This window comes from Nelumbo lutea, chromosome 4 (genome assembly GCF_056320005.1).
Source record: "Nelumbo lutea isolate HS-2025 chromosome 4, American lotus-T2T, whole genome shotgun sequence".
In the NCBI taxonomy this organism is placed as follows: domain Eukaryota; kingdom Viridiplantae; phylum Streptophyta; class Magnoliopsida; order Proteales; family Nelumbonaceae; genus Nelumbo; species Nelumbo lutea.
The window spans coordinates 96,296,477-96,368,565 of record NC_142687.1 but is presented as its reverse complement, the minus strand read 5'-3'; the positions used below and the strand labels follow the sequence as shown (position 1 = coordinate 96,368,565).

The window sequence follows — 72,089 nt, the reverse complement described above, 5'->3', positions numbered from 1 at the left end:
GCGGATTTGGCCCTCCAATTATATTGTGACACATGGCAACTAGGTGACACCCGGAACCATTAGCAACAACTTGCCTTAGCCAAGTTGATGGTGTCCCACCTAGCGGCCTGGCCCAGGCGCGACTTGGTGGCCTGGCCCTGGTGCAATCTGGCGACCTGCAAGACGTGCTCGACGACAAATTCGGCATGCATATCCAAACACTCCCACGATCCTTTGAAATTGGCCCATGTGCCGAATGATCCGAAGGGTGGTCAACGTGCATGGCGGTTACCTTAAGGAATCTCATACCACTTAGACGACTTCTTAGAAATTTCGGATATGGTGCATGAAGCCCACGCCACACAATGCTTATATAAAGGCACCAACCCCCAATGACATGGGGGGAAAGTAAGAATATTCTATCTCTCATACTTTGTGTTTTTTAGCTCGCAGTCTACTATGAGAGTATTGATTTAAGCATCAGAGCAACCCCGCCGGGTTAACCACCCCGGGTCCTCTGACGTGATTTCTTGCAAGTCTCTGAAGAACTACGAAGCTCAGCAATCAATTCAGCTCGCCACCAGCTAGCTCGGCCCTCTGGTCAGTTTGGCAACTAATAGTCAGCTCGTCACCCAACCTGTCTAACTTGGCCCTGTCATTTCGACACCTAACCTGCCCAACTTGGCCTAGTTAACTCAGCACCTAATCTACCCCCAGTTCATACCAAATGACGAGGTACTTAGCACAAAAAATTGATAATTCACAAAAAATTGATTCATCAATACATGTCATACATACTATATTTATATAGATATTTATTTAATAAAATATTATACCATAAATGTAAGATACTACTATTTTATTACCAAAAAATGTATAACCCAAGATAATGTGTTAAATCCTCAATCTTAACCTTAACCCAATCCAATCTTCAATATGATATTTCCAACCCTAAGTGAACCTAATCAATGGTCAATAGGGGTGAGAATTGGGTGGGCTTGGGTGGGCTTTTGTCAAATTTTGAATGGACCTGGCTTAAAGGCCTAAACCCCAAGCAATAGAAAAATGCTTAATGCTAACTGTCCAACTAAGTTACACCTCTATTAGTTAAGTTAGAAGCTCACCTACCAAGTTTAAGGATGCATAATTATGCACTGTCATATTTATGAAAACACACATATTGCATATCAAAATGATACATGAACACCCCATTATCTAGGGTTGCAAACAATATTTGTTTGTCCAAATTCAAATTCAATTCAGTTAAGGGTAATACTAATTCAATTTGTTTATAATCGAATCAAATATAAATCCACGTCATCCCCCCTACGGAGACCCTGTTTGGTCCAGGAGAGAAATAGTTTGGAATGATATCGGGTATATTTCTCCCTAGATAGATCATCCCTAGCTACTCATTGGCCTAGGCTGGCATGCCATTCCTCATACCTAGTCAAATAGCACAAAAGGAGAAGCAAATATTAGAGAAAGGCTGGATAGATATCTTGCCTCCATCAATTGGTGCTCACTATAATATGTCAAGGTACAGTGAGCACCAATTGATAGAGGCAATATATCTATTCAGCCTTTCTCTAATATTCGAATATTAAATTTTAATATTTGTTGAATATTGAATCAGATTTTTTAATTGGATTTGAATTTGGATATTGTCTGATTCAATTTGAATTTGATCCTTTTACATCCCTACTTCAAATTTGAAGCTATTTGGATTGACAACCCTAATGTGTGATATAGTCTCTGATTCTTGGCAGATGTTCACATCAAGAATGCTCACCCGTAACCAAAAAGTATCCAGAAAGTTAAAACAAATGCATGTAGGCGCTCACAATATGGAATAGGGAGAGCTTTGGGAAGATCCAACATCAAATCAGAACTATTAAAGACTAGCTCTATGAAGTCCAACAAATATGCCCTTTCCCAACTCATCTTAGGCTGCATTTGACATTCATTATTTTAAGGACTTATCTCTTTTTTTGTTGTTAACAACTTAGTATTCATAAGGGCATTTTAACTGCAAAAAGGTGATAAGTCCTTAAAATGAGGAATGCTAAATGTAACCTTAGATGGGAAAAGAACTTCGTTGTAAACTAAAGCATGAGGAGCTTTCTGGTTCTAGAGGTCATGCCTTAAATGGCTCAAGTGCGGTAACTTAAACACAATTGTTTCATCACTCAATAATGAACTGCAAGAATCCAAATAGAATTCTTCTTTTCTAGAGAGTAAATGGTACTTGGATCAACAATGAGTAGAAAACCAAGAATATCATTATAAATTACTTCACCACCTCCTCCCTTCAAGGACACTACTAAAATGAATTAGAGATTGCTCGATCCTTTAATTAGAGAAGATATAGGTTTCGTTCATTTTTCAATAAGTTACCCAAGTAAATGCAATTACCTAGGTAAGATTTTCTTGGGAAAAACTTGCCCAGGTAATTGCATTTACCCATTATCTTTTATTTCCCATGTAAATAAGGTAATGACCATTTTAGTCATAAAATTCCATTATTAAAAGGGGCATTTTTGGTCCCATTCAAGTGTTAGCAACTTTCTCCCTAGGTGGGAAAGTTGTTTACCCACCTAGGAGATGGGGTAAGTGGTACCTAGGAAAGTAAACTTTCCTTGGTCCCCACATAAATCTAAAAAATGAATATGGGATTCTTGGTCAATGGGAACCAAAATCCCATTGACCAACTTTCCCCCCTCAAAGAACACCCCCAAATAGAATGCGATTTTTTTCATAGGGGTTTTGAAAGCCCCTAGATTAGACGTACAATTTCAATGCTTTGTTCTTCCAAAAGTTGGGCAACAGTGGAATGCAACGCCATAGAAATGTTGCAATCAACTTTTCAAAACCAATATATCAGTGTTGAGATGAACATATTGTGTTGATCCCAAGGTTTGTTTGCATTTCGGTAAGTTACTTACCCATGTAAATGCACTTACACAAGTAATTGTTTCCTAGGAAAGATTTACCCGGGTAAGTGCATTTACCCATGTAAATAAGGTAAGTGATACCTATGAAAATAAACTTGGGAGAATGATCGATAACCCCAAGGTCAGAATTTGTAGGCTCAAAGTACATTTGGGGTAGGTGCCAGCTCGGAATTGATGCCGATTCACAGGCTGGTATGGGTGCATAGAGTGTGGTTTTTGGACCTTCTAAATGTTTATAGCTTTGCAGTGGGAATCAGAAATCTGCATTAGGCCTGTCCGTACTTTTCCAAATAAACTTTCCTAGTCTCTACATAAATCTAAAAAATGAACATGGGATTTTTGTTCAATGGGAATCAAAATCACATTAACCAACTTTCCCCCCTCTCAAAATCCAGAAAAAGAATGCCCTCCAAAGAGTAAAAGGTTATCAAGCATTATTGGTTTTAGACCAATAAGTTTGACAAATATGTGGTACAAAATTCTCACAAAATGTAGCGTTTAGGAAACTAGATTGGACTAGCCGGTACTGGCTGAACCATCACCTAGGACCCTGGCCGATTCAGTTACACAATAACCATATTTACTAAAAACCCAGTGAAAAATCAAATGGCCATCCGGTTTAACCAAAAAAAAAACTGGTGAATCGATTCTAATTTCATAAAACCACCCAGGTCCTAAAATAATTGATATTTTAAAACATGTTTAACAAGACTTTAACATATAATCTCTTATTTTCGTATATTGTTTAATCACCATTAGTCTACCTTTTTAATTATGTGAATTAATGACCTTTTATTCTATATATCACTTTATTATACACGTATTTTAAAGAAAATCTAAATTAAGAGACTTGACCATAGTCGTTTGCTTTAAAAATTAAGGAATTTCACCTTTCCACTATATTTAAGTAATTTAAAAATTGTAAAGTATATTAGATATATGATGGCTAAAACATAGCCTAAATGTATTCAATACTACACTGTTGGCTAAAACATCATGGAGCTTGTTCAGAATGGGGACAGGACTCGCTATGGACAAATCATGAAAGGAAGGCACTTCCCAAACTCTAACTTGTTAAAAGAAGGCTTCATCTGGAGAGTAGGAAATGAAAATTCAATCAAATTTGGGAGGATTTATAGGTCCCATATTTGCTAGGTTTCCAAATCCTTTTTTGAAGATCATCGGAAAACGTTTCCAGTACACAGCAAGGATGTACTGTGGGACGTTGTGGGCAATGGATCTAATTTAGGGAAACCTCAAGCAATGAAATCTCTTTTCAGCCCAAGAAGTTGAGGCGATCATGGCCATCTATCCCTCTCTCAATCACAGCTCTAGAAGATGTATTCTCTTGGATTTACACACAAAAATATGGAATCTATACAATTAAATATGGGTACCAGCTTGAAATTGGATACGATACATCAAGCTACAATGATATAATAATAAAACCCTACTCCAGATATACCAACCAATTAAGCCAAGATACATAGAAGGCTTCATCTGGAAAGTACAATTCATCAACCTTAGAAATGGGCAAAATTATAGTGTATTCATTAGTGAAATTGGTTTTAATGTTGTATTTTTAAATATATATATATATATATATATATATATATATATATATATATATGTTCAAGTTTCAAACAATTTATTTTTGAATTCCAATTCATTTTGTTAATGATATACAACAATAAAACTACTTTTAGTTATTTTATTGATAATATATAATATCCTTTACCATTTTGAGTTTAATTTATTAATGGTATTCAATATCTGATTGCAATCCGAATTCAATTTATACAATGTAAGTCCAATTAATGGGCAAGATTCAATTCAAATCTGAATATCCGGTTCGATACAATTTATTTGCAGCCCTATCATAATCTTCTCTCTCCATTCACATAAACATACTTATATACATACATTACTACATATATTATACATTCACATAATTGCAATATTCCTACCTTAAACTTTACATCATCATCAACCCAATCCAATCCTAATATTTTTTGAGTTGCATTAGCTTGGGTTATGAGTCTTCTAATTAGTCCAACCGAAGTTGCAATCTTAATTATGGGACCATTAGAGCGATTTCTGTTCCTAGCTGCTTGGTTCAATGATCAAAGCATAATTTTTAAAATCAGACTGGATTGGACAATCGGATTAGAAAAACTAAAAATCAGTCAGGTGATCAGTTCTGTTTTACTCCAGAACTGTTATTTTGCCAAAAATCATTAATTAGTCAGCAAACTGTTGACACAAGTCTAATGATTTTGATTATTTTTTATTTTTTGTCAAATCAGACATTCATTTAGTTTGAATAGTTGAATCGTTCGACCCAGAAACCAGACCCCTGATCCACTCGTTGTCAGATTCAATTTTAAAAACCTTGGATCAAAGTATGAGCTAACATTTTGCGCAGGAGAGGACATTGCTCTGAATTTGAAATTTATACCACTTTATTGTCTTATTGAATAGTAGTTTCGTGAATGAATTTGAAACTTGAAAAAGCTTTTTCCTTTTCTTTTTTTTTTTTTTAAAGAAGGGAAGGAATTGTCCTTTTCAATATAGATAACACGGCCCCATCTCCCATATTTTGAAAATTCTTCTACTTTTATGATGATATGGGGTGAGGTGGCTTTGACATCTACCGTGAAAAGGACCCTTTTCCCAAGTTTTGAAGGGAACAAAAGTAAGTATACCACTTGGCACGGTGACTGGCGACCGAAAAAACCAATTTATGATTATCACACAAATTTAAAAATTATTTGCATTAAATAAAAATATCCTTTTTTTTTTAATTTGGCTGAAATTTTCTTAAAAGTCCGGATTAGCTGCACCAGATGCAGATGAGTGTGTTAGGACCTGTTTAACCAAACAATAACACCCCACATCAGCCATCAAGTGTGAGCCCATTTGGTATGACTTCTGTATCAGAGGTTGAGCACTTGCATTCTGGGGAAATAACCTAAAGTAGCTTCATCTTATAATTGTATTTCTCACATCCCGAACACAACAGTGGCACGTTTTCCAGATTCTCACCAAACGTAGTTTCTAGCATTCTCATGTGGGGCCCAACTTAAAATGCCAGAAACCGTGTTCCAAATACACTCCCAAGTCCCAAGTAGGCACTGTATACACCAATCAAGGGCTGGCTCGTTTGGTTTGTTCTAGTATAGTCGTGAAATTAAATTTTGCAATCAACACTTTGATAAAAAAAGGGTCAAAGGGAAGTTATTAATGATGTATAACACGGCAACAAATATCCCAAAAAATCTGAGTTATTATTTAATAAAACATCTCCCTATCACAGTCATCAAATGCAGCTAATCAGGCTCTCCACTTAGCCCAAAGTGATTGAAATTATGAGAGTGTTGCAATTTTTCAGCGTCCGCTGCAAACATGATGCAATCCTTTCGTTTTTATTTAGGGTTGGGATTAGTGGTGTAATATTGAATAGAATAAAATGGCAAAACAGGATTCATGTAGCCCACCTCATATAGTCGGAACAAGGATTCATGATGATAATGAATAACATCTCATAGATTAAGTTAGAATTTACAATGTAACATTCTTTTATTGCATGTAAATTGCTTGATATTTCTTTTTTTTTTATTTATTAAGATGGGCATCAACAATATCCCTAATTTTTAATATTTTGTATACCAGCAACCTTTGAAACTAATATAATACATCACATATCAGGTGTATCGTATCAATACTTTAAACATTGCCAATTACAGCATTCGTTTGATAATGCATGATATAAAGAATATTTGGCCTACTTATAAAAATAATTCACACGGCCCAGAAAAAAGAACATCATAATAAACCCACGATGTTTTGCTCCCTCCACGTGAATGAATCACTGAGGCATCAATAAATCCAAGTAAGGCATCATCGAAATAATTGGGTTAGATATGGGGACTAAGGTTTTCGAATCATCATTAACCTGAACAGTCACCATTCGGCCCAAGAACCATCAAGACAATCAATTCTGTTTTATCCCAAATCTCGTTTTGACCAAAAACCATTGAAAAGTCAATAATTTATTGATTCGGGTGATCCAACCGTGGACCCATCAACCTGTTCAATGATCAAACCGTCGACCCATCAACCGATGACCAGAATAATTCCATTTCGGTATTGTTTTTTAAAACGTTGATGGGGACATGCAACCCCATTAGGAGGGAACCAATATGCCTCAACACGAAAGGAATTAATGAATAAAATGGTGGGCCTGGCACCAGGGCTACACATTCCGTACTAATTTCTGGTGTAGTGCAGCCCATCTTTGAAGCTTACTGTCAGATAGTTGTTGCTTCTTGTTGGGAGGTGTTTGGTAGTGCGTGGGTATTTCGTAGATCAGTTGATTTTGAATCACGTCATACTCATTACGCGTACTATGTTATGTTCTGAAACCATTTGTGGATAGCTCTGATCCACAGATGGTTCCATACACACCGTAATACATTGATAAGTTTGTACAATAAATCATCATATAATCCTCTTTAGAATTTTACTACCAACACAACCACACTACAATGGGATCCAAGAGATTTAACCACACCAAATTACCAACCCCCCCCCCCTTAATCTCTCTTATTTTCTCCATTATTTTCCGACAAACCAAACGCAGCTTAGTGGTTTGAAAATAAAAGAAAATAAGGTCATTACAATTTTAGTTGTGATAATGTCAGCCTCTCTCATAAAAGGGGCTTGCATTGTTTTCTAAGTGTTTGATTTTTTTTTTTTTGTTTATTTGAAAGCCTTGCAAGAGAAAATGTTTAATTAAGCAACCACATTTCCCTAGTACTGTCAACGGGTCGGTTCTACTCGATAGACCCGAACTAACTGAACTGATTATATTGATTCTGGTTATATGATTTCGTCCCAATTAATGATTCGGTTAGTTCTTATTCATACTTGTTTCAGACCAACTCAAACCCGAATTTATTAAGATTATATTATCATTATAAAAACCAAGTTTTAAATTGTTATTTATTTAAATAATTATAGCTGTTAGTATATATCATATATCATAGTCAAGTCAAACCCGATTATCCATATTATTAATCGGGATGGCTGTGGGTCTATGGTTTTATCCCGATTAATAATCAGGACGGAACTGAGATAGACTGTCCCAAACTAAACCCAACTTATTGACAGTCCTACATTTCCCTATTTTTAGATGGCCCTATCAGATATTGAGGGAAATGGTTCAAAGAAAGCCACTCAAATGTGAAGCAGTCTCTAACAACATGTAGACTGAACCAAGTGTATATGTTTTCCATCACTTAATTGCTTCCAGAGGTGGGAAAAGGTAGAAAACTAATTAATTTTCTTATTTCATGGAATCTATGCTCTTTATGTTATGCCTGTGAACCTTTTTAAATTTTTTTATTCCTATTTTATTTTAATTGTAGTGACGATGTCTATAAATATGGAGACAAAGTTGATTCTTCCTCTGATTGCAATCTAAAATCTAAATGAGAGTCCTCCATTGACCCCCACCCCCTTGGATTTGTAAGGGTAGAGACCAAATACTATAACTAGTTAAGAATAGTGCTGGCTTTCACATCCAAAATAGGAAGAATAGTGAGGATAGGACATATAATAGTCCTCTTCCTTATTATGTTATCCCCTTTTTGCATATGTTTAGTAGCAGTAGTTTATTATTCCATAAAATACTATTATGCTTGTGAATAAAGTTCTATGTGTCCTTTTGCCCTGTCACTTCAGCTGTTACAATCACATCTCACAAATGCTTTGAACCTATTAAATTCAGACATATTACAGCCACTTGATCATTTAAACATTTAATTAATATCATTGTCATCATCTAAGCCTTACCCTACTATATGGGGTTGTCTGCATGAAACTCTATTTTACACAGTTTAGTGCCATATCCAGGTTTAAAATATCAAAATTCCTATTTTTGTATATAATAACTAGGTGAAGAAGATCTCATATTATTTTCCAACCTCTTTTAACTGTATCTTAGGAGATGGAGCAGTGTTTCCTTTTGCTTTCTTTTTAACCTTCAAGGATGATGATTATCCTTGGTAGGGGTGCAAGTTAGGCCAAGTTAGGTTGGGTTGAAGTCAACCCTAATCCAATCTGAATTGGTAAACCCCCAACCAAGGTTCAAAGTATCAACACGTATCATCTTGTATTGGCTGATACATATTGTACCAGTAGCTTCTCAATATGCCCCCTAAAAGAGTTGTATTGGGTCAAACCATGGTTCAGAGAGTAGCTGGGACTTAAACCAACCACTCTGAACCGGTTATGAAAAAAAATCAATAAAACATAAAAAAAAAAAATACCAATATAGGTCCGATACTTTGAACCTTGCCCCCAACCCTAAAACTTCAGACTAGGTTAAGATGTGGTTGGTCATAGGTTCCCAACTTCTCTACTTCCTTTTGTTAAATGTACTTATCTTCTACACTCTAAGGGTTCATGTTAATTCAATATTAACATTATTATGTGTAGAAGAACATAATTATATGTTTTAGATAAAAAGAAATTCCTTAAAATTTTTCGCATACATGTATAGATAGATAAATACATAAAAATTTGCAATGAAAAATATATAGATATATACATTTATGGATGCGTAGTTACATATGTATACATACATGAATAGTGAATATACGCATAAATAAGTACTTACATGCATAAATGCATGCTTATAATATATATATATATATATATATGAAATTAAGTTGGCTTCCAATTGGTCAAGGCCTCGATCCTATCAGTTATAAATTAAATTATATTAAGAAAAGCTATTATTATTTAGTATAGAAGGGTTATAAATGTAAAATAAAATTTTAAAAAAGTACACATTAAAAATAAGATAATTTAATAAAAATAAATATATAAACTAAGTATGAAAGAAATAATATATATTTTAAAATATAAATGGATAGTTTATATATATATAGGTAAATTGATAATTTTATTTAGGTAAATTATTACCATAAAACATATGATTAGTTTTAAGACAAAAAAATGAATATTAATATAAAATTGCTATAAAATAAATAAATTGTATCCTCAATGCACAAAATATTATAAATGATTTTAGTATGCATTATATATTAACTAATTTAGGTAAATTGAGTTATAAACATAAAATAAAATAGAAAATAAAATTAAAAAAGTATAACCTCATATTATAAATTGTATCATTAATGCACAAAATATTATAAATAATTTTAGTATGCATGTAGATATTAACTAATTTAGGTAAACAGTGTTATAAACATAAAATAAAATAGAAATTAAATTAATAAAAACAAAAGGCTCATATTAGAAAGAATTCATATACAAATTGGCTATAAAATGAAATAAATTGTGTTATATGCAATCCAAACATTATTCTCATCCAAGAAACGCAAGAAACAAAAGAATCGTTCATTCGGATGGATGCCAAATGGGGCCTAAAACGTATGTGCCCCCCAACCACTCAATCTCTCACTTCTCATTTATAAAACAGCCCCCAACACAGCTATTAAGTGCAACTCGTCCAATCTCATTAATACCACTTAATACTTAAAATATAGTATCCTTATTCTTAATGAATGAAGGCTAGCTTTCGATCATGGTTTTCAAAACCGGACCGGATCAGATGATCGGACTAAAAAAATCAGGAACCGATCATCTGACTGGTTCCATTTTCCCCTAAAACTGTTTTTTTTTTCTAAAATCGTTGATTTTGGTCAGTAAATCGCTGAACCGGTTGATTAATCGTTCTAACGGTTTTAACCATTTTCCATTTTTTTTATTTTTACTGTTTGGGTCGAACCATTTGAACCGATAACCGGACCCCTGACCGGTTCAGTCACTGATTCGTTTTTAAAAACCATGCTTTCGATGTTATTATGTCAAGCAGTTAGGTTCAAACCGACTTATCACTTGATTCAACCCACTAGTAATCTAAACAGTTGTGTAGGGTAATATGACATGTTTATTCATCGTTACTTTGGACCTGTTACAAACAAAGATGTGTACAATAGGATACGTAACCAATCAAGAGTGAACATGACAAAATAAAATTAGAAATATCCATGAACAGACATTAAGGCTCCGTTTGGTTTGAGGAAAAGTTTAGGTGGGATGGGATGGGAAAGTGTAAAAATTTACACTTCCATTGTTTGGTTGTAGATGTGGGAAAATAATGAGAAAGTGTAAAAAGCACTGTGACGAAGAGGAAACTGTGGGGTGCTCTATTCACGAAGACGAACAGTAGTTCGTCGACAGAAAGCTCGTTGAACCCACTATTGTCATCACTATTTGCACATCTCGATTGATTGAAAGCTCGCTGAACCCAGATCTTTGTAAGGACTGGGCAATATCCCCTCCTCCCCGAGTCTCCCTTTCACTCTCCTCCTCAAGATCCTATAAGCTCCAAACCCAGCAATCCCAACGAAGATCAAGCTTGCTTCTATCAGCAGAACGATCCCAATAGCGTAACCCAACACCTGCAATTTCTGTCACGGGAACTCTAGCATTCTTCCATAGTTGTCATCTTTTCATAACCCATCAGCTCCTTGTAAGGCAGCTCAATGCCATTCCTCAAAACCCAACGCTGCTTTGCTTCGAACCAGAGAAGCCGCCCCTCTACTTCAAACTAGAGAAGTCGTTGCTGCTTCGAATGAGAAGGGGAGGTAATAGTGATTTCTTCGTTGCTGGTTCTCTACTTCAAACCAGGAAGGTAGCAGATCGGGTTCTCTGTTTCGAACCAAGAAGCCGCTGCTGCTTCAAACGGGGAAGGGGAGGCACTAGTTATTCATCGATAGTGATTTTCAAAATTTTTCCACTGGGGTCGCACGGTTTTGTTGTGACCCCAAATCCATGATTTTGGGATCTGACATCCCACACTTTTCTCATCCCATCCCTCTCTTTCCCTCAAAACAAATGAGAGATATTCTCTTTCTCTCATCCTCATCCCACAAACCAAATAGAGCATAAAGTGATGTTCAAGCTCAATAAGCTGGTTCGTGATACTTCCAGCCACTAGGGTACGTGCCGCCCATTTTGACAATAATTCGATCCCCTAAATTGCTTATCTACCTCTCCGGACTCCATGACAATACCTACTACTAAGGGTGTCAATGGGACCGGTTCTGATTGGACCCTATCTAATCCAAAATCAATTTGGACGGACCAATAAAACATATTGGATTGAACTAATCTAGTCCAAAATATTTATTAGATTGGATTAAGCCAATATTTTATCCATTGATATAAGATAAGAATATCGGTGTCAATAGACCGGGTTTGGATTGAAACTAATCTAAATCAAAACAAATTTGAACAGATTGGATAGTCCAAACATTAAATTGGACCAATCCAAAATGGTCCAAAATATTCATTAGATTGAATTGAACTTCGTTCATTTATGATGGACTCACATTGAACTGGATCAAATTAGATCAAATCCAGTCCAATTGACACCCCTATCTACTACTTGTGTGGGGAACTTACTTTCTAATTGCTCCCCTCACATCTTCATTTTTAATTTTCAAGCTTCAGGTTTTCTAAATCAAATGACTAAGAACCAGAACGCCTTTTCCAAGTCATTTCCAACTAGGACCTACTAATCAAATAGCTAGCTAGAGATATGTATACACCAGTATATCTGATAATATGGTCCATGCATATATATGGCCAGAGATGAAACGACAACCAACTTTAACGGTATGCTACACACTTTTGTGAGAAAAGAAGCTGTTGCATTTGACTTATTTCTAGCAGCACACATGCCTGCAATTATGAGGCGCCCTATTGATCCCCACCAAGAGACCATCGCTGTGGAAAGATTGACATCTTAGGCTTCACTTGCTAACATTAATCCCATAAAACATTTATGTTATTGTTATCAAACGTCACCTTAGTTATTTCTTGCATTAATGTTGAAGTATTGGCCAAGTGCATAGTAGAAAGAGACTGCATAATGCCAATAAAGTTCAAAATATCATAATATATCAATGTATGTGTGTGAAAATTATCTAACTGAAAAAGTTATAGAAAGAAACGAAAGAAGAGTAACAAAGTGATTATATGCTTGATAAGTGTCAATATACTTTGAACCTTGTGTATCAATTATACCAATTGATATCAATTGGGGCAGAATCTGCTCACAACAAAATACTTTTTATGAGCATATAATCACAATGATGATTATATGAGTTCGTTCTTTTTTAAATTTTATTCTAAATTGAATTAATATATTATTGTCAAATAAAAAAGGGTAACCAAGATGATAATAACTGAAGTGACTGAACTGAAAAACTGAAGTTGAAATTGGGTAAATAATTATACCCTTGAATACCCTTATCACTAAATTATTTTGACCATGAAGAAGCAAAGCAATAAGTCTCAGGCCAGCGAGTTCACCTGCTATCAAAGGGCCCCTTAGTATGAATTACATCACTAAAGAGAAGAACTTTGTGGGACGTAGGCCATATTGCTTGGCTTGTACCTTGTGGGTGTGGCCAAGGCCCTAGGGAACTCCCTTGGAAGCCTTGAGCTGGCCTAGGCGGACCTAGTGATGTGGACTGAGGTACTATAGCGGTATGCTAACAACTTGTTGGGATATGACATGTCTGGATCGGCTCCACACTCCAACCTCACAAAACGTCCCGACCGCATATCAAGAACATCTCTGATATTGTATGTTACTAATTCATAGGGAGATGTTCTCAATTGTAGAAATGATATGTGCTGAGGTTTTTTTGGGCCCACTTATGGTGAAGACAGAAGCTCTGTCACATGTTTTCTGGACCTCCACACCCAATCTCCACCATGAACAATAGGTATGTCCCAGTCAAGACAAAGTGAAAAAGGAGAAAAACCACTCATAAGGGCTGCCCAGGTGGATCATACCGTGTCTTCGTCTTTATGCACTACTCTTTTTAATTCACAACTTCCAAATACAAATACAAAGTCGACAGACTAGACTGAGCTTTGACTGTCATTTGTCCTCTTTCTCTATCATTCATTTACTTTATAACTGTGGAGGGTCTTGCCACATGTGCAAATTGCCGTCAAATTAGACCATCAACTGAGGTACCCTTTCTCTGAAGGCAAGGCAACTAGTTATGTAATCAGATAATATGTTCTTGTTCAGTTTGAGCTCTTCTCTCCTAACAAAATGCCTAAAAAGTTGTCCATTTTGTAAGCAACATTGGTTCACGGGGAAAAAAGGGTTCATCAAATGCATTCATTTTAAGGCGTGAAGAGTACAAGTACTGCTGCGTGGTGGCAACTCCTAATCAATGGAGTTCAGTGGTAGCCATGGTTTATGGCTAAAGCCAGTATTGTTTATTTGTTTATTTATGAACTTGGTTATGGTAGAAGGGAATTGTCAACCTTCCTTGTAGTTGGCATCTCATCAGATAATATGTAGTTGGCATCTCATTTTCATTCACCGCCAAAGTTGAATAATTTTCACTCCTTATTTCCCCTTTTTCATGGTCCATAATTTGGTGTATACATGGGCCCATGGTGACATGATGATCCAGTCCAATGGTCCTAAGTGCCCATGATGGCATCCACCTAGGATGAGGAGGACAGTTAACTCTTTTTGTCCTTGTTGATAAGGGTAGTCTTTTCTGCACAGGCCACAGAGATGAAGAGTTCAGATGGTTTTCCACGAAAACATATCCAACTGTGTGTGCATTGGGAATATCTTCCATACTTGTCATAGACTCAAACATGGAAAAATCCTCACCACTGATAATTTACAGAGGTTATGGAAGTTTTTGTATATAACAAAGGACATGGGATTAAACATATATAAGGAATAGTAAAACAAGGTTAAGCAACCAACCCTCCATATAGTTGGAATAAGACTTAGATGATGATGATAGGAAGATTGCCATAACAAAAAGAATTTGCATGCTATAACAGGTTTATTATCAAATCAGTAGGATAAAGGACTGTATGTTATAATAATTGGATCTTAGGCTATATTTGGTTTGAAGGAAAAAGGTAAGGAAAGGAAGGGAAAGGTATGAGAACCTATACAAAGTTTCTAAAGGCTTTCTTGCCTTTCCCTACTTTTTCCTTCAAATCAAACATAGCTTTAATAATAGGTCGGTTTGGTTTATGGTGTATTACTTTAATTCAGATTAGCTGAACACATTTGCTGTACAAAAAGCTGTGGAATTAATGATGATGCCCCACGGTGAGAAGTTGAATGGTTGTAGGCCCATATATTTTATGACTGGTGTATGAGTGTTTTTATTCCTTCCACAGACTGTTGAACAGCTTTTGCGTTCAGCTAATCCTATCTTGCATTATTTGAGGACGGTTGGGACTAAAGTGTTATCTTACTATTTACAGCCAGTATACATTTAGCTGTTTAAAAAAAAAAAAAAACACAGTTTGGGCTGGTTTGAAGCTTCATGTGCATAACAATTTAGCATTTGGTGCAGGGGTAAAAGAGTAATTACAATCATGTTTTCTTAAATAAATAAAAAGACAAATGAAGAACTAAGTAGGATAATATGTCATGTACAGAAATCTTCAGAACAGCCAACCCAGCTAACCCAGCTAGTCAAATCTGGCATGGTTGTACAGTACTTGAAATAGGTTCCCTGGACGGTGCTTTTGCCTCTCATATACAACGTAGACAAAAATTTGTTTGGTGAACGACAATTAGGTCTGTAATAATGCCTTATACTGGACATATTGACCTTATAAGCACAACATGTTTCAGGCTCTTTTGGTTAAAAGTCAATCAATAAGGAGATTTTAGCTGAAACCCAGTTAAACCCATCAAATGGGTTGACCTGTGGAAACCGGGAAATAGGACGGAATGTGGGTGTGGGTTGTGATGGTTTTGTGGGTCGGATCAAGAATTGCAATGCAAAAGGGCTTTTGAGAAGGACTGATGATTGAGAAATAAGAGCATCCACCGGAGCCAAAATTTTCTTGCTTCTTAGATCAGCTGTTCCCAGGATTTCCACCATTGAAGTTGAAATATAAAGGAATGTGTGAGTCATTCTATCAAGGGTACTTAGGTAAATTTGACATATTCAAATTAGCCCTGCCAATGAGATGCGAAAATCCGCAGCCGGATCTAATTATCTCAGATTCGGATGATTTGTTTATGTAATTGGATTTAATTTGTTATTTGCAATTAATATCCGATTAATAATTAGACCAGGTTTGGATTTGACTTCATCCGATTCAATTATATTATAATATTTATTTATTTTAATATAAAAATTTTATATAATTATATTTAAAACTATTAAAAAAACATATTTTTATATATTATATTATATTACATTATATGAATTTATCTATTTCACATTAATTTATTATATATAAGAGTTAAATTTTTTTTGTATTAAAAAAAAACGAAATCAGATTAAATCTGAATACGATCGGATTCCATTTCCAAACCCAATTGAATTTTGGATCGGACTCAGATGCAAATTATCAATAATCGGATTGAATTTTGACCCAAATCCAATCCAGTTCTAATTCAAATCCTCCCCTGAAGCAAAATACCCTTTTTTTGGCGCCTTCCAGATTGGTTGTGTGCACACAAAGGATTTCATTTTAAATGGTCCTTTTCAGTTTTGCATGCAAATATCTGTATCAGACCTAATTTTCACTTTGAAAGCTTTCATAATTCTGATTCTTTCACATCCATCCCCCAGTGAGCCCTTCCTTTCCTTTTCAGGCCCTTTTTAAGTTACAACTTTCTGTTTTGTTTGCGTGTATCGAATTCCCCGGATTTACCTAAACACCCTTCTTAGGGGATGTGCACTGTGTAGACCCCATGATACAAACCACAATCAACATCAAATGTAAGGTTTAAACGACAAAATCAATTTATCAAGGTTAATTGGAGGTATGACTCATTGATTTGGACCAGTGGGACCTGGGGTTAGATTGGGTTGAAGTTGGTCGTATTTCATTGTGCCCACCTCCACTCATACTATTTTTCTAACTTTTGATTTTAATTTAATTTATATTGTTAATTTTTAGACAGGGCTACCCTATCAATCTGTCTATTTGCTATCAATCTTTCTTTTCAGTGATATATTGATATTCTATTGTTTCTGACATTCTCCAGACAATTAGGGCCACAAATGGAAAGATTCATATTGGAATTGTTAAAACTAAACTTTAAAAAAGATAAATATTAAAGATATTAATAACTCTAATTTGTACATTATAAATAAAATGATTCAAAAAATAAGATTTGTTAGACTCTTAGCTATGATTTTTGGTAAATATATATTGAATATTTGAATTTGATTGTGGTGGATTAATATTTGATATTTTGATTCAATTGTAAAGTAATGATATCATGACAACAAAAATAAGGAAAATTTTATGATGCCGGGATGGCTTTGGCCAATCAAAACCCTTCCTGAATTTTGATGAAAACTCGCTGATATTGATTGATTAGTTGTAAGTTTTCTCAATATAATAATAATAATAATAAAGAAATTCAAAATTTCGATCCAATCAAAACATTATTGTATGCCACTACGATGGTATTTGGTTTTCCGTCTGCCATTGCCGTTTATTTGAAAATTAGGGCTTGGTCAATGCCACAGAGACATTTCTCTCAATGAAGTTTGAAATGTTGTTTACTTAAATTAAAGGTTCAAAGTATTGACACATATTGGCCTCTATCGTGTTGATGGTTTTTTGATATATCTCTTCAGGGATTGTATCGGGTCATACCATGGTTCAAAAGGTAGTTGATGGAGCGCAATCCGGCCGGTCTTAGCTGTCAATGAATTTGCCTTTGAGCTGAAGCGGTGGGGAGCCTGAAACGGGAAAGATGAGAGAACTCCGGGGGGAACCCGGTGTGGTAACTCCGAAGCTCAAGTCAATAATCTCTCAAAGGCAAAGTGTAGACCAGATAGCGCAAAGTTCACATACCTTGTTTGTTGGGGGCAGGGGGCCTTTTATAACCACTTCACGCACTCGCTCCGAGGCCCTTGTCAGGTCGGGTATGATTACCCTTGCGTCTGTCAATTCATCCATCGTCCTTTCTGCTGGGACAAAACCGCCACTGCCTAACCGTCTCTCTAACGGGAGATGGCGGTGGCAGGTGGCCATTTAGAGTGCGGCCGTCAAGCGTCAGATCCCAAGTTAGTCAAGTGCGGCGCCCTCGGGTACGAACTTCCTCAGTGTCAGGCATAGTACGGTTTGTTTGGTTTTGGTGCCCTGAAGGTGATGTGGTGGAGTGGTGAGCGAGGCGAAGTCTTGAGTTCGGAGGTATGTATAGGGCTGGTCAGTTTGGCGAGGGGTATCCCGACCTGTTACAATGCAGGCCAGTTCGGCGAGGTATATCCCAAACTGTTGCAAGGCGGGCCAGTTCAGCGAGGTGTATCCCGAACTGTTACAAGGCAGGCTAGTTCGGCGAGGTGTATCCCGAACTGTTGCAAGGCGGGTCAATTTGGCGAAGTATGTCCCGAACTGTTGCAAGGCAGGCCAGTTCGGATTACTTTCTGGTTTGGGGCCAAGGGTGAGTTCGGGCCCCTAGTAGGGAGTTCAGACCGTTGGTTTCTCCCCTTGGTGCTTCGCGCCTTAGGCTTGCTATTGTGTCGAGCTGTTGCTTTTGCCACATGTCGCATAACTGTGAGGTCGGGCCAAATCTTCCTTCATCAATTGCCCCCCACTCCTCGCGCCAAGGGTCTTGCCCTGGTGTGGGGAGTTTTGCGAGGTGGTAGGTGGATTTGTCCCGTTCTTTGAGTCTTGATTGTGCGAGTTGCTTTTTCTAGGGTTCTTCTGTTCTAAGAAAGCGGGAAATGTGCCTACTGCTCATAAATGTGGACGGTCGTGACCACGCGCATTTAAATTTCAAAAATTTGCGCCGCTAGGATGTGACAACGGGTCATTTAAATTTGAAAAAAGTGCACCACTGCCGTTTTGAAGGGACGTGCACTGGCGGTTTTGTCAGTTGCAGGGAGACGTGTGGCGCGGTCAGTTTCAGAAAGACGTGCACCGACGCGACATCGGTTTCAAAAAGGCATGCGCTGACGTTTCGCTCTTTTCGGAAAGATGTGCGCCAATCACATCTCAACCTCAGGGGACGTGCAGTCAGCGCGAATGTGGGTCATCGGATCGTCTTTGATCTGCACGGTCGGTTCTTGGTTACTGTAGCTATAAATAGTGGGGGACCCTAGTCGATTTGTCACGTCCAACTTTTCAGCTCGCGTCTAGGCTGGTTACTTAGCCTTCAAAGTTTTTGTCTTGTTCCCGTCTCCGGAGCCTTCAAAAATTTCCGGTGAGTACCTTCCTGAATCCACCTCTTTTCCTCGGTGTCTAGCTTTGATAGCTCAGACGACTCTTCGAGTAGGACTGATGTAGGTTCTACAAACCGAGCCGTATCCCCCGACTGCCTTAGTGATCCCGATGTGGAACTTGAGGATGATTATGAATCCGTAGGCCGAGCCACTTTGGGCAGTTTGGCGTCTACCTCTCATCGAGGTCGGATGCTAGACAGGTTTGGTCCCTCGACCATGACGCCCGAGGGGCTCCAATCTATACTCATGTCTTACAATCTGCCTAGGGGGTATTCATATTTCATTCCCTCGGGTAGTTTTCCTTGGGAACACAGTCCTGATGAGAACGTGATTTTTCGAGAGCAGCTCGCTGCGGGGCTGCGACTGCCTTTCCACCCCCTTTTAGTCAAAGTCATAAACCACTTTGGTGTTACCATTGGCCAGCTTCACCTGAACTCTATTCAGAACCTAGTGGGGACAGTCTCCCTTTTTTGCGATTAGAATTTTCCTTTAGACTTGGAGATATTCTCCTCCATCTAGATGCTCAAGAGACAAGGGGGTTCTCTTCCTAGGGGAAGACGGGCGTATTACCTTTCTCCTCGCCCGGGCTTTAAGCTTCTGCACGATCTTCCTAATAAGGTCCTGGCGTGGAAGCGGGATTACTTCGATGTGCGAAGTGCACAAGGATGGCCCTTTCAGACCTGGTGGGGTGAGGCCGCTCCTGATTCTGGTGTCACTCTCGACAAAGAGACGGTGAAGGGCCTTCAGCAATGGGCATAGCAAGGTTTAAAGTGCCATTAGTACTTAACGGAGGCCAAGCTTGTTGCGGCTGGCTTGAGTTCGGGTAGGTTTCTAGTTCTGCGGTTTCTTGTTTGCTTTGTTCCTTCATCTTTTCTGATGTCGAACTCGTTTCTGCAAGTGTGATGGATGCGGAGAGAACTCGTGGGGGGCGCCTGTTCCAGGGCATGAAGAGGAGGAAGCGGGTCGCCAAGCGAACTCGTACCGAGCTGCCCCCGGATGAGGAGTCTCAAGTTCCAGGCCACATGCCGGAGGATTTGCCCAGGGAGCCCGAGGTGACTTCGTCGATTCATGAAACTACCGGGGCGCCTTACGCTGAGACCACTCATACGGGTGCTCCTGCATACTCCAGTGCTCCTGCTCACTCTGGTTCCGCTCATACACAAGTTGGGCCCTCGGGCTCGGGAGCTCAAGGGGAGTTCAGGAGCGTGTTGACGCTGAACTACGCTCTTCAAAAGATTAGGGAGGCTACTTTCCCCGAGGAGATCGCGGCGTGGACCGATCTTCCTTTGAATCAGGTCGCCTGCCGCGCCGTAACACATGCTATGGTGGTAAGTCAGATTTCGTCTGCCTTCTTCATTTTCTATCGCTTTTGTTGTTGTTGTTCACTTGTTTCTTTTGGTAGGTGAATTTTTCAATTCACGCCTTAGCAGCCCAAGTGGATATCCATGCTGCTGAATAGGCTTTCCGTGCTGCCGAGGCGAATACCCAAGCTGCTGAGGCGACCGCTTATGCTACCGAAGAGGCTGCTCACGTCGCCATGGCCAGGCAGGCGATGTCTCAGCGTGATGCCGAGGCCATGGGAGTAGTCGTCAAGCACATGGCGGACTTGAAGTTGGACTTGCAGCATCAAGTCGAATATCTTCAGGAGGACATCAGGGAGAAAATGCAGATTTTTTCCCAAGGCATTGAAGACGCCAAGAAGAAGGCCGTTGAAGACTATATTGCCTCTCCGCGTTTTGACAATCTGATGGTGGATTCTTACAGAAGGGGGTTCAAGCTGAGCCGGTCGATCATCCGGAACATGTACCCCGACCTCGATGTTAGTGCCATATCCACTTTGCGTATAACTCAGGAGATGGCCAATGCTGCCGATGGCGAGCCGGATTCTGAAGGAGAGGTAGGGCCTTCGGGTGTTGTTGAAGTGCCTTTTGATGGCGAAGAAGTAGCTCCGGGCATGTAAAGATTTTTTTTTGAAGTGCCTTCTGATGGCCAATGTATTCCTGTTTCTTGCAACGTAATAGACAATCTTTTTGCCTAAGTGTTCTTTTTCCCGAACTGATTCTTTGTCGATCTGATAATATGCCACTCTCGTCCAGGTTATTGTATTTACGCGACTTGTTTCGGCGCTAAGGATTTTGTAGTGAACTGATTTTTTGCCGAGTTAATAATATGCCCAACTTTTCTTTGCTTGCTTACGCCGAGGTTCCTCTTGGCTCTGCATCATGGCCCTTAGGCCCTTGAAGCGATTTCATCCACTCCGCTTGGTGGTTTATAGGTAGTATCGCCTTAAGTTCACAATGTTCCACGCTCGAGGTATTTGTTTGCCTTCTAAGGTTTCTAGCTCGTATGCCCCCCCCCCCCCCAAGCATTCTCTTTACTTTATAGGGCCCTTCCCAATTTGGTCCAAGTTTGCCCATGCCGGGTTCATGCACCATAATCTTACGAAGGACCAGGTCGTCGACCCGGAAGCTTCACTGCTTTACTCTAGCATTGTAGTAGCGAGCTACCTGCTGCTGATAGGCCGCTATCCAGATGTGCGCGAGGTCTCTTACCTCGTCCAGTAGGTCAATGGTGTATTAATGAGGAGTATTGGAAGTCTTAAAGGTGATTGGTCACTTTAGTTATTTTGTTCAATTTTAAAATTAAAAAAAATAAAAAAACAAAAAGAAAAAGATAAATACCTTTGAGAATAAACCAAAAAAAAGATACCTGACTTTGGAAGTAAACCACAAAGCAAACTTGACACATTCCATTGTAATATATAGATATAGAAATCTTGATTTTATAAAAGCAACCTTTTGACAAAACAACAAAATGACATTGTTGTAATTAAAAAAAAAAAGTTTTTTATTGTTCATCCCACCTCATAAATTTTTATGAGTTTGTACAATTAGAAAAGTGATAAGTGGGAGAGAATGGGGATTGGGGGTAATACATATAAAAAATCAATAAAAATTAAATATACAATAAATATCTCTTGAAAATATTTTTTTTTGTTCTTCCTAATTGACACCGAATAACATCAAAAAATGGGGAAAATTCTTGATTAGTACCTTGAACTTTAGGGGTTGTGTCAAGTCAGTTCCCAAACTTCAAAACATGTCTATGCAGTACCCCAAATTTTTAGAATGTGTCTAATAGGTCCCTATCATTAATGATCCATCAATTAATTTTGAAAATGTCAAAACTACCCATCAACTGTCATCTAATTTTCTTTATCTACCACTTCCTCATAAACCAATGTAAACAAAACTCCAAATACAATTAAATGAAGTCAAATCCATAAAAAGGTTTGTTTACACTTAGTCGAATCCAAATGCAAGTAAATCCTGAAATAAGCAAAGAAGAAACTAAGTTATACCATTGTGATGAAACATTAACAATCAACAGAACCTTTTCTCTCTAAATGCTAAAATCGACATCATTTCCCCTTGCATCCTAGCTGAGATAGGAAGGTTGTAGCAATTATCCAAGACAGCTTTTAGAGTATATGGAAGATTTTCATCGATTACATAAAATTAAAAAAAAAAGAAAGAATATATAAGAAACCATAGCAATGGTGGTTTCAGTTGTTGTCGGAACTTGGTCAATTCTTGGCATCATCGTTGGTTTGTTCAAATATGTTTGTGCCACTGTCATAATAATGGCACAACTCTCAAGTCTCAATGTAGAAGACAATAAAAATGTATTTTTTCAATGGTAGTTTTGATATTTTAAAAGTTTTAATGACACATATCATTGCGTGATATAGATTACTGATAAATGTTAATGACAAAAACCTATTAGATGCATTTTTAAAAGTTTGGGGTACTACATAGATGCGTTTTGAAGTTTGAGGACTGACTTAACATAGGGTTGCAAATAAGTTGAATCAAATTCGATTCGAATCTGATACCGATCTGTTAAGAGGTGGATTCAGATACCCTTATTGATCCTAACAAATTGGATCGGATCGGAAAAGCCAATCCGTTAACTTAACGGATGGAATTTGGATATTGGATTATTTGATTCACTGTGACCCAATTCGATCCATTCACTATGAAATATTATATATTATATATTATTTACATATTATATATATTCTATATATTATTTATATATTTTAATATTATATAATTTACTATATTATTATATTTTATAAATAATATAATAATATATAATATAAATGATATAATATATTATTTATATTACAAATAATACAATATATTATTTATATTATATGTATATTATTTATATTACATAATATAAATATAATTATAATCATATATCCGACAATACATTCAAATTTGAATTCGAATCATGCTTTTGAAAATCCGATGAATCCTCACCGGGTTCGGATCAACCGGATTTTCTTAGTGGATTGGATCGAATATGTCCTACCGAATCCGATCCAACCCGTTTTGCAGCCCTAACTTGACACAACCCCTATGATAACCCGGAATAAGCCATGGTAGTAAATTCAATGGTTCAAAGTATCGATACGCCCGTGTATCGGTACTTAAAAACACACGTTCGATGGTTTTTTTAAGTTTTTATTTAAAATATGATTTAAAAAAACGTTTTTTAATAATTTTTTATTAAAATAAATCAAAGTCCCGAAACACATATAAATAGATATGTATCGAGACCAAAAGATAATAAGATACGCCCCGATCGATACTTTGAACCTCCGTACACCAAAGAACCTTAGACCGTATGATTAACACGGTTTGAGTTGATTCAGAGGAATATACGAATTTCTATAAAAAAATTCAAGGACAATTCAGTCATTTGATAGGTCCGCGTTGGTACAGTATATAACCGGTCGGAGTAATTTAAGACCGTCACGAGGGCGGTTCATATAAGTTTACTCTGTGAAGTGTGAAATGTGAATAAAAAGGATATTTCAGATTTATTTTTTTTTAATTTAACTTTATTTTACATTATTAAAAATGGAGGTCGGACCGTCGGAGGAAGAAAATTAAAAGGAAGAGGAAAAGCGGGACCCACTAAGGGGCGTTCATGTCGTCCTCATCTCTCGGGCCTCTCTCTCTCTCTCTCTCTCTCTCTCTCTCTCTCCCTCGCTTACCACTTCAGACGAGCATATGCTCAGTGGACCCACTTCCCCTCTCTACAGACTCTACTCAGTGACCGCAAGTCATCTTGTGCGTGTTTTCCGAAACCACTCTCTCTCTCTCTCTCTCTCTCTTTACTAGCCTGTATCCTCCATCTTTTTCTATCTCATAATTTAAATTTGGGAGAGCTTCTGCAGACGCATATCTCTCGTCTTTTGGTCTCTGTCTTGTTTCGTTTCTCGAGGTTTCTCGATTTTCAGTCTTAATGGCGGGGAACTGTTGAAGGAAGGGAGAGGGTATGGCTTCTGGTTATAGAAATGGAACCACGAAGGGGGCCTTTAAGGTTGACAGACCATTGTCCGTGAATTCGAACGTGAAGACCTCTTCTATAAAATCCAAGTCCGCACAATCTCCGTACAATGCTCCTGCCATTCGTCGGAGCGGCCAGGCCCCGATCAGTGGTTCCGCCGGGCCTGTAAAGGATGACTCCGTAGGTAAGTGCGAGTTCTCATATCCGCTTCATGTTTTAAGTTGGAACTGAATCAGCAATCGGGTAATGGCATTTCCCCTGTTCTTTGGTTACGATTGCTGAATTTGATAACCGAAGAGGTTTAAGATCTGTTTTTGTACTAAATATTACTGTGGGAAAGGGGTTTTGAGCTTTTTGAGTTGCCATATCCTGAGATTGGCTTTTCGCTTTTGGTGGAAATGGATATTAGGTAGATGGAAATGGAGATGGGAAAATTCTCTCTCTCTCTCTCTCTCTCTCTCTCTCCACACACACACACACACACACACACACACATTTTTGGGGAGATTCCATTCCATCGACTTTCTGAAACTGACTAACCTGGTATGCTCTTTTCATACCGATTGTTTTTAATTGGATAACGGGTCTGTTTGACATATGATAAAATTTAAAGTATTTCTGCTTTATGTGCTTGGAACATTTCCTTTATTTATCCGTGTTTGCTTTGGTTCAACAAATTGATTTATGTAGGTTATACAGATGAAAATCAACCTAAATTGTCAAAAAAAAAAAGAAAAGAAAATCAACCTATGGTCTTGGGGACGAAATTATATTGGGTGAGATGCAAGAATGACCCTGGGACAATAACAAACTCTTTAGCACCCCTTTTGGTATTCTATGAAGCATATTTATGTTTCAACTTTAACATGTGACAATATTGAGAAAATTGTTGACTCTGCAACTCTGTCTGTTCCTATGTGCTATACCTTAAGCAAATTATTATCTGTTTTTTTTCTCCCCCCTGGTCGATGTCTTTTATAATTATAACAATCCACTTCTATTTGCTTGATTTCTTCTTCCATGGTTTCTTTTCTTGCTTCCACAGTTGCATCAACATCAAAAGAAGAGTTGAAGAAAATGCAACGGCATTGGCCTCATAAATGATCAAAGTAAAAAACCTTCAAAATCCTAACATGCTTGGCTAATGGAGTGTTATCCTCCCTTACTTGGGTTCAAAGATAAGCAAATAGATAGGCTGGTAAAATGGCTGGACAAGGGGTTAATGGAGCTCAATATCTTTGGGGATGGTTGTAAAAGAACTACTTGTAATTGGGGAGGGGAAGGGCTAGGTGGTAGTTGCTATCTTATGCATATGAGGTGCGTGGCTAGGATCACGGACCAACATTCATTCTTTTATTCATCAGCAGTAAAACTAAACTGTTTCTAATGAAAAACCTAGGATCACGGACCGACAATCCATGATTCCTTCATCCTGTAAATTGTGATAATTGAACAACAAATGCAATGCTTGAAACTTGAAAGAAAGATAAAAACTATGTGTGTGTGTATATATATCTTTGCAATCAAAGAAAGATAAAAATGACTCACATTCTTTGCTCTCTCCTTGGATTATATCTACAGTCACACACTGACCCACCAGACAATCTTTTTTATTAATAACTTTACTTAGCTTTTTTTTTTTTTTTTTTCAAGAAAAGATGATGCAATAGATAACATTGTTATATTCCACGTTTAGTTAAAACTATTTTGGAGCTTGGTCAATGATATACTTGAGTAACTTTGATGTATATGTGTGTGAGTGTCACAACTTGCTGTTTCTGGCCTCAAAAAGTAGTCCTGGGTTTGGTTGATGGGATTGTTGGTCAGCATTTTGTCAGTTCCTTTTTTCCTTTTTTTTTTTTTTGATAAAACGGGATAATAACAGAGGGGCTACACAGCTCTGGGGGTCAGCATTATGAAAGGTCATGAGTTTTGCATATAATCATGAACCCGTTGTTCTTCTCATAGTAGGAGTTTCTTGCTCTGTATTTCCTGGATGCTTAAAATATCCCTGTCTGGCGTTTTACTTTTATTCCAACCTTCTGTAACCCAAATTTGTCCTTAACATAACAGGGTAATCTAACTTATGTTTGTTACTTTGTTAGTTCTTATTTGGTTTTTGAGTCAGCGGTGTGTGTAGTAGCTTTCATCTTTGGGTATTTTCATTCTGATTAACTTTGATCGTGGAATATGTAAGTGATAAAGAAAAAGTGTGGAATGTTTGGAGGAGTTATAATCTGGTAATAGAATTTTACAATTCTTTTAACAGAAACCTATTTTAGTTCTTTTTGCTTCCAAAGACATCAAGTTTATGAGGATAACTTCATTGCATACAGACATGCAAGGATTGAGTGACTAAGGTGGCGTTTAGCAAGCCTTTCTAGGTAGATCTTTCAACAGCCCAGTAGACAAGAAGATGTGTTGAGCTTTTGGGGTCTTGTCTTTCAAGACCAAGACTGTTTGGTAAGCGTCGTGGTCTACCAGGCTGTTAAAAACAGCTGGGGAGGCTATTTTCAGCATGCAAAGACTAAAAGCTTCATTTGAAGCTTCCCAATTTTTGGCCTTTTCCGGTCTTTTTGCATGCTCATCTTGGGGTCTTCTGATCTATCCAATACGAAATGGGAAAGGATCAATTTTGGTCCTCCAATCTTCTTGCAGACTGAAAGACGTGCCGAACACCGCGTAATTCTTGGATGACATCTGGGTTATGTTATTTGGTATTATTATAACCAATACTTCGTTTTTTCCTAATTTCCTTGCTCTAATTTGGACTCTGAAGAATATTATACTTCTCATTTTATATCTTCAAATTGTTAGAATTATAGGATTTCCTTGCTGATTAACTGATTAACATAATGGAATTTTCAAATTGAATTTTTATAAAATATGTTTGTATTTCTTCTCAAAAATGTTTATACAAAAGAGCGGACAGTTTTTTCTTTTTTATTTTAAACTAGCAAACAGGTGTCTAGATGCTCATTTTTTATTTTTCTTTTTTTCCCAACTGATCCATCTTGATTCATACTTATTTTCTATTCATATTTCTCTTTTTGTGATGGACGTTGCATTATCCTGATGCACATAATGGATAGGTTGGATTGTTCTAATTGATTTTATCATTGTGTACAGTTTCTGGAAGAGTTCGAGTGGCAGTGAGACTGAGGCCACGTAATGCAGAGGAATTAGTTGCAGATGCTGATTTTGCTGATTGCGTGGAGTTGCAGCCAGAGGTTTGTATGTCCTATGTTCCAATATCAAAACTATTTTACCTCTTTAATGTTCTCCTTAGAGACATTATTTAATGGAATGTTTCTACTCTTATCTTGATAATTTTCCTTTTGGGTTATAGTTTAAAAGGTTGAAACTTCGCAAAAACAATTGGGACTCTGACACATATGAATTTGATGAAGTGCTCACTGAGTTTGCATCGCAGAAACGGGTCTATGAAGTCGTGGCAAAACCAGTTGTGGAGGTATGCATTATAGGCAATTGTTTGACATCCTTGTAGTTAGTTTATACAAGTATTGTTTGACCTATAAAAGAGCATAATGTTGTGTGAATATCTGATATTTTTTTAATAGATATTGGGTCAATCCACTTTGCTCTCAAGGCTTTTGTTTAACATGTGTTTGACCATTTGGTCTACTTTATGATTTCCTTTTTTTATTACCGTTACTGGATTGAGCAACCATCCCAAGTCCTACCCGCCCCCCCCCCCCCCCCCCCCCCAAAAAAAAAAAAAGAAAGAAAAAGGAAAAAGGAAATAAAAGAGAGAAAGAAGTAATAGCCTCCAATCATAACCTAGAAGACTTGCTTCCTTTCGAGAGTTTGATCTTCCTCTGGATGGAATTTTGCGACTCACATCTAGGCCTTCCTAAATTTTGTAATCCCATGCTTTGGTTGTTATGCTTGTGGAAGCATTTGGAACATGGTATTACCAATCTTGGTGTCCATGCTGAATAAGATAATATTTTATGTATGACTTGTGAAGAATAAAAAAAAAGTTAGTGGTGCTGAACAATATCAATTTTTTCTGACCAACAACAAAAAATTATTAAATTATCAAGGAGAGGGAAAAGAAGATACAAATAAATGAGAGAAAAAAAATCCTTTGGCACGAAAAAAATCCACATCCATTGCTTGAAGACAGGTTCACCTAAAGAAAGAGAACAACTCAATGAAACAAAACAGCCCCAAAAATTTTCTACAGGACTGTAGCACCACAATAGAGCTCTGCTGTGTCAACTCCTGATCTAGGTTAGTGTAGTATCAGCTAAGGAATTGAACTATTGCTAGCAAAGATCTAGATTCTTGCATGTGATGATGCAAGAGCCAAGTGCCATCATTATCATTATCATCCCTCATCCATCCTACCACCAGTTGTAAACATTTCTCCATCTCCGATCTCTGAAATTCCGAGAAGTTCAACAGATCTTGTAAATGTCTCATAACCAATGTAGTCATAGTAAAACAGAATTATTTCAGTCAGATTCACCAATAAAAACATTGGTCTGATATCATTGCAGTATTAGAGTATGATTTGGGAAATAGGTGATTGTGGTCTTTGGAGTGTAAAGGACTGTTGTCTATGAGTGGTTGCATTTAGTCCATGACTGCTTTGATGCATTTGGTGACATCCCTTCATTCTTTGCTTGGCATTGTAATTTTTTTTAACAATTTTTCTTTTCCTTACCATAAAAAATAGAACAAAATTATTTCTCCTGATGGGTGTCGGAGCAATGTTATAATTCACAGTGAAGATAAGGAGATTTATTCTAGTCAGAATTTTATGATCCAAAACCGTTTTATTTAGAACAGGGTGCTAGGAAAACTACTGTTTGTACATACTTTTTTCCACTAAAATAACTAAAGCTATGAACTGTTATCAATAATTTTTTTAACAATAATAAAATGATTTTCAGAATTGTTATTTGTAAGTGTTTTAGCTAATATTCTGTGAATCATTATCACAAGTAGAGGATTTCTTTCAACATAATTTAATTAGTTCTGGAATTCATCTTGACACAGTTTTTCTTTTAACTTTTGTTTTAATGTGTTCAGGAAATATGCATTATTGTGCATTTGTGCTACACTTTCTGTCCATACAAGCTTATGTCTTGTAAATGAACAATTTCAGCATTTGCCTTATGATTAGTGTTGCCTATATGAACTTGTGCTATATTCCATCTGCCTGATTCCTTCTTCAATTTGCTCAGCAATTAGAGGAGTGATCTCTGTGCCTTAATTATTGGCTTTAATTGATTGCTATTTCCATCCTTTGGCGGGATATGTTTTCATATAACCTCCTATATCTCTATTGGGTTCTTTTTTCAAAGGCTTTTGATTTGTGTAATGGGATGACTTTGTGCAAGGCAATAGGAATATTCATATTACAAGGGATTTTAGAATGAGATAGATCAATGGGATCAAGGACTTCAGAATATCAGGAGTGGAACTACCTGGAATACGCTCCAAATAATCTGATGGTGTGGTAGATTAGCAATAAGAGCTACCTTTGGCTTCTTCTGTATGCCTGGAATTCTTTGTACATCATGTCTGCAAGAGTAATTACAGTAGTATCATCTGCTATAAGACTAGGTAAATGTAAATGTAGAGAGTAATTGGTATACCATTTGTGGGGTGATAAGGTCATTTGAGAATTAAAGTTATTGTAACACAAAATATAAATTAAATAAGACAGCCAATCACTGTGAGCTTTTTTTCTTTCTCTTCACCTGCCATCTCTTCTTCTTATTCCTCCCCCCCCCCCCCTTCTCCCTCTTCTTTCTAATGTTCCTTGCACAACTTTTCATTCTTAAAAACTTAGCGTAAAGAAAAAGGGCTCAGTCTTCTCCAATATTACATCTCTTCCCTTGAAGAAGCCCAGGGAGAGAAATAAGGAGTGGACTTAAAGAAAGGTGACATCCATCATACCAAAACACAAGCAATCTTTCTCAGTGAAAGAAAGCCCCCGAAGAACACCATGAATACCCTAGAGATAAAACTGGTAAGAAAATATAGGGATCAGATTTTGATCAATGTGGACCCAAAATATAAATGGAATAGATGCACCTATATACGTGCAAAGGAATAGAAAATGGAAGTGTATTAGGAAGACAAGGTAATATAGGGACTGTAACTGAAGAATAAGGGATGGCATGCCATTTGCGAGATAAGTTCTAGTTTGAATGGTAGAACTCTAAAAATGAGTATGGACATGGGCCAACATGCAACTCCTTGCAACCATAAGGATATGATGATTTTTCCATTCAACAACTTCTGTGTGATGTTCTGAAAATTGTAAACATATTGTAAATCATAGAGAAAGCTGAATTGAATCGAATTGTGAATAAATTTGTCAAAAAAGTAAAAATTAGAGATATTAAAAATCTAAATATATATGGAAAAGTGATTTTACCCTATTTCTAATCCATATCTACCGTATGTGTACCTAAAACAACAAAATTTACTACTTGTATGCTAGAAGCTTAAGATGATATAATGGAGTTTGACTCGAATGCCAAATAATCCAACATACAATGGCTCTACATATGATGCAAAATTAATTCAATATCTGGTCTTAAATAACCTAAATAAATCATTTTCTAGTAAGAGCTTTAAAACAAGTCTCCCATATCAAAACTAAATAGAAACAAAGAAATGAGAAAGTAGAGCGAATTCTTAATCGAATAAATTTGAATTGATTTGAATCGCATAAATTGTAACATTCATGAATTGAATCATAAGATTTAAACAAAAAACAAGGTTCAAAGTATTGATACACCCAATACACATAGGGATGGCAACAGGGTGGGTTCGGGGAGGGTTTTGTAAATTCTTGACCCTACCTGCCTTCCTAAACCTCCCAACCTGGACCCGCCCCAAAACCCGTAGTGGGTTGGATTTTGAGAATCCAAACCCTACCGACACATGAAAACCCAAAACCCTTCCCGACCCTACCCTCCCCAAATTAGAACCCGTATCTAATTTCCTATTATTTCTTGTCATATATAAGAAATAAGTAAGTAAAATAACATAAATAAACAACAAAATTTTCAATTATTTGATTAAGACATGTAGAAAACACAAACTATCAATTATCTTTTACATAAAATTCAAAATATTATTAAATTCAACACTTGGTACATAAAGTTTATATGCTTTCCAACAATATGCGAGTCTGGGAGGGTCGGGTTTAGCCTAATACCGTACCCTACCCGTACTCGTATGGGTTGTAGAATCCTAAAACCCGTCCCCTCCCCAAAATCTGTCCTTCAAGCAAAAAAACCTGCCCCCTCGGGTAGGGTAGGGGCAGGTATCCACTGGGTAGGGTAGAAATTGCCATCCCTAAATACAGAGGAACATGCATATCAAGTGTTTTGATTGTATCAAAATTTTTTTATTATTATTTTTTTTACTTTCATATTTTCAGAGGGGGATGATATTAATGTTATTTAACATTTAAAAAGGGTTTTCTTGGAAAAGCCTTTAAAATAGGTGTATTAGGCATCAAAAGATATGATATGTTTGATACAAGGCATATCATATCTAAATTTTGAACCTTGCAAAAAAGTCAAAGATTTTTGCAAATAAGGAGGACATAAGATTCAAATTGAAACCCCTGGGATTCGTGATTTGAATCGCAAATCATGTCATAAATTGTAAGATTTTTATAACACTTGAAGTATGTAGATACAAGAGGTTTGATGAGCAGTTCCCTAAACCATGTATGACTAAAGTCACTCGACGTACTTCACCTTTTTTTTTTTTGATCAATAACTCTGAAAAGGTTTCATTAATTAGAAAACTTTAGGATACAACAAGAAGTTGTGAAAGAAGCCAGCTTTAGTAAGCTGACCCAGAGCAGAATTACAAATGTGCCCAGAACATATGTTTTCTTTGAACCCCTTGCTTTGCTAAGCTATCTGCCAAACCGTTGGCAGATCTCCTAACCCATCCCACCTGGATTGACATGTTCCTTGACATCCATTTAAGTCTTTGGATTCATTCTTCAACTGCCATGTCACCCCTTCCCCTTTCTGCAACCATTTTATCACAGTTTTTGAGTCTCCCTCGATGATCAGTCTTTTAATACCCAACTCTTTAGCCTTCTCAACCCCATATGCTGCAGTTAGAAACTCTGCCCTTGCCACATCACCCTGCTCCACAGGACTGGAGTACAGAGCAATAATGTTTCCATTTTCATCTCTAATGGCCCCCCCAATGCCTGAAGGATCTGGATTACCCACACAACTCCCATCAAAGTTCAGCTTCTTCCAGCCACCTGTTGGAGGAGACCATGCCTCAAAAAACTGTTGCCTTGTAGATGAGGAGGCGGCAATAACTCAACATACTTCACTCTTATCCTTCTGATGCATCTTTCATGTGATGTATTGATTGTACATCATAGCTTGTCACACTGTAACAGATCAGGCACTACACTACCATTACGATCTATGTGGTCACGACCTTGATAGTGAGTTGGAATTTCTTTATTAGTGTTGACAGGATACATATGTTAGAAGACAGGAAGTCCTTTTAATATCAAATGATAGTCTATTTTATGCTATTGTTATAAAAGGATTCGAATGTTGCATTTCTTTCTGCTGGCTAAGTGAACAAGTTTGGCAGGTCACTATTCCATGTATAATGGAAGCAATAAAAATACTGTAGACAGTGGCAGAGACATCATACCTTCCCGTTAGGCTGTGTTTGGTTTGAAGGAAAAGGTAGGGGTTTGTTGTATAGGTTTCCCTACCTTTGCCTTCCTTTCCCTACCTTTTCCTTCAAACCAAAAACAATCTTAGTATTCTTGTCATTCCTCTGCAATTTGCTGTATATTTATTTTTGCCAATTTTTTTGGAAGGTGGATAAAAAATATCGTGGAAATAAAATTAAACAGATCACAATTATGATTAGTAAACTGATTGGAGCTGATGATCTTTGAGAAAAAGAAAAATGGAAGAAAAGACATATTTTCAGTTGGTTTTTAATTTAAGGTTGCACTTGGTTGAACATGAGGAAGATTTTCTTGGAGGCATATATTCAATAGGAAAATAAATCTTAACTTTGACTGGTTTTTGGCTTAGCATGGAAAACAAAGTAACAAACCTGAGTTATTGAAATGCACAAGGGTGCTGCTGCCAGATTGAACCAAGAGAGCCAACCCTCTGTTTAGCAGATGACTTGCAAAAAATCAGAAAGAATGCCATTTTCCTAAAATGGAAACATTCATCTCAGGTACTAAGGTGGATGGTTTTGGTTCTCGGATGGTTGAGGGGAATGTGAGTTTGAAGGTTGATGGAGAGAAAGTGGAGGGGAATTCTAAGAGAGAAGATTTGGGTGCAGTTCAATTTTTTTTTTTGAAAAGAATGCGATATTTGAATCGGAAAGAATCAATGCTAACAAGGAGACCATTTCAACGATGGAGAAAATTCCTGCAGCAAGAAGATTTAGAAGTCAAAAAACTAATCAAACAGTGCAAGTTCCAAAAGTTTTTGCCAGATTAAAGTTGGGAGTATTTGGGATGTGGCTAAAGAAGGGGATTAGGGAAGAAGATAAGGAAAGCCTCCCAGATAAGAAGTGAGAGTTCTGTCTTAGACACCGGATGCACTGAGAAAATGGGTAAAGCTTGAGGTCCGCTTCTCAATGCAATTGGCTTTTTGGGTTCTTTGTAGTTGTAACTTGGGTAGGGTTCTGAGGCTGTCATTGATGTTTGTAGGGTTTTTTAGCTTAGGCCGAAGGGGTTAAGCTGAAAGTCTTGGTCTGTCCTTTGTTGGGTGGTATCTTATCACCCTGATGTATCCTCTTTAATTTGTTTCCTTAATAAATTTTATTTTTTATTTATCTTCAAAAAAAGCTAGTAGTCACTTATTGAGAAAACATTTATTTTGTTTTCTAAACCCATGTTATATGCAACCTGAAACCTGAAAATAGCATATTTTGTAGAAATTATTCGTTTTCCTTCATTTTCCATGTGGCCAAATAGAGCCTACAGGTGAAAGATTCATATCAAAATTATTCATTTTCCTTCATTTGTTTGTATTGTGTTGAATCATCAGGGTCCCACTACTCAACCACCTCATAATGATCAATTTGCTTCATAGTGCCTGAAGAGAAGAGAAATACATGAAGATCACCCACATCTCAACTGATAGACCTGAACAGAATTTTAGACTTATGAATAGGTCTTAGGCACCCTTTTGCAATTTTATTTTCCTGTTGACATGAATATATCATTTTTTGCTATGTGTGGCATCATAAAACTGACTAGCCATGATGTTTCCATCAAGTTCTTCTGCTTTGAGTGGGTAGGATCATCAACCTTAGATTGCTTTTCGTTATCAGTAAGATATCCAATTTTTCTGTCACCTTTGTACAGTTTTGCTGACCAAGGCCACTCCAGAAAATTGACTTCATATTTGTTCTGTGACTGTAGCTTGTTCCCATAAATTCAGAACCTGTTGTTTTCCTAATTTTCCTGCTTAGTTGGCAGCCTTCAAAACTTTGAAACCTCTTCCCAATAATGTAGGCTACTCTATAGCTTTGAGAAGGAACAGGGTTCATTTTGTAAGAGCCAACTGATAAGAAGTTCACAACTTGATTTGGAGCAAGATCACATGGTTCCAAAAATGCTTCCTTAGATTCAGTAGGTTCACAAAATCAGTAACAACATGCAAATCAAAGATCAGCATGATAAAGAAATGCCCTTAGGTTCACAGATGAAGCTCATTTTGTGGGGCTTCTTCACCTAGTTGTTGCTATCTTTTGACGATTAACATTGAATTTGTTGTTGAATGCATAATTTACTCTACTGTAGGTTGTAACTATGATGCTTAGGATGTAAACTGTTTAGCCTATATAGGACTTAAACATACAAGGCTACAACCTTTGTATTGATAGTACAATAATCTAACCAATTGAGCTTCTGTTCTTTTTGAAATATTTTATTTCTTCCTGAATTTACATTTGCTTTTTTTTTTTGTATATTGAGTTTTAATTTTGTTTGCCTTTTCAAAAGTTGTGCCTTTGTTCAGGCATGTTCCTTGCCTTGTACCTTGTGCCTCAGGCCCTCAGGCTTTAGAAACTCCTTGAACTTTACTTGCACTTCTTGCTTTTAATACACTTCATGTTCATAAATAGACTTCCAGAGCGAGGTGACAATGTAGAGATAGAAATTTATTCACTAGAAACTCAAAGCTTACTCAAATAGCCTGAAACTTAATTCTGTGCCTCCAAAAAATAGGTTAGGATCAGGCACTTGCATTCCCAATCTCTAACAGAATGCACTGACATGTGCCAAGCAGATTATCCAGATCTGCAATTTTTTTATTGAATTTTCTTAGAAAAGTTTATGAAGAATCACCAATCTGATTCAAAGACGTTTAATATCCATACCAAAAAAATTCCATAAATCAAGTGTACTGGATTCTATTTTTTTTTAAGAGGCACAGGCTATCATATTGCTTGTCAAGGTCATCATACAAGTACAACCAGCAGGGTTTTGTGCCTTTGTGGTAAAGTGATCAGTTGAGGATGAAGATGGTTCCTTTTTCTTCCTGCTCTGATACTGTAGTGGTTTTCAGAATATGAAATAGACATAATTTCAGCATTTAGAATGAAGAGGAAATAAAAGAATAGAAAGAAGAGAGGATAAAATCATCAGAGCTAAAAAAAAATCAACTCGGTTAGTTGACCCTCTCATTGATGTATCATATAAATAAAATGTAAGTCAGAAAATGTGTAAAGACCAAATATGCATCATATTCAACACAGCAACAGATGCCTGTTCTTTGCTTGACATTGTCCTAAAACTTCTTTCATCTGTTCCAACTCCTGTAGTCTCTATAGACCTAGAAGATTTTCAGCCACTGTTCTTATGACTTTGGGTGACTTATGATTCATGCCAGATGGGCATACGGCTCTGATGTTTTTCTTTTTTATCTTTTCAGTTTGTATTTTCTGGAACCAATTATCAAGTAATTCATTTCCTGTGAATTTAACTTTATGCGACATGTTCTGATGTCTTTTCTCATGCTGTAGAGTGTTCTGGATGGTTATAATGGGACTGTAATGGCTTATGGACAAACTGGCACAGGGAAGACTTTCACTCTCGGAAGACTTGGGGAAGAAGATACAGCATATCGTGGCATTATGGTGCGCTCAATGGAGGATATTTTGGCAAATATATCTCCAGAAACTGATTCTGTGTCAGTCTCCTACTTGCAGGTTGTTAATCCCTTAACACTATATAATTTCATGGTAGTTTTATTATTATGTAGTGGTTACTTTTTATTGTCTCTTTTAGTTGCTTATTGAATTTGGACATGTCAAATTCAATCTGGTCTGCAAGTGAGAGCTGCCTGGTTAAATTCTATCAGGGTTCTTTTAGACTTCATTCTTTTAAAATTTCTGTAACATTATTTCTTTCACCAATATGCGCAGCTTTATATGGAGACAATTCAAGATCTCCTTGATCCTGCAAATGATAACATTTCCATTGTGGAAGACCCAAAAACTGGAGATGTTTCGTTACCTGGTGCAACCCTAGTAGAAGTCAGAGACCAACAAAGTTTTGTTGAGTTGCTACGATTTGGTGAAGCACATCGATTTGCTGCAAACACAAAACTGAATACTGAATCTTCTCGGAGTCATGCTATTCTAATGGTGAATGAATGGATTGTTATTTTAGTTTGATGCTAGCATTTCATTGGATCATGGTGATGGTAGTTCTACCATCTTCAGAGTATTTTGGTGGCAAATTGATAGAATACCCTCTTGGTATAGGTACATGTTAAGAGGTCTATCAAGGGAAGAGAATCTTCTATTTTAAGTGAAAATGGGAACACCTCCCACTTGGTCAAAAGTTTTAAGCCATCACTTGTTCGGAAAGGCAAACTAGTTGTTGTGGATCTTGCAGGTTCAGAGCGTATTGATAAATCTGGTATCTAACCATACGTAACTTATGGCATTTTATTTTATTTTATTTCTTTTATTTCTTCCTCACAAATGGATTCAGTATTCTTTTATTCTGTTCTTCCTGACATCTACCGCATATGGAAATTATGATAATTATACTTGTTGCATTTCCACCACTTGCTTATGCTTTATTAAATGTTGAGTAAAATCTATGAGTGAATGTTGGTGGAATTGTTCTAGTTAACATTTTCTGCTACTTGACTATCCATATGAGCAATTATTTTTATTTTTATTTTTTTTCCATTTAAAAGGGCATCTTTTAGCTAAAAAAAAATTAGTTAACAATCAGATGGTCCAATAAAAGAGCTGTTCTGCAGTCACTTGGCTTCCTTTGGGCATTTAGAGGTTTAGACCTATGATAAATATTACATAGGCAGAGCCTAGGTGGGTTAGGACTTAGGCCCCTATCCCACCCTACTAACTTCTGCACCTGTTGGGGGCTGGAAGGATGTCTTTGGTATTACTGCTGAAGATGGAGTCAAATACTAAAAATTTGCCGATAAATATCTAAATCCTTAATAATCTTACAGGTTGAAGCTTTTTTTTGGAAAGATTAGAAATATAATCTGTATTACATCAGGTTATGCAAGGTCATCCTATGTACAATTAATTTGTATTATGTGGAGAACACTGATGTGGGCCCCACAGCTGTGGTCTCACTCTGTCCGTAGGGTAGAATGTGCCCTAGTCATCCTAGGGTTAGCTGATGGTCAATCTGTTATTCCAGTTGTTATTTATATTTCAGTTTTATATTGTTTTATGTGTTATGTAAATACCAAGGGCAGATTTGTCCTTTCATGTAACTAGCATAACCTATAAATAATAAATAGAAGTGGCGGCGGCAGAACGTTCTGATTCTGTCCTTCCTTTCAATTATTGTGTTCTACTGCTCTCTCTCTACTCTTTCTCCTCTCTCCTCTATACCTTTTTTCTCCTTTTTCGAACCTGAAATCTATTAGGGTTCAAGACTGATAGCAGTCTTGAACATCTACTTGGTATCAGAGCAAGGTTAGGGTTTCTCATGTGAGTCTAGTCCAACCAACCACATGAGAATCCCCTAGGGCTGGAAGCTGAGAAAGTGGAGTTCGTGGACTGATTCTTGGAGATTGCCAGAGGGTTTAGCAGCTGTTGAAGACGTGTCACGGTTGCAGAGTGTTGGTGATCAGGAAAAATCAGAGAAGACTAAGGTTCGGGTAACCTTGGAAGGCAGCGAATAGTTTTTTCTTGTAAGTTACCTATTTTCTAAGAGTACTATCAGAGAGGATAGTTGAACCTATCTGGAAAGGGCGGCCAAACCATTCTAAGGTTTTCTCCCTTCTATTCTCTAGGGTTTTACAGCAAACCCTACTGTTGGGCTGAACTGCCTTAGGGTTCTTTTCTCCTACTCTAGGGTTTGAAAGTGATCTTGTGGCAATCCCTAATAAGCTTGCGGCAAGCCCTAATGTTAGACTAAACCCTGCGATTTACCTGGAGCTGTCCTCAAGTTTTTGTTAGCATTGATAAGATTTTAGGGTTTCATATTAACCCTACTGCAAGTCTATCTGTACGGTTCTGATTGGAATGTGCAATTGAAATGTTTTCTTTAAGGACTGATTAAAACCCTAATTCTGCCAAGCATTATCAGACCTGCTTCTAAGCTGATTTTTCAGATCCTTTTGGGGTTTTCGAACTCTCTTAAGGGGTGAGAACTGTACGGACTGCTGCTGTTGTGTTTGCTAGTTGGTTTCAGATCAGATTTCTACCTGTTTTGTGCACATACGCTGTGAATACAGATTGGTCCTACACTGTTTTGATTGTGATTGGTAATTCAAGTGCTGTTTTTGAGACTTGACCGAGATGGAGTTTAAAAATCAAGTAGAATGTAGTTTTGGGAACAACTGTTATGGTAGTGTTTCTGAGACAGATGGTCAGATTACAACCGTAAAGTTTGATGGATCAAACTATTTGGAATGGGCCCAATCAGCCGTGATGGCTATTGGGGGAAGAGGTAAATTAGGGTACCTCTTGGGAGATGTGAAAGAACCTCCCAAGGGAGACCCTACATATACCAAGTGGATCCAAGAAAACTACTTGGTTATGACATGGTTGTGTAATTCTATGCAGCCTCATATTAGTCGAAATTACTTATGGGCAAAGACAACTAAGGAGATATGGGATGTTATAAAAGAAACTTATTCCCAACCCCTTAATGTTGCCAGAGCATATGAATTGAAATGTGAAGTGAAAAACCTTAAACAAGGAGAGAAACCGATTTCAGTATACTTCTCTACCTTGCAGTCTCTGTGGCGTGAGATTGATCACTTAGAGACTCTTGAGTGGGAGAGTCCCAAAGATGCACAGATATATAGAAAGCAAGTCGAGACAAACTGGGTGTTTGAGTTTCTGGCGGGCCTAAATTTAGAGTATGATATTGTGCAGCAACAGATTTTGACTAGAGACAGTGTGACTCTTTCTCAGGCATACTCCTTAGTACATAGTGAAGAGACTAGAAGGAAAGTTATGATGCAACCTCAGCCTCTCACACCAGCCTTTGTAGCTGTCAAACCCAAATCAGGGGGTGATTCAGAGAAGGATAGGAGGAAGGAAGACAAAAAGGATGTGGTATGTGAGCATTGTAAGAAACCCAAACATACAAAAGAAACATGTTGGAAACTGCATCCTCACCTGGTTCCGGCAAAGTTGAGAAGCAAGAAGGGCAATGCTCATGTGGCCGTGAACACTGATTCAACATCTTCATCTGGCACAAGAGGAACACCTTTAGATACCTTAGCTGTAGTTCGGGCTGCCCTAATACAGTTAGAAAAGGAAGTTGAAAGTTCAGCTCAGCCACCGCAGTCACCATCAGCTCCTACCACATCTGCCTTCGCACATTCAGGTACTCGAGCCTCAGCCTATTATGCCTCAGCTCCAGGTACTACTGAACCTTGTTGGGTAATAGATTCAGGTGCATCCGACCACATGACTAGCTTGCCTTCATTGTTTACTACTTAGCATTTGTCTTCGGGTAGGGATAAAGTATCTATTGCTGATGGCTCCCTGGTCCCTGTCATCTGTTTTGCACGTTCCTAAGCTTGATACTAATATTCTTTCAGTCAGTAGTATTACCAAGCATATGAACTGCTCAGTAACCTTCTTCCTTGACCGATGTGTTTTTCAGGACTTGGAGACGAAGAAGGTGATTGGGACTGGCCATGAGACGAATGGGATTTATCTGCTCGAGGAGAGGTCTCGTCAGGAAGAGCTAGTAGAGAAGATGTCTTTTATTTCTCAGAGTGTGAGTTCGGTTATGCTTTGGCATAACCAATTGGGTCATTTGTCATTTCGGTCTCTAAAGAGTCTGTTTCTTGCTTTATTTGAGTCTATTGAGTTGTCTAAGTTGAAGTGTGAAAGTTGTGAGTTTGCTAAACATTGTAGAAAGTCTTATTTATTGAGTAATAAAATGAGTAATAATTCTTTTGATATTGTGCATATTGATGTTTTGGGGCCCTATCACATCCCTTCCATGGGTGGGTACAAATATTTATTGTTATTTGTTGATGACCATACTCGCTTTTCTTGGGTTTATCTCATGTGTTCACGAGATGAGGTTCCTGCTCTGACCCAAAACCTTCACCAAATGATCCTAACCCAATTTGATGCCAAGATCAAAGTTCTTAGATTCGATAACGTGAAGGAATACTTTGCTAAACCATTTGCATCTTACCTTCTTAATCATGGGGTTATACACCAGAGCTCTTGCCCTCATACACCTCAGCAGAAGGGAGTTGCAGAAATGAAGAATAGGCACATCTTGGAGGTGGCCAGAAGTCTTATGTTTACCTCCAATGCCCCTATTCGCTTCTAGGGTGATGCTATCCTCACGGCGTTATATCTTATTAATCGAGTTCCTTCCCGGGTCCTTGATATGGGATCTCCTTTTTCCCTTCTATACCCAAGTGAAGAGTTGTTTTCTATTCCCCTTAAAACATTCGGTTGTACCTGCTTTGTTCAGCTTCTCGGACCCCATCACTCCAAGTTCAAACCCAAGGCCTCCAAATGCATTTTCCTCGGTTATGCACAAATTCAAAAGAGTTATTGCTGCTATGATCCTGTCTCAGGGAGGAAGTTTGCCTCCATGGATGTCACTTTCTTTGAGGAGACACTCTATTATCCTCGGGTTTCTCCTCAGGGGGAGAGCAGTGAGAGTGGGGGTTTGAGTCCTTTTCTTCAAGGGGAGAGCAATGAGAGTGGGGGTTTGAGTCATTTTCTTCAGGGCGAGAGTGGTGAGAGTGGGGCAATTCCTTTACCTATTCCATTGGGCGATGAGAGCTGCAATGGTGAGGGTGGTCAGAGGGATCAGGAGTTGAGGGTCTACCACAGGCGATGCAGGCAGGTTGATCCCGGTCATCAGCAGTCCAGGTCAGCTCCAATCTCATATGCAGCTCCAAGTTCAGGTATTACTGTCCCAAGGCCCACAAAGACTTCCTCTATTGTTGCCATTTCACCTCCTGCAGATGACCTTGACCTTTCGATTGCCATCCGTAAAGGGAAACGACATTGTACCACATCTACAACCCACTGTATTTCTCAGTTTTTATCCTATGATCGCCTATCTCTTATCTACAGGTCCTACCTTAGTTCTGTTGCCAATGTCCCTATTCCAAGAATAGTGCAAGAAGCCCTATCCGTCCCAGAATGGAAAGATGCAATGCAGGTTGAGATGGATGCCTGTGAAAAATAACACATGGGAGCTAGTTGATCTGCCCAAAGGAAAGAAACCAGTTGGTTGCAGATGGGTATTTACCGTAAAGCACAATGCAGATGGATCCATTGAGAGGTATAAAGCTTGGTTAGTTGCAAAAGGGTTTACCCAGACTTATGGTATAGATTACTTGGAGACCTTTGCCCCAGTAGCCATGATGACCACCATTTGAGTCCTATTATCCCTTGCAGCAAGTCACACTTGGCCTTTATACCAAATGGACGTGAAAAATGCTTTTCTGAATGGAGACCTGCAGGAAGAGGTTTACATGCGTTTGCCTCCTGGGTTCTATGATGCAGGAACAGGTAAGAAGGTCTGTAGGCTCAACAAGGCTTTGTATGGTTTGAAGCAGTCACCTAGGGCTTGGTTCGATAGATTCAGACTAGCCCTTGTGAAGTTCGGTTATGTACAGGCCCAGTCAGATCATACTCTATTCATCAAGAGGGTAGAGTCCTCCTTGACACTACTTGCAGTATATGTTGATGATATTGTGGTGATAGGGAATGATAGCCATGAGGTTGAGTCCCTTAAACAGCTCATTCATCAAGAATTTGAGGTGAAAGACCTTGGTGTACTTCGGTATTTCTTGGGTATTGAGGTTGCTAGATCCAAACAAGGGATCTTTATCTCTCAAAGGAAATATGTCCTAGTTCTGCTGGTAGAAACTAGAAAGTTAGGTGTCAAGCCTGCGGATACACCCATTGAACAGAACCACAGGATTAGTGCAGAGAGTGAGGAGCCTCTTGAAGACAAAGTTATGTTCTAGCGATTGGTAGGAAAGCTCCTATATCTCTGCCTCACTCGGCCAGATATTACTTATGCTGTTAGTGTTGTCAGCCAGTACATGCATTCTCCTAGAACTACACATCTTCTTGCGGTAGAAAGGATATTAGCATACTTGAAGAGATGCTCGGGTAGGGGTATATTGTTCAAGAACAATAACCACATGAAGGTGGGGAGGTCTATACAGATGCCGATTGGGCTGGGAGTGTTGATGACAGAAGGTCTACCTCAGGATATTGTGTTCTTGTGGGAGGTAATCTGGTATCTTGGAGAAGTAAGAAACAAAGTATTGGCTAACGGAGTGGCTGAAATCCTATGGCTGAGATCTCTACTTGAGGAGTTGGGTATTGAGTATGAGAAGCCCCTGATACTGTATTGTGATAATCAAGCAGCTATTAATATAGCACATAACCCAGTGCAGCATGACAGAACCAAACACATTGAAGTTGACTGACATTTTGTACGAGAGAGGGTCTCATCTCAAGAAGTATGCCTCCCTTACATCACATCCAATATGCAACTAGCAGATATCCTCACTAAAGCCGTATCAAGGAAGAAGCTAGAGGCGGATCTATCCAAGTTGGGAATGATAAACATTTGTTCCCAACTTGAGGGGGAGTGTGGAGAACACTGATGTGGTTCCCACAGCTGTGGTCCCACTCTGTCCGTAGGGTAGAATGTGCCCCTGTCATCCTAGGGTTAGCTGATGGTCAATCTGTTATTCCAGTTATTTATATTTCAGTTTTATATTGTTTTATGTGTTATGTAAATACCAAGGGCAGATTTGTCCTTTCATGTAACTAACATAACCTATAAATAATAAATAGAAGTGGCGGCGGCAGAACATTCTGATTCTGTCCTTCCTTTCAATTCTTGTGTTCTACTGCTCTCTCTCTACTCTTTCTCCTCTCTCCTCTATACCTTTTTTCTCCTTTTTTGAACCTGAAATCTATTAGGGTTCAAGACTGATAGCAGTCTTGAACATAAGAAACATACTGGTTCCATACTGATTACAGTGATGAGTGGTAGGATTTAATTAAGGTGAGATCATTCTCTTTTTCCAAACAAGAATTTTATTATATAAACTTTGATGCAGACTAGCAATCTTTTAGCTTTATTTCCTTACGGCTATCTTCCCTTGGTGACTAGGACTGTTGTTCCCATGCTAATGATGCAGCAAGGTCAGCCTAGCTTTCTGTTATTTGTCAAATGAGGGTTCAAAGTATTAGGTTTAAGGTTGGAGTGGGGACTGCTTGGCCCTGGTTGATGACCTAAAAGCTAGGCTGAACTATTGTCCTGAACCTTCTTCAATTGCAATAACACGGCCTATGTTTGAGGATCATACCAACACATGCTTGAGTTATAATGTGCCACGGTTCTAATCCTGGATAGTTTTGGTTTAGCCGGAAATGGCCTAAAATTCATGTTGAATATCTTAATAATAGTAAATTGAAACTGAAGTCAACAGTCACTACAATGTGCAGTTAATGCATGTTTGGGTGGTAACTTATGGTTAGCACTTAACTGCACCCATGTTCTGCTGTGGAGTTAAAACAAAAAATAGCAGGACATTTTAAACAAGTCATTGACTGGATGTTTTTTTGAATACCAAGTCCTATGAAAGTAATATATGCAGATGCACTAGTGGGTGTCCAGTTGTTTGCATATGCCCGTTGGCCATGCTACTCTTGATCTTAAACTGATGTTTTGCATTAATGCATTAAAAGGCTTTTGTTCATTTTAATTGTTATATTGTATCTTTGTATTCTGTACTCAGACTCCTAATCATTTGCTGATGTTTTCATTGTATACCCTTTGTTGGCAGGCAGTGAAGGGCATACACTAGAGGAAGCTAAGTCTATTAATCTCTCACTGAGTGCATTAGGTAAGTGCATAAATGCTCTCGCAGAGAATAGTGCTCATGTGCCAGTGCGTGATTCAAAGCTTACGAGATTGCTTCGAGATTCATTTGGAGGTGAGACATTTTCTGTATGCGGGGAAATTTGAATTTCTGCTGATATTAATTCAATGGGGTGTAAGCCAGAGCAGCATGGTGTATTACCCTGATTTTTTAGCTCCACACATTTCTCTGGTTCAGTGATCCTCTGCTTCTGGCATATTTTTTTTCTTTCTTTTGTTATGAGCAGTTCTTGCTTAACTCTGACCTTCCCTTGCCTAGCTGTCAAATTTATTTTATTAATAGGCCACTTCAGAGAAAATATTTCAGAGTCAAGGTGATTTTTAAGTTTGGTGATCTATATTTATTTCCTGACATTACATGTTTAAATGTTAACAGGCACTGCACGAACTTCATTGGTTGTGACAATTGGTCCATCTCCACGCCATCGAGGAGAGACTGCAAGTACCATAATGTTTGGGCAAAGGGTGGGTTTAGCAATTACTTTGCAGTGTTATGTTTTCTTTGTAATTGCTTATTCTCCGATTCTTCCAATTGTGAAGTTGTAACATTTTAACTTAAGGATATCAATATCACAGTATACAGTATATGGGTTGCAAAGTAATAATAGTCATCTTTTTATCGAGCAACATATTTCATACTTGAGTAAATGATGCTAACTGGATTTGGAACCTCTCTCAAGCACTTTGGTGTCATATATCAAACTTTTTGTTTCCTGCTCAAAAATATTGCTGAGTAAAATAACCTAATTCTGTTTGTTAACTTATAAATATCACAGTACATGTGTTGTAAATAAAGCTAAGTGATATTTTCTGTTCAAGAAAGTTCTGTTTTGTCATTTGTATGCATTTAACTTTTTGAAAGAATATGCATACTTCCTTAAGCGCTTTAATGTTAGCTCACTGTTATACCTAGGGATGGTCATTATGACCCAGCCAGCCTGCCTGGCTGGTGAATTTCTTGGCCCAAGCAGCCATTTTTCTTCCAGGCCCATCCCAGCTTGGATCCACACCAAGCTCACAAATAATGTGGGCCAGGACCAGGCCAATCAAACCCTAGGACTGGATGGCCCAGCCTGGCCTGAAAGTTGCATATATAGATATATTATAATGAGGGTGGGCCTTGGTGCAATGGTTGGGTTGCTGCATTGTGATCTGAGTGACCAAGTTCAAATCTTGGAAACAGCCTCTTTGTATGTGCAGGAGTAAGGCTGTGTACATCTGTCCCTCCCCAGACCCTGCATTGGCAGGAGCCTTGTGCACTGGGCTGCCCTATAATATGGCAAATGTTTTATATGGGAAAATTTATGATGCCAGAAAGACACGGTACTGAAGAGCTTTGATCAATCAAAACCCACCCATGGATTTTGATAAATACTACTTGATTGGTTAACACATTTGTGATACCAGTTGAAAGGTCACAAGTTTTTTCGGATATCATGTCTTTCTGGTATCATAGTCAAACCCATTTTATATATGGTATAATATATTAATATATAGATAATAAATTTTTATATATTTTTCTGCAATTTTAATTTTAAAATTAAATTAAAATGTTTAAAACCATAGTTTTTATTAATTAATATGGACAAGCCTGGATGCCTGGCCCTGCCTGTCCCAGACATATATTGTCAGGCCCAGTGTTACGATCCATTTGTCCCATGTTGGTAATATGGGATGCTAATGTGAGGTATCCCACATCGGTAGTGTGGGATGCTGTTGTGGGGTATATATGTGCTTGGGTTCCCTCCCTCTAACAGCTAGCTTTTAGGGGTGAGTTCTCCTAAGGCACATAACAAATGGTATCAGAGCCTACACTATGCCTCCCAGTTGCAATCATGCGGCGCAGGTGGTGACGTCGGTATTGCAGTGTTCGTCCGGGACTAGGTGGACTAGTGTAAAGCCAGCCTGTGTGGGCACCAGGACTGCGGAGCGTGGTGGAATGTTACGATCCATTTGTCCCATGTTGGTAGTATGGGATGCTGTTGTGGGGTATATATGTGCTTGGGTTCCCTCCCTCTAACAGCTAGCTTTTAGGGGTGAGTTCTCCTAAGGCACATAACACCCAGGCGGCTCTAAATACTGTTAATACACTGTCAAAATCCAGCCTTGCCCAGCCCATGGTCATCCCTAGTTATACCTGGGTACCTGTACATACATAGTATAACAGCACTGGGTACACTATACACCTGGTATGGCACTGGATAATCTGTGGAGACTCTACAGCATGCTTTATTGCATTATCACGTTTGAAATATGTAGAATATTATGCTTTTACAAATTATATCATAAAAATTCTGTAAATGTTGGAAGTTTAGTTTGATTTGGAAAGATTTAGGTACTAACAAATGGCACTTGGCTTCAAACATTGTCCCAACTGTATGGGGTGAGCATTCAGTTTATTCGGTTAAAAGCTGAACCTAATTAGGCTAAAACCGGAGTAAATGAACTGAAAATTTTGGTTCAGTTTGTTGGTTATTTTGTACCAAATTTCATTACACCCACACGCGCGCACACACACACACACATATATGCATGCATGCATGCGTGTATGTATGTATGTATGTATGTATGTATGTATGTATGTATGTATGTGTTATATTATATTATCCCACAAAGTTTGATTAATCTGGTTTTAAAGGTGATTTGAATTTTCAAATCTGAAAACTGAAACCAATAAACAAAATATACTAAAACTGAATTAACCGAACTGAAAAAAAAAAATGAAGCTGGAAATTTCAGGTCGGTTTTATCCAAATAATCTTCTCCCCTATCAGCCAAATGCCCTTTTGGGTCTGCCCCTAGCTCTTCTAGCCCCTTCAACTTGTAAATTGTAATAGATCACTTCTTATGGGTGTTGTAGACTTCTCTGCATGTGACCAAACCATCCTAGTCTACCTTCCCTCATTTGATCACCTATTGGAGCTATTCTAGGCTCCTTTGACTTTCAAACACTCTGCTCCATACTCATTGCCAGCCTTGCAACATGTTATTTCTGTGTTGTTAATAAACGTAAAAGCATTATACAAACATATTAAGTTGGAATTGTCATGCTGGTATCAATGCCTGGGATCTTAGGAAATGGAGTCGTATGCCATTTCCTGTGTCTTTATTTTTTTTTACAATTATTTCCTGTATCTTTATCCCTTAGTTGGTTTCCACAATTGGGCATTATAGATGGCTCACTACCTAGCATTATGGGACTATTCATTCCAAAATGCTTGCGTTTACCATGCAAAAAGTTTCATGTTTCACTGACCTTATTCAAGAGTGATTCTAGTAGTTTGGTTCTTAAATCCTAATATTATACTAAATTTTTGACCATCAGAAACTCAAAAATGCCTTGCCCAAGCTACTGGGATTCTGTTGCATGAACCTTGTTTTGCCATGGTACTCCATCCATTGTTATATGCTATGTTAGATTGTTTGCCCTTGGATCTTCCCAGGCTTCTTTAAGTTACATGCTTTTTAACCTCCCGCGGTCATTAAAAACTCTCAACTTGTAACAGTTAACTCTTTCTTATTGGTGCAGTGGATGGTCTTCTGTGAACATGACTAGATCCTCATAGCCTACTTAATCTCATACAATACAGTAACTGTATTGTGTTCTGAATTTTGTAGTTCACATTTATTTTCTACCCTTACATTGGCATCTCTTTCTGGTTAGCATTGTATTTTGGTTAATAATATTTATTATATATATGGATGTACATCCATCTAGTATAGGACTATTTTAATGGTTCCCCTTAGCAACTTTATTCATTTTTTTTTCTTTTCCTGTGACTATAGAGTTCCTGATATCAAATATTTAATGAAACAGGCTATGAAGGTGGAGAATATGGTGAAAATAAAGGAAGAATTTGATTATAAAGGGTTGGCTAGAAGGCTTGACATACAATTAGACAAGCTCATTTCTGAACATGAAAGGCAACAGAAAGCTTTTGAGGATGAAATTGAGAGAATAACTATAGATGCACAACATCGTATCTCAGAGGCACAAAAAAGCTATGCAGATGCTCTGGAGGTAGATTCTTTTTTTTTTTTTTCTCTATATTTTGTCTATAAGATTAGTTTCATTGGTATATGGGAGCTAATGTACTATTGACCCATAAATATGTCAAGTGCCTATGCATTAATTCTTGTTAGAGCTCATACCGCAATTTATGATTGAAGCTGTTTGTGCCGAAGGGGATATTGCATAAAATATACTTGTAAGTAGGATATGATCTCCTTTCCTACATGACCTCCAGTGTATATAAACTATGTTGGTTATTATCCTTATTTTTCTTTTTTTGGAAAATGGTAAGTTAGTTTTTATTAACTAGTCTTGTTGTGGTGATGGAAGAAACCAATAGAAAAGAGGAGGGGGGAGAGGAGAAGAGAAGAAAGAGGAGAGAAAAGATTGAAAGAGAAACAGAAGATTAAACTGGCGGCACCAACTATATTATTTATATGTAGGGTGACAATTACAAAAAGAACAAAAGACTAAAGTGCCCCTATGGCACATAAACCAAGAATTACATCACTCCCCCTCAAGTTGGGGTGTATATATCTATCGATCCTAAACATGTTACAAAGTTCATTATGTCACAAATGATGAAGACCCTATGTAACATCTGCAAGTTGGTCTTTGGAGCTGACATTAGGGAGTGCACACCTCCCCCTTCTTTCTTCCTGATGAAGTGTGTCCACTTTAATGTGCTTTGTCCTGTCGTGGAGGATGGGATTGGCTGCAATATTGATGGCATATTTGTTGTTGAAATAGAGTGACATGGGACCATCAACTGTAAATCCCAATTCACCTAACAGATTCTTAATCCATAGAACTTCTGCAAATCCATGGGACATGGCTTTTTGTATTTTGCCTCCGCACTAGACTTGGCCAAACAAACAACACTTTGTTTCTTACTTCACCAAGTAACAATTTTTCCTCCTACAAAGGTACAATAACCACTAGTGGATTTTTTGTCCTCTACTGAACCGGCCCAATCAGCATCAATATAGACTTCGACTTTCATATGCCCATGCTTCTTAAAGAGGAGACCCATTTTTTGGAATTGCTTTGGATATCTGAGCACTCTCTCTGCTGCCTCTAGGTGAGTGGCCTTAGGTGCATGCATGAATTGACAGAGAACACCCACAACATAAACGATGTCAGGCCAAGTCATATACAAGTATAGAAGTCTCTGGCACTGTATCCTTTAAGAGATATAGGATAGTGCATTTGGGCATACTTTGTAATTGATGTTCATTCATCTTGTTTTTTATTAACTTTATCTAATTCTTTTTGTGATTTAATAATTATTAAATAAATTGTTTAAATTATTAAAATAATGTATACGTAGACTATGTGTAATTGGAAAGTCATTTCATTATAGTACATTCACTTGTTCTATAACATGCATTACTGTAATTATTTTGGCTATGAATACATTGGACTTCTCACACAAGGGTATGGATGAATTTCAAACCACCTAAACACTCCATGTAGCATATAGTGTCAGTGATCATTATGAAAAAGTAATTCTATTTAGTTTATTGTGTTTGAGTGCATGCACATATGGCCCTTAGCGTAAATGTGTAATATGATTTTGCATGGTATGTATCAAATGTTTCCAAGCGCTTATAAAGTCTGTTAACATTCTCTCACTTACATAGTGGATTTTGTATTTTTTTGGGGATTTAGTGTTTAATCATACTTATTTTTAACTCTCTGGCATTTCATTGCTACATTCAGTGCTTTTCTTAGTCTTCTGCCCAATGTTTTTCCTTTGAAATCAAAATTTTTATAATGATCCATTCTCAAAATATTCTATTGGGTCAGAAATCGATGTTGGATTTGTTATGGTTTCACAATGGATCTTTTATTGGGTTTTATTGTTAGAAATTTCTTAATTTGGTGTTGGTGGATTTTGTTTCCAGATGCTCTTATAGTGCTTGATTTAATTTCTCAGCTGCTAATGCTGCAATTTTTTGGTTCATTTTTTTTTGGCTGTAGAAGGAGAGATTGAAATACCAGAGGGACTACATGGAATCAATAAAGAAGCTTGAGGAACAATGGGCCATTGATCAGAAAAAGCACTGTAATGATCGAATTGGATCTGGACCCAAAGACGGGTGCTTGGATAAGACATGCAATAGAGAGGTTCAAACTCCATCTCTATATTATTTTCTCCTGTTTGAAATATCTTTCTTTTTTTTTCCTTATGTATTATGAATCTGAAATAACTATTCTTTCACTCATGCCATTTTGGGAAAAAATAAACTTTTTAATGGACTTTATCTCTGCTTCTACCCAAATTTGTCTCTTTTTTTTTTTTTTTTTTTCTTTACGTGGCTTGTTGGGAATCTGGTTGCCCATGCTACCAGTCAAAACGATGAGCCAGAGCAAGAGGTGGAGCAGGAAGAGGAGCAAGATCCTGAATTGGCACACAAGTTCCTTGCGCCTAGGAATATGAGTAGCTTCAGATTGAAGAACCTGTGGCATTTGAAAATGCTAAACACCAGCAGGATCTGTGAAAGGAACTTATTTATTACTTTAAACTACATGGCTCAACTTACACAGCTGGTTCATAAGCAGTATGAGATAGGGATACATCAGGGGTTCTCTTTGAAAATGCTGCATAATGATAAGTCACAATTTCTTTTTCCTTTCTGGTATCAATTGCAAAGAGAACTTGTTTGGAAGAAGGTGAAGAAAAAGATTAGTTGGGACATATAGGACTAAATTTTTCTTTGGTTGCAACTTTTTGATTGTTGATTTTATAGAGTAGATCCATGATGGATGTTTAATTCTTTATGATGCTTCGCTCACATGATGAAGCTTTTTTTTTTTCCTTTTTATTTCTGTTGATTGATTCCAAAATTAACATTTTATTAGAAGGGATAAACTGACTTTTGGTTGGTACTTTTTATGAAATACTCTGGTACCATATTAAAGGGGATTGATTATTGCAAAAGGAAGAGAATAAGATTATGGAGAAGAATGAGAGGAGAAAGATTATTGTGTAAAAAGATACAAAGGTTCAGTAATGTGTCTCCCAATCTTGTTAAAAAGTAAAAACTTATACAAGTGAAAATACATCTTTTTTTTTTGGATAAATAACAGAGATTTCACTACAAGTGAAAATACATCTTTTAATTATTAAACAATGTCATTTGTTTTTATCATCTCTGATATAATAATTTCGGCCAGGTAGGCTTCAGGTCATTTCTTATGTTATAGTAAACATTGTAATAAAAAGTAAAAGGACATATATTTATTATTAATCAAGACAGTTTATGGTATGATCTTGATATAATAATTTTGGCCAGGTTGTCTTCAGATCATTCATCACTGAATATTAATCTGTTGAATAATTTTTTTAAATGATAATTTTCTTGATTCATTCCCTTTCTGGTGCCTAGGGGTCTTCGGCATCTATTTCTGAGGAAGTTGCTGAGGTGAAGAAGGCCCTTGAGAATGAAGTTTGTTCAAGGAAGGCTGCTGAGGAGGAGGTCAACAGTCTTAAAAGTCAATTAGTTCAATGGAAAAGGTCAGAGGTATGGTATATCCATCAGGTTACTAAGTATCTTTTTTACCATCATCTTATGGTTCTCTTAGGCAATTCCTTCTTGCTTGCTTGGTGGCATGTAAAGCAATTTTTTTTGGTTGTGCCAGGCTGCTGGAAATGAAGAGATCATAAAGCTTCGTAAGATGCTAGAAGATGAGGCACATCAAAAAGTAAAACTTGAAGAAGAAATCACGATTCTAAGAAGCCAATTGTTGCAATTGAGTTTTGAAGCTGAAGAGGTCTGTGTATGTGCTCAAGTTCTTATTAGCTTTAGTTTTACCGAAGTGGTCGTCAGTGTTTTGGAAGGTGTGCTTAGGCACATAGGAGAGGTGCATTTTAACACTGCACCTCACTTCAACCAGGCACAACCCCTTTCGAAAGGTGAATACTTAGGTTGCCTTGCATTTCAGCCCAAACATTCTCCTTTCATATATATATATATATATATATTTTTTTTTTTTATCAGTAACTGAAAACTTTTATTAAATAAGAGAAATTAGCCCAAAATAAAGAATCCCTATTCGCCCCTTGTTTGGCTAGACCACCAGCAAGTGAGTTGGCACTCCTTTTCACCCAGCTGAGCTTCACCTCAATACCCCTAGTAAGCCATTTGAATTTCTTCCTTTCATTGCCAAACCTCCGCATGCGGTTGTTGTCTTCCTTTATCCATCTAATCACCACCTCTGAATCACCTTCAAGGATCAACCTCCTGATATTCAGGTCCCTAGCTTTTTGGATACCTTCCAGAGCCGCAAAGATCTCAGCTCTAAGTGAGTCTCCTCCAATAGGATTTGAAAACAAAGCTAAAATAATCCCCTCATTCCTAAACACACCCCCAATTCTAGAAGGCCCTGGATTCCCCACACTACAGCCATCAATATTCAGTTTTATGAATCCATAAGGTGGGGACGTCCAAGAGGGGCTAGAAGACCTCTTAAATTGGGCAGTGTTAGCTATCTCTTTCTAGTTTCTCATCAAGTCAGCCAGTGAGACTAGGGGTGCTCATAGTTCGGTTAACCGAACCGTGGGCCTTTTTTTGTAATTGAACTAGCACTATCGGTTTTTGGAAAACCGGTAACCGAAACCGAACCGAAGCCAATCGGTTAACCAGTTGACCGGTTCAATTAACCATCGGTTTTTCGGTTTTTTAATTTTTACAATTAATACTATAAAAAAATATATTTATATATAATGCATATTTATTAATTTATAATATATAAAAAATAATATATATAAAACATATAATATACATAAATATATAAAACATATAGAAATATATGTATACCGGTCGGTTCGGTTTTTCAGTTTTTTTGCCTACTCTTAAGTGAGACATCTGTGAATAGGTCCACAAATTTCAGCCGGTGAACCATCCTTAACAGAATCAGTTCTATTAAACTCTTATAGGTTCTTTCCTTGTCAGAAAAGATACGTGAGTTCCTTTCTTCCCACAAAGACCAACAAATTGCTGCCCTAATGCATCTCCACACCATTCTCCCTCTTTTCTTAGGCCAACTGAAGGAGGGTGAAAACAAGCTTTGCACATCCACAAGGGGAACCCAACAAAAAGGGAAAAAACCCACCCCCAAATAGTCTTAGCAATGCGGAAAGAAACCAAAAGTGGTAGCCCATTTCCCCATCAGCTTTGCAAAGGGAGCACCTATTAGGGGATAAACAAAGATTGGGTCTCTTTCTTTGAAGCAGATATTGTGTTGATCCTTTCTAGGAAAGTTTCCCAACAAAAACTACCAACCCGAGGAGGAATGGACTTGCTCCAAATCTCAATAACAGGGAAGGGCAACCCAAGAGGAGCAAAAGGCTGAGATAAGGTATCAAAGAACGAGGCACAAGAGAAGGTGTCTGTAGAGAAGATGGGCTGAATGGCCCATTGGCTGTTTATCCTTTTTTATCTTTTATGTTCTTTGCTGTAATGGACCTTAATCTGGGTTTTATTCTTTCTTATGTTATGTCTTTTTACTTTCAACTAGGGGCTTCTCTATAAATTACTAAAGTTTAACTTAATGAAATAGAATTAAGGGAGTAAGAGAAGAGATTATGTTTGAAAATCTCTCTCTGAACCCAAGTTGCCCCCACCTTCTTCTTCTTCTTCTCTCCTCTTGAACTCTGATTTCTACTACTTTCTTTTGAATTTTTGCAACTTTCTAAAAGTCATTTCTTCTCAAAAGGCTGTTTTTTTTCTTGGTATCAGAGCAGGCTCGTTTTTCCCTTTTTTTCACTTTTTTTTTTCCATACACAGTGTGTATGGAGAACTGAATCGTATGAATAGTTAAAGAAACCTATTTCAGCCCAGTTGTTAGTGGTTTCTGGAGAGAAGGGGACTGGTTTTGTTGTCATCTTAACAGATTCAAGTGTGTTGCCCAAAACCCTAATTTTCTGGAGAAATCTGATTGCGGGCCCCATAGAGAGTTTGACATGGGCACTCAGTGACTGAAGGGCTACTCATTTTTCTTGAAGATCGAATCAAGTGGATTGGTATTTTGTGAAGTCTACAACGAGCGGTTGAGTTTTCTCTATTTCTCCCAACGTCCGGGTGTGACGCAGGTTATTGGTGCGGCTGCATAGAGGTTGGCTCACAACACGGTTTTTGTTCTATCTTCATTTGTTGTTATTCGAAGTTGTTTAAAGTCATTTTTGAAGTATTTAAGAAGATGAACTCCTCAGACTTTGAAAACAAGCATGTTGCTAAATCCAGACAAGTTCCAAGAGCCTCTGTAGACTCTCTACTGGTTTTGACCACAGTCAAGTTGGATGGAACTAATTATCTGGTTTGGTCACAATTAGTAAAAATTTATATTTGTAGTAGAGGCAAATGAGGTTTTATCTCCGGGAGCAAAAAGGCTCCTCCGGAAGATGATCCATCATATAAAAAGTGGATGCAAGAAAATTATATTGTTATTGGATGGCTTGTGAATTCAATGCAACCACAGATTAGTCAGCACTAATCTGGCCAATAGAGAGTCTATTGGGATAGTGTTGCTGAAATATATTCCCAAAAATTAAATGTGGCCAGGGTTTACAAGTTGAAAAGCGATGTGAAGAATTTGAGACAGGGGGAGAAACCATTAGCTGTATACTTCTCAACACTGAAGTCTTTATTGGCAAGAAATAGATTTGATAGAAGTTGTAGCCTAGGACACCACTAAGGATGCTGAGACCTACAAAAAGCTGGTTGAGAGAAACAAGGTGTTTGAGTTCTTGACAGGGTTAAATCCAGAGTACGACATTACAAAGCAAAATATTTTATCCAAGGATAGTGTTTCACTATCTCAAGCATATGCCTTGGTAAGTAGTGGAGAATGTAGAAGACTTGTCCAGGTCCAAGGGGTTAGTCTAAATGATCACTTTGTTAATATGGGAATGAAACCCAAGGGGGTTGCAGGGACTCCAAGTAGCTTAGGGAAGAAAGAGATTATCTGTGAGTACTGTAAAAAGCCAAAACACACTAAAGACAAGTGCTGGAAATTGCTTCATAAGCTCCTACTACTTCGGTTTCAGAAGAAGTCTGATAATATAAAGGCAGGGAGTGCCAATGTTGCTGTTGGTCCAAATAGTGACAGATACCAAACTGAAGAGATGACGGCTAGTGAGTAGTTAGCAGCTATGAAAGCAAAATATGAGAAGTTTGGGAGGATGATCAGTCACCTAGAGGGTGTTACCTCTTCTTCCAACCCTCCAAGAAATTCAACCTCTTCTGCATTTGCTCATTCAGGTATACGGGCTTCTGCCAATCATACAACCATTTCAGGTAAACGTAGGATCCCTTGGATTTACTTTATTTGTTTCATATGATTTACTTCCTGGACGTGACAAAATCATCCTAGCCGATGGCTCTCTTGCCCCTATCTCCCGCAAGGAACCATCAAGGCTACAAACTCCTTAGTTCTTCTTTCTGCTCTTCATGTACCCAGACTAAATACAAACTTGTTATCTGTAAGTAGACTAAGTCATTAAACTGTTGTGTAACTTTCTTCCCTTCCTACTGTGTTTTTCAGGATCAGGAGTCTCAGAAGGTGATTGGGAGTGGCCGTGAGGCGAATGGAATATATCTGCTGGATATTCTTGGACAGTGCCATGAACAACCTGGAAAAGCTATTTTTGGGTCTACATCTACAGAGTCCATCAGTCGAGTCATGTTATGTCATTTTCGTTTGGGTCATCATTCTTTTTCTGCATTAAGTCATTTATTCCCAGAATTGTTTAAGGGAATTAGTTTGTCCAGTCTTCATTGTGAGTCTTGTGAACTGTCAAAACATTGTAGAAACAGTTATCATCTGAGTAATAAAAGATCTTCTTCTCCTTTTAATATTGTGCAATCTGATGTGTAGGGGCCTTACCTTCTATTGGTGGCTACAAATATTTTATCTTGTTCATTGATGACTTTTCTCGATTCACTTGGATATTTTTTATGAAGTCCCGTGATGAAGTTCCCGGACTTGTGAGACAATTCCATGAATTTGTCCTAACCCAATTTGATTTTAAAATTAAAAATTTCAGATCCGACAATGCAAAAGAATATTTTGAGAAAAACCTGACTTGTTATCTCACTGATTTAGGGGTTATTCATCAAAACTTCTGTTTTAGGACCCCATAACAGAATGGATTTGCTAAAAGAAAAAATAGACATATTGTTGAAGTTACAAGAAGTATTCTATTTGCCTCACATGCCCCTACAAAATTTTGGGGTGATGCTATTCTCACTGCTACCTACCTTATAAACCGTATGCCATCCAGGGTTTTAGGGTTTAAGTCTACCTTCAATCTTCTTCCTATTCCTCTTCATGTCTTTGGCTGCACTTGTTATGTACATATCCCAAGTGTCCAGAGACAAATTTGAACCAAAAGCCCACAAGTGTATCTTCCTTGGTTATTCCCCCACACAGAAGGGTTACTTTTGTTTTGATCCGAAGACTAGCACTCAGTATGTCTCAATGGATGTCACCTTTGATGAGCTTTCTTCCTTTTATGGTTCTTCTCCGGAGGGACATTGTCCAAAGGGGGAGGATTTATCATAGGTGTTTGCTCTTCCTCTTCCTGTCCCAGTTGAGTCTTTTGCTGAGTCTCTTCCTCCTTCAAATGAGTTAAGGGAGGATCAACCACTTCACTCTCATTCTAGTATTCCTATTCCTCCTCCTTTACCTCGTCACCCTCTTTTTAATCCCAGGTTGTACCAATGGAAGGGAACCAAAAATGAGCAGATTGTTTCCCCTCCAACACATGAGTCTCATGCTCTTCCAGTTACAGATGAGACAACAAGTACTGTTACAACCCCTTTGGAGCCATCCTTCCCAGACCTTGATATCCCCATTGCTATTAGGAAAGGAAAAAGGAAATGTACTACACATTGCATTTCCAAACACCTTTCTTATAGTTTGCTCTCTCCTTCATATTTTGCCTACCTTTCTTCTGTTGCTTCTAACCCAATTCTAGGTCCGTGTCAGAAGCTCTTACTATTCCAGAATGGAGGGATGCTATGAGAACTGAAATTGATGCTCTGCACAAGAATGACACTTAGGAAGTGGTTGATTTGCCCGAAGGGAAGGATCCAGTAGGTTGTAAGTGGGTTTTACTATCAAATATCATGCTGATGGCACTATTGAAAAGTACAAGGCTAGGCTGGTTGCAAAAGGCTATACATGGACATATGGGATTGATTATCTAGAGCCCATGAATGCTAGTCACAATCTTTGTCCATAATTTATCCTTTTCCAATGGAAACCTCCACAACCATTTTCCCAACAAAGCCATATTTCTTTTCCTGACACCCCCTATCCCATGACCTCCCAACTTCTTACTCCTAGTCACCACTTTCCAACCCACTCCATGGTCCCTTTTTTCATCGCCTAGCTCCTACAAGAAGACCCTCATCAACTTTTCCAACCTATTGGAGACCTTAGTGGGGATCTTAAACACAGACAAGAAATAAATAGGTAGATCAACTAGGGTAGACCTAATCAAAGTTGTCCTCCCCCCCAAAAAGAAAGATAATTTTTCCTTCAAGAAGCAAGTCTTTTTTCGAATCTTTCCACCACTAGGTTCCAAAAGCTTTCTTCCTTAGGGTTATCTCCTAAGGGGAGGCCTAAATAAGTCAAAGGCCAATCTGAAACTTCACAATGGAAACCTCTCCATGTTTACCCCCACAATACAACTCTTATCGAAATTCACCTTGAGATTAGACATTTGCTCAAAGAGTTGTATTCTCAATTTTAAACTTCTAATCCAATTTATGTCCCTATCTTCACAAAAAATGATAGAATCACCTGCAAATTGCAAGTGGGTGAGTGGAACTTCCTCCCTTCCTACTCTCTAGCCTCTCAATAAGTTCCTTGAATAAGCTCTTTGAATTAGTCTCCCAAGGACATTTGCAACCAGGGTGAACAAAAAAGGGGAGAGAGGGTCACCTTGGTTATCCCTCTCAAGGTAGGGAAGAAGTCAACTACAGTTCCATTAACCAAAATAGAATAATGGCAGCTTCTAACACAACCCCAAATCCATTTGCACCATTTGTTCTCGAAACCAAAACATCTCAACACCTTTAGCAAAAAAGACCAATCCACTAGGTCATAGGCCTTCTCTAGATCTAGTTTGCAAGCCACTCCCTTCTTTGATTTCCTAAAGCTCTCTAGACTCTCATTTGCAATCAGGATTTGATCAGTGATCTGTCTTCCTTCCACAAGCACACCTTGGTTGGGTGCAATAATAGAAGGGAGAACTCTCTTAATCCTAAGGGATAGAACTTTTGCAATTATTTTATACAAACTGTTTTCTGCTTTCATCACCTTTTAATCAAGGTTTAAAATGTCGATGTCGATGGAAATGTCGCTTACCAAAATATAGGACATGTCGGAAATGTCGTGGGGAAATATTGTAAAAATTAGAAACATTGTGGAAATATTATGAAATATGTGGAAATATGCAAAGATATTTTGTAAAATGATAAAAGAAGCATGAATACATATTTCTAGACTGTTATCTTATTCCCAACCATTATATAAAGCTAAGAAACTAAGATCAATAACAAATTAGTAAATGATGATTTACTGATTTATTATGCATTTTGATGTTTTTACAAGGTTATCTGATATTTTCTTTTCTTCTTTTTAATTTGGATTTATTATAAATTCTAATGTATTTATTTCACACTAGTAAATTGAAATACATTTATTCTGATTTTTTAAATATTAAAGTTATAATACATTATGTTTTATTATAAATTTAATAAACTGGTTCTCCTTTTTGTAGTATTAAGATTATGATAAATTCTGATTTCTTATAACACTTAATGAATTTATTATGATTTTTAGTACTAATTTTATAATAAATTTTGACTTAGTATAAAATTTATTAGATTTATTCTGATTTTTTATATTAAATGTAGAATATGATTTATTATAAAATTTAATAAACATTTTCTGATTTTAATAAATATTTTAACGTTAGGCGACATTAGCGACATTTGGCAACATTTTAATAAATATTTTAAATGTAATTTTTATATTACCATCCATTTTCATGTCAGTGAGCCTCGACATCGACATATGTCGGGCGACATTAGCGACATTTGGCAACATTTGAAACCATGCTTTTAATACATTCAGATGTGTTTTACACCATTGTAGTCCAACTTTAAAATTACCTCTTATTGGTGCTTGCACACCAGTGTTGTGTCTACTTCATTTGGGAAGAAACAAAAAACAAAGTCATTTTGAATACTTGAAACCCTAGTTGTTGCAGGTAGATTCTCAGCTAGCAAAATTTCCACTGAAGAAGCAACACTAATATAACTGATCTCTCATCCCTAACCCTAAAATAGAATGAATTGTAACCAATACATACCTAGTGTACCGATATCATATATAATTGACACTTTTAATAGATCAGAAGTATTTTAACAAATTATACTATAAAAATCTATGCACATGTTCTAAATTTTATCAGGTTTTTAGCTATAAAATGCATGATATAAGCATATTACATTGGATACCTGTATTCCTGTACCCATATTGAAGTTACCAACTGGTTCAGTTGGTAAGGTTCTGACTATTTATAGCAGAGACTTGGGATCAAATCCCGCCTTTACCAGGGTTTGGGGGATTAGATACCCCCTGTTGTGTAGGCCCATAGACAAAAAAAGGGTACCCATATCCATGTCTGTGCCCATATCTATATCTGACCATCAGAGGAGCGTATTACATGCTTGAATTGTTGAGTGCTTGAAGCATTTAAATGCAATCCATATTTATTTGCTTTCACTTTTACCTTTAATTTGTATTGTGTTAAGCTTATGTATTTTATTTGAGCTAATAAGCATTTCAAAACATTTGTTTTAAAGTTGAGGTTTCCATTTTTATGTATTTATATTTTTGATTTGTTTCAAAAAGTTGCGCCTTGTTTCATTTTGCACCTTGCAAGACCTTGGGCACAAGTCCCTTGCACTTTTCCTTTTTGAGGAGTAACAGTAAAAGTTTTACTAATCGTGGTAAAAGATACACATTAAACTAATTTATTAATCCTCAATACAATTGTTCCCTGTAGACCCCCTGCCTGCTAGAGAATCAAGTAGGTTGTTTGCTGATCTGAGTCAACTCCAGTCCAAGATGATTCCCCTAGCTATCTGTTCAATTTCTCTTGTGCCTGCAAATTCCCACTGCAATCATTCTTCAGCCTCCTCATAACATATTTCAAATCTCATTTAACCAATACATTCTGCAAACTTAAGCCCTTGTGCTTCTTTATGCATCTTTCTTTTAGAACATGGTACTTGGATAAAATTTTCTTCCTGTTTGATGCATAAATTTCATCTTTGCAGACGAGGAGGAGTCTTGACAAAGGTGGTTCCGGAAAATTTTTGAATGGCCTAGGTTCTCTTATGTCTCAAGTCGGGCATCCACATCTCAAGGATCCAGGGAATGGACCGAAAGCCTCAATTGCCAAACTCTTTGAGCAAGGTACCTAAAAAGTCTGAATGGATGAGTTCTACTGCTTATACCATGCCCTGATGGTTTCAAATCAAGCTCTTTTCTTTTTTCTAAGAAAAGACTCTTAACCTGACAGTGGGATTGCAAAAGATTCTGTCATTGCTTGAATCAGAAGATGCTGATGTGCGGATTCATGCAGTGAAAGTGGTGGCAAATCTAGCTGCAGAAGGTAGTTTTTATGTACTTATTTGATTGTTTCTTTAATTTTATTCATATAGCTGCTTTCTTTGCTTCGTGTTCAAGGAATCCTGCTTGTACTGCTTTGCAGTTAAATTGCAAGTGCAATCTACCTTGACATGCTTCTTGAAGGCTCTGAGATTAGTTATGCCTGGTGAAAACTTAGTTATCAGAAGGGTGAAATATTGCAGTCTTAAATGTTCTTTTCATCATTTAATTTTTAGGAAAATAACTGTGCTGCCAGAAATACGTGATACTGGAAGAGCTTTGACCAATCAATCCACCCCCCCTGCCTGGGTGAATTTTGATAAATCCCATCTGTGTGGTTACCACATTTATGATACCAATTTATTGGTTACAAGTTTCTCCAGTGCCATGCCATTCTGGTATCATAGTGAAACCCTAATTCATGATTTTTTTTAAACAACCCAATCTTGTTGGAACTTGGGAGTTATTTGGCTTCTCCGAATATGAATAGGCAACTCCTTATGGTCTAGATGTCAACTCTTTCACCTGGTGCCTATATTTAATGGCACTATTGTTTCTATTTATTGGGTTTCTGGGTAGGGAAATGTGTTCAGATAGTGTATGGTGAGAAAAAGTACAATTTTGCAACATGGGACATGAATAAAAGGGATTCATACATATTCAAGGTGTTTTTGTTACTTGTGTTAGCTTTTCAGTTTAAGATGTGGGTGCAAGGAAAAAGCACAAGTACAAAAATTGTAACATTCTATCCTTGATTCCAAAAAGAGGAGGATTATGTATGTTTGAGTTGCAGCCCAAGCAGTTCATTTTATTTTATCTTCAAAATGTTACCTTGATAATGCCACCTGTCTGTGGAAAGTAATATCTTTGAAAAAACCAATAAAAAAATAGTATTGTTGAAAAATTGTTTTCTAAATAATTCATCAAAAAAATGTTTGCTAAATATTTGGAATTGTATACTAGGTCCTTTAAATGTAATATTATATTATATCTACATTATGCATATTTTATTACTTCACACATTCACATTTGATATATACTGATGACTTATTCTGAACTATAACTAGTTTCTTGCTGCTGTTCTTTGTTCTAAATTATGAGCTGGTTCATTATAATTGCTCTTTATGTGGTGCTCTATCTTTTTTTTTTTAATCAATAACAGCAACTTTTATTAAGAGAAAAAGATAGAAAATTACAAAAAGAAGGGAGGGGTAAAATTTCTTAACCCTCCCTTACAAAACAAAAAAAACAGATTACAACAGAGCCCAAAAGAAATTTGCTCTTCCCACCCCCTGTTTAGCCAAAGTGTCTGCCATAGAGTTAGCCCTCCTCTTGGCCCATTGAACCCTAATTTGCATATTTTTAGTTAACTGATTAATTTTATATTTTTCATTTGAAAACTTCCACAGACTGGACTGCAGTTATCTAACAGTCAGCCAAGAGTCACCTTCCACCAACAGATCACTGATTTTCAGCTGCTTAGCTCTTTTGATCCCTTTCAGAGCTGCCAAAATTTCAGCTCTCAATGAATCCCCCCAACCTATAGGTCCTGACAACATGGCAATAATTTGACCTTCATCCTTGAAAACACCACCTATGCCTGAAAGGCATGGATTTCCTTCACTGCTGCCATCAAAGTTCAATTTAATGAATCCTAAGGCTGGCGGAGTCCAAGCTGGACTAAGGGAAGTAGACATGGGAGCAGTCCAAGCCACTTCTTTCCAATTTCTAATGATGTCTCCTGCTGAATAGGCTTCAAAGAGCTTCATAGACTTGACCCAGTGAACCACCCTAACATATATTAATTCAATGATGGCTTCCTTACTTTTTCTTTTTCATGAAAAGTTCTTTGATTTCTTTCCTCCCACACCGTTCAACAAACAGCTGCTCTAACACATCTCCACAAGATTTTACCTCTCTTTTTTAAACCCCTCACTGATGCAGAACTAAACAGCTCTTCTTTTGGTATCCAGAGAACCTTGTACTGAAACATCTTAGTAGTCAGAGGAAGAGAAAGCAAAATTGATTTACGTAGTTGTGTGGTTGCAACAAATGGAAATTGATGGTAGACTATCAATTCATATTGGTTAGTAACTACTTAAGCAAGTATGCTTGGAATCAAGTTGAACTAAAAAACCAAATTAATAAAAGTGAATGAGAGTGTGGAACTAGAAATTGTCAACCCTTTCTGTTTGTAACTAGAAATTGTACATTGTTTGTGAGCCATATGGTTCATTTTGTATATCTATAGTTCTATACTACTACTAAAAGTGAATGAGAGTGTGGAACTTTTGTTTGATTAAAATATCCTCATATTTTAATTTGGTTCCTCTCTATAAGGACAAATGTAATTTGAACTCCTACATTTCTTCTCATTCAATTCCCTCTCATTAAGTCTTATATTTAAGGTATTAACTCTCATTACTTCATTGAATCCTATATTAAAGAAAAATAAGTGATAAAAAATAATTGTTTTTATTGGTGATAGAAATAGAATACAAATTTAAAACCAACCAAAAAATGAGTGGAGAGTCAACAGTTCAACCTTCTGGGCAAAGTTAAATAATAATTGTTTCTACTGTAGCTACAGTAGTCCGAACCAGTAAGGAGAAGAAGAAAGAGAAGGAGAAGAAGAAGAAGAAGAAGATGAAAGAATTGTCGAACCTGATAGCTAAACCCTATCAGTCAACCTCTTAATAGTGATTAGGCTTGTAATTAAATGTACAAGGACTAAACTGCCCCTACTTAAGTATGGGACAGAGAACCTCTAATAAGACTGCCACATAAGCTCATAACTTAACCAAGGTGAGTTGACTAATCTACCCTTATTCAGCTAACTCTAACACTCCCCCTCAAGCTGGAGAATATATGTCATATAATCCTAGCTTGTTACATATATAATTCACTCTCCCTGAGCTTAAGGCTTTTGTAAACAAATCTGCCCACTGATCACCTGAGCTTACATGTTCTGTGCTTATCTCTCCAGCAAGAACCTTCTTCCTCACAAAGTGGCAATCAATCTCTATGTGCTTTGTTCTCTCATGAAAAACAGGGTTGGATGAGATATGGAGCGCAACTTGATTGTCACAGTACAACTTCATAGGTTTATCCATGTGGAACCCGATTTCTTATAGGAGATTCCTCAACTACACTAATTCACATGTAGTGTGTGCCATGGCTCTGTACTCGGCTTCAACACTGCTTCTAGCCACAACCGTTTGCTTTTTACTCTTCCACGTCACAAGATTTCCTCCAAGAAATGTGCAGTAACCTGTAGTAGATCTTCTATCAGACACAGAGCCCGCCCAATCTGCATCCGTGTACCCAACTACTTCAAGTTTTCCTCTTGGTTTATACAATAGCCCACGGCCCGGAGCTCCCTTCAAATATCTTACAATTCTAAGAACTGCATCCTAGTGAGATATACGAGGGTTCTACATAAATTGACTCACCACACTGACTGCAAAGGAGATGTCTGGTCTCGTGATAGTCAAATAGTTCAACTTCCCCACTAGTCGTCTATACCTTCCAGGATCATCAAATATTTCTCATGTATCACTGCTCAACTTAACATTTGGTTCCATAGGAGTCTCAGCCGGTTTTGCACCTAACAGTCCTGTTTCATCCAATAGATCGAGAACATATTTTCTTTGGCACAGGTTTACACCTTGTCTTGATCTAGCAACTTCTATACCCAAGAAATACTTCAATGTCCCAAGGTCTTTTGTTTGAAAATGATTTTGCAAAAAGACCTTGAGTTTGTTGATCCCCAATTTGTCACTGCCAGTTATGACAATATCGTCCACATAGACCACTAATAAAATCTTTCCAGCTTCTGAGTCATAGCTGAACACTGAGTGATCTACCTGGCATTGTTTCATTCTAAAATTCTTCACCACTTCACTAAACTTCTCGAACCAAGCACGAGGCAATTGTTTCAACTCATAAATTGCCTTTTTCAGTCTGCACACCTTACCAGCCTCCCCCTGAGCAACAAACCCAGGTGGTTGCTCCATATATACCTCCTCTATAAGGTCACCATGAAGGAAGGCATTTTTTATGTCAAGTTGAAATAAGGGCCAATCATACATAACTGCCAGGGAAATTAACACACGGACAGAGCTAATCTTAGCCACTGGAGAGAAGGTCTCCATATAGTCCACTCCATACAACTGTGAATACCCTTTAGCAACAAGTCTGGCTTTTAGACGCTTCACACTACCATCTGGCGAGTATTTAAAAGTATACACCCATTTACAACCCACAACATGCTTACCGGGAGGAAGAGTAGTGAGCTCCCACGCGCGAGTATGCTGAAGAGCAGAGAGTTCCTCCTCCATTGCCTGCCTCCACCCAGGTGAACTAAGAGCCTCTTGGACATTGTTAGGTATGGAAATAGATGACGATAGTGAAACAAACTGGCGATGTGAGGCGGAAAGGTGAGATATTGAAACAAAATTGGAAATGGGATGGAGAGTAGAACTACGTTTACCTTTCCGTAAGGCAATGGGTAGGTCAAGTCCTGAGGGTTCAACAACAGGAGCAACGACAGGATCCGCGGACAAGGTAGAAGCTGGAGGAGGGGCTGGTGTCGTTCGATGTGTATACACTTGCCGAATTGGTGGTCGTTCAGTAGGGATCTGCACTGGATGATGTGACGAGTCAACTCCAACAGGAACACTCGGAACGGGATCACTGACCAGAAGAGGAAGAGGAAGTAAAGGTGGAGACGAAGATGCTTCAGTTCCTGAGAAGAAGGGAACAGACTCAAAAAAGGTGACATCAGGACAGACATAGCACTTCCGATTAATGGGATTGTAACACTTGTACCCTTTTTGAGTCCGAGAGTAGCCAAGAAAGACACACTTAATGGAACATGCATCCAACTTGTCTATTCCAGGACTCAGATTGTGAACAAAGCACACAACCAAAGATATGAGGTGTTAATGGAAAGGGAGACAAGGTGGGGAACAAGATAGAGAAGGGAGACCGACCATGAAAAATAAAGGAGGGCATTCGATTAATGAGGAAACATGCAGTATGTACAACATCACTCCAAAACCGGTCACGAACTGAAACAGGTCACGAACTGAAGTTGTCACACGCTCTGATACCATGTTTCTACTATAGCTACAGTAGTCTGAACCAGTAAGGAGAAGAAGAAAGAGAAGGAGAAGAAGAAGAAGAAAGAGAAGGAGAAGAAGAAGAAGATGATGAAAGAACTATCGAACCTGATAGCTAAACCCTATCAGTCGACCTCTTAATAGTGATTAGGCTTCTAATTAAATGTACAAGGACTAAACTGCCCCTACTTAAGTATGTGACAGAGAACCTCTAATAAGACTGCCACATAAGCTCATAACTTAACCAAGGTGAGTTGACTAATCTACCCTTATTCGGCTAACTCTAACAATAATAATAATAATAATAATAATAATAATAATAATAATAATAATAATAATAATAATAATAATAATAATAATAATAATAATAATAACTAAAAAAGACTAATCTACCCTTATTTGGGCACATATGTAATATCATATATTCATCATTGTGTGACAACTAAAAATAATTTTTACAGACATAAAAATATTAAAAAAATTTAGAAACATTATTTTCTATTATCACTGTCATAAAATTTTGCCACATGCAAAGCACATGCATACTTACTAGTATTTTGAAAAGCTTATTTTCAATGTGATATAAATTATGCCTTTTTTAGAAAAAATGTAAATTGCAATGCAATCACTTTTGCTTTAGTGATTGTACCTTACATCTAAAAAAAATACTAAGACATTTCTGTTTTTCATTTATCATGCATGTTACCTTAAAAAAATTAATACCATTCTGTTTTTTACAAACTTCTTAATGTATTCAGTTCCTTGTTATTCCTATGTGACATTGCTTTTTTGCTCCTTTTAACTAAAATTGGTAAATAAAGAAGATAGATATGAACATAGTAGTTATATCTGCTTGCAATGTCATATGCAGAAGTAAATCAAGAGAAGATTGTTGAAGCTGGTGGCCTTACTTCCTTGTTGATGCTTCTTAGAAGCTCAGAGGATGAGATGATATGCAGAGTAGCAGCAGGAGCAATTGCTAACCTTGCAATGAGTGGTAGGTCTTTAGGTTGTTTTCTGTCTTGCTTTTGTTTGGGCACATATTTTTACCAGTTATATTGTGGTGTTAACCATCATTAATTTTAGCAGAAACAAACCAAGAACTTATAATGGCTCAAGGTGGCATTAGTTTGTTGTCGATGACAGCAACTGATGCCGAGGATCCTCAAACTCTCCGAATGGTCGCTGGAGCCATTGCAAATCTCTGTGGCAATGGTAAACCACCACATCTTTTTTGTCTTGTTGGTTATGGTTTTTTGTCTTGTTGGCAATGCCATATCATAAGAAGTTTCTGCTTGGAGTTGAAATAAAACATAAGTTGGATAACAAATAGAAACAACCTCAAGGGAAGGGGGGAAACAACTAATGACAATGATTACTGAGGGGAAGATAATATAGAAATCTGATTGTACATCATCAGTATATGTCACGAATCACCTTACTAGCTTTATTGGTCATCTTCCCAAAAAATAGCCCCATTTCGTATCTTCTTTTGGCTCATCATCTTGATGGGAAGTTTACAATGTTTATTGTTAGAAGTCATCTTGCTAATTTATCAATTGGATTCTTGAATAAACTGCTTTCATTATTGCTTGTCAAGAAGGAAAACAAAGTTGATTTAGCATGGCTAAACTGACATGGTTGTGCAATCCACCAAACAAGATTGAATCCTCACTTGTGCCATTGTCTTTAAATAAATTTCAGCCACATTTCTATTTTCCAGAGTTTCTCTTGTAGGCATGTCTTTTGACAGGTACTGACAGGTACATGCCGTCACCAACTACTATTACATATTTTTTGTCCAGATAAGCTACAAACTAAACTGAGAGGTGAAGGTGGTATTAAGGCTTTGCTAGGAATGGTGAGATGCGGACATCCCGATGTTCTTGCCCAAGTTGCACGTGGAATTGCCAACTTTGCAAAATGCGAGTCTAGAGCATCGACACAGGGTGAGTCTTAGGCAAACACTTTTGTTGGATGTATGCAATTGTTTGCAGGTGTCAATATTTTCTAGGGATTTTTACGGTCCAGTCCACCTCAGAATAGGGGAACTATTTCCCCCAATGTATTTACGATTCACTCCACTTATAAACACCATCCCCCCGTGAATTTGGCATCTTTCCCCCCTTGACACTGACCCAAACTGTACGATGAAGTTATGAATTCTGAGGTGGAGTAGATCGTAAAAACCCGTACTTTCTAATGGTGTATTCCTTGTGTTTTATTTTAATTTGTATCTTACTTTTCACAATAAGATACTGAAGAGACCCTTGTTATTCAGTCGTCTATTCATGTTTCATCGGGAGTTACTGCTAAATAATAAGGAAACCTGTCTAAGCTAGACATGCAATTTGGAATCAAGACAAAGGACTGGAGGAATGCTATATTGATGTGTTGTGATACTGGTGTTGCTTAATATCACAGGGTCAAAGACTGGGAGGTCATTCTTGATTGATGATGGAGCGCTTCCTTGGATTGTACAAAATGCAAATAATGAAGCCTCACCAATCAGACGCCATATTGAGCTTGCTCTGTGTCACCTGGCACAGCATGGTAAGTGGGTCTTTCTATTCAAAACCCCAAAACCAGAATTTTTTTGGTTGTCTGAAAGCGGTGGTTTCTATTTTGCAGAAGTGAATGCAAAGGACATGATTAGTGGTGGTGCTCTATGGGAGCTTGTTCGTATTTCCCGAGACTGTTCCCGGGAGGACATAAGGAATCTTGCCGAACGGACACTGACCTCCAGCCCTACCTTCCAAGCTGAAATGCGGCGATTGCGGATAGAGTTTTGAAGCTAACTAGTGGTAGGCTCTTCGTGGTATATCTTTGTGTAGACTTCTTGTAGTGGTGTGGAGAAGCCAAAGATGAGTTTTTGAAGCTAACTAGTGGTAGGCTCTTTGTGGTATCTCTGTGTAGACTAGTTATAGTAGCGTGGAGAAGCCAAAGCTGATTATAGATCGCACTGTTGTCGCTTGCACGAGAAGATTTGATCTTTTAGGGATGAATAAGCGGGCATTCAGATAGGTAGGTCCATTTGAAATTTTGTTCGAACTTAGAAGGGTGTAGGCCTTTGTAATCATAATTCTAGATGGGTACGTCTGTAGAGCCCTTTGTCTATATTCTTTTCTTGTTTCCGATGTATTGTTTTATTCAAGTGGACCGTTGAAGTATAGCTTCTTGGGAGAAATGTTGTAGAAATCAATGTATATGCAATGAAAAAAATGTGTATTTTTTATTGCCTCTACTAACTACGGTTTGATTTCATTTGTTTTATATTCTTAAATGATGTGACATATTTACTGACCCAATAGCAGACCAAGGTAATGAAAAAAACTATAGTTTTGATTGATAGAAACTATTGATAACTTGTGTATGTACCGGACTGGACGGGACGGTCGGACTGGAAAAATCGGAAACCGATTAGGTGATCAGTTCCATTTTCCCCCAAAACCGGATTTCTCCTTAAAACTGTTGATTTTGTTCAATGAGCTGTTGAATTGGGCAGTTAACTGTTTAAACCGTTAGAACGGTTTTGATCGTTTTTTTATTTTTTTGTCAGAACAGGTTAAGTGTTTGGTTTGAACGGTTGGACTGTTTGACCCGGTAACCGAACCCCTGACCGATTTGGTCACCTGGTTGGTCTTAAAAACCATGCTTTGAACCTAGATACCAACCAATCTACAACAGCATTTGTCTAATTGATTACGTTCAGCTTGTCTCTCTCAGATGCATGCTCCACAGCCGCTTCACAAGACCCTTTCAAACAGTCAATAACAATCTTAAAAGTTTCAATTTCTTTGTATGATTATTCTATCATACGTTCCTCCCTCCCATCTTGTGGGTTTTCAATGCAGTCCACAACTCCTAGATGAAATCCCAGTAGGTTTACTTATAAACTGAAGCACTTTTCCATTGTTACCACGAATCAGCCCCATTATAGTGCAATAACCATTTAAGTTTCTCGAAGCACCAAAAGTAGTTTTAACTTTTAATACTATCAGCTTTCGGTGCTTTCATCACCTAGATCCTTTTTTTTTTTTTTATTAGAATGGTACCTGCATTCTCATTATACATTGTATATTTTAACACAAGGTTCTTTGCCTTATCAATGACTAATGGATGGTGAAGGAGTTTTTGTATTGTATGTTTTTCTGTTCTTATTTACCATTGGATGGGGCCGGGATGCTTGGAATTAGAGTTATCCAAATTTGCTTAGTGCAGCTCTTAAATATGTGATTCACATCAATCTCACTGCAGAAAGCACAATTTAGATCTGCATTAACTCCTCGATTTCTAGGAAATAATTTGGTGGAAATTTTATTATTTTACAGAAGGAACAAGAAAATTTTGATCTTAAGGGGGCAATTAAATTTCCAAACCCGTTAGAGTGTATTGATCCAAGTGTCCAGCAAGGAGGTACGCAAAATTGACCAAGAACATATCCTTGGGATCAAGTCTCCACACAATTCTATCCCGTTTGTTGCCTGAGGGAATTACTAGATATTTAATTTTCTAACTTCCACTGGGACTAAGGACGCTATTTTATGATCCTACCATTGTTTAATATAATGGTTTATAACATCAGAATGCAGAAACCATCATAGTTTCTTTATTTTTTTCCTGAATCTCTCACTATGTTCTTAACGGGTTCATCACCCTCCCATATGTCCTTCCATTAGTTAATGGATCTCCCATGACCAATAACTTTCCCTATCCTTTTTTTTAGAAGGTCTGTCAGGTTTAGGATCCCCTTCCAAACCCAAGATATTCTTTCTTCCTGGCACTAGTATTTATTTCTAACAACTAAGGCCATGTTTGGGAGTTTTTAAAAATAAATGCTTATTCAAAATAAGTGTTTATTTGGCCAGGGCCACACCATTAAGCACTTATTGGTGTTTATAAATAAGCCCGAAATAAGTGCTTAATTTAAAAAAGCCCAAACTTCCAGTTTTTTTAACTACTTATACAATAACCACTTATCATTTTTTCTTCCAAAAATACCCTTAGTACTTTTATAAAGTGGTTTAGTAAAAGTATTTTTATAAAAGCGTTTTTATAAAAGTAATTTAATAAAAAAAACTTTCATAAAGTTATATTTTGAAATTTTGAAAAAAAATGAAGGACAAAATAGTTACAAATGCTTATTTAACTGCTTATTGGAGAAAAAGACTACCAAATGCCCAATATGGAATAAGTGCTTATTTTTTTAAAATAAGCACTTGAAAAAGTTGGGTGCCA

At 37.6% G+C, this 72,089-nt stretch overlaps 1 protein-coding gene across 2 annotated transcripts; it reads left to right on the top strand.

Annotated features, from left to right (window-relative positions):
* Positions 1-24,253: 24,253 nt before the first annotated feature.
* On the top strand, positions 24,254-70,099 carry LOC148862015 (kinesin-like protein KIN-UB). 2 transcript variants are annotated; one of them, XM_088984654.1, is made up of 20 exons: positions 24,254-24,782; positions 27,728-27,828; positions 27,948-28,070; positions 36,641-36,826; positions 37,043-37,264; positions 37,385-37,541; positions 44,926-45,075; positions 45,397-45,485; positions 48,838-49,041; positions 51,016-51,162; positions 52,425-52,559; positions 52,678-52,809; positions 61,395-61,533; positions 61,640-61,732; positions 67,723-67,848; positions 67,941-68,066; positions 68,657-68,800; positions 69,276-69,404; positions 69,483-69,655; positions 69,768-70,099. In XM_088984654.1, the coding sequence occupies exons 1-19, from the start codon at positions 24,587-24,589 to the stop codon at positions 69,641-69,643; spliced, it is 2,760 nt and encodes a 919-aa protein (XP_088840780.1). In that variant the 5' UTR covers positions 24,254-24,586; the 3' UTR covers positions 69,644-69,655; positions 69,768-70,099. The 2 variants fall into 2 exon arrangements, with proteins under 2 accessions (XP_088840780.1, XP_088840779.1); XM_088984653.1 differs by having other exon boundaries at positions 52,678-52,815.
* Positions 70,100-72,089: the final 1,990 nt, after the last annotated feature.

Coding starts and splice junctions, on each gene's coding strand:
- LOC148862015 (XM_088984653.1), top strand. CDS start 24,587: ATGGCTTCTGGTTATAGAAATGGAACCACGAAGGGGGCCTTTAAGGTT. Junction 45,486..48,837: donor CCATAATGTTTGGGCAAAGG/GTGGGTTTAGCA, acceptor TTAATGAAACAG/GCTATGAAGGTGGAGAATAT. Junction 52,560..52,677: donor TTCAATGGAAAAGGTCAGAG/GTATGGTATATC, acceptor TGGTTGTGCCAG/GCTGCTGGAAATGAAGAGAT.